The following is a 72,089-nucleotide window of genomic DNA, read 5'->3' on the forward strand; positions in this document are numbered from 1 at the left end:
CAGTCCATAAAAGTGTTGTTTCATACCCTAAAGGAGCAAGGTCAGCTGATTACATCATCTCCCAGAAGTTCTCCATGAAAAACCACTCAGAACTGGTCAAAACAAGACCATACGGACTGCCCAGAGCAAAGGGTGCGATGCATCTGACCTGCCACATGCAAAAAGTGCGATGCATACTAGAAAGCCCTTCTGTAGGGTGCGATGAGCGAGATCAGACAAATGGCACAAGCAGTTTGCTAGGTGGAGACCCTGAGAATCTTCTAGAAACTGTTCATTTGACACTTGCCTCCCTGAATTCACCCAAGAATGAGTAAGAGATCATGAAATCTCCAAGTGGAAACAAGAACTATCAGAGAGATGAAACTAAACAATATCCCAGAAGTTGACTCACCCCCCTGCAAATATCTATATATGGATCCCTCATCCTAGAGATCCAAGGGTTGGAATTTGGTAATTTGCAAAGAGGTGCTGCTGATTTATCTTTGAAGACATTGTTGGGTGATCTTGCTTTGTATGAGGTGAAGAGGGCTTTCAAGTTGCGAGGATGGCACTGGGTCAGACCAAGTGGTTGTAATCCTCTCTTCTACTACTCTTATCAATAAATCTATTTGAGTTTTCCTCCATATTCTTGTGTATCTCTGAATATTGTGTTGATATATGCATTTGTATCGTCAATATATATCTAATCCTATATTTTTTACAGTGATAGATCTCTATGCTTTGATGGTATTATGCTACTATGACTCTATAGGTTCTCTTTGAAGCGGGACAAGTAAGGAAGCAGTGGCGAGAGTCTGTCAAAGGGGAAAGGAAACAAGCAAGGAGCCAAGCGAAAGACTGAGGTTGGTACTCTCTGCTTCTTTCTCATCTCTCTCTCGTAAAGGAAAAACAAGTAACTTTAGTTTGTTTCTTTCTAAGATAGCTACCCGTCTTAGTGGGACTATCAGTTCTAAATAGAGACTAGTTTTTCCGGTAATAAAATGGCGACTCCGCTGGGGAGTGATTAGTTTGATTTCTTGTCTCTATTTGTTTGATTCATAAACAACAGATAGAGCCTAAAGTTAAGCCAGCTAGCCTTTGAACTGCATTTGCTATGCAAGTGAAAAAGTAGATCAACGCTGCTTTAGTCAATCTCTGGGTTTGTTTATGAACTGAACAATTGACTTGCAAACATCCTAAGTGCCCTAGAGGTAGCTCAAGTAACCTCACTAGATTAGTCCCTATACTTTGTATTTATTGACTATCATTAGCTCGGCCTAAATCCCTGAACTAAGCTGTAAACTGTGACCAAAAACCAAGTTAAAGTCTTGTCCCTGGACCATCACACCTTCTCTTCTTGGAAATCTGGATGCATCGCACCTCCCGTGTGCAGTAGGTGAGATGCATCCCTGTTTCCCCGTGTTATAGGTGCGATGATCAAATAAGACTATTTTTGCCTCCAGATTTTGGTTTTTTCTTCACTGTCTTCAGCTTTATTCAGAAGTTTTTCTGTCTGTGATCAGTAGACCACTATTCAAACTCCCTTCCTTTGCATCATTCAGTCTCCATTGTACAAAGATTTGTGAATGTTTTTATGTATTTTTTCGCCATTCGCAGTTCTCATTTACAAAATAGTAGCTTAATTGAACTGTCGTCTTTTGATTTGTAAGTGTCGCAAGTGTCGTTTTCAGTCAAAAGAAAGAATCCTTCTCTTTTTGATAGTTGATTACATTGTTACTTTTGTATTTGATCTGAATTAATAGTATTTCAAGTGTTAAAAGCAGTTTTCAATTCAAAATCATAAAGTGTTGTCTTGTCTCCTTTTCGTTTTTTGAAAAGAAAATCGTTAGTACTGTCGCTTTGAAAGAATGAATAATTTAGATTTGTACTTAGCATTCTTTTCGTCATTCACACATTAAGAAAGAAGAAAACAAATACGTGCATGTGCATTTGCATTTATACTGCTTGTTGATTTTGATTTAGGACAGTGCATCTAGTGTGTGCTCTCTGCTCTATGTTGAAAGGATATCATTTCTCTTTCCTTAGTAGCTAGGATTTTCATTGCAAAAGGAAGAATAAGTGACTATTTATCATCTTAGATTGCATATTTAGGAGTTGTATATCTACATCATGCGGTGAACCTTAAAGGAAAACTTCTTAAGAAAGATCAACTATAAATTAAATTCAATGAACATAAAAACGCTTTGGAACCTAACACACAACATCTAGAAGTCTAGGCTAGAGACGTATTCCAGCATCATCGTAGGTTGGGTGATTCCTCCTCTTTAAGACAACAAGTGCCAGTATGGACTTGGGATCCCACGTACTGTCAAGTATATATTGGGAGACCACAATAGGCTATATCCTTTATCCTTAGGAAGCCATGTCTGCCGCCCTATCGATCGCAATGCACTGAACACAACATTCGGGAAGATTGACTGCCGTACCGTAAAAAGTATTATGCAGTTTTGCGATTGGTTTGGTAATCCCTCGGTCTAGATTTCCAGAGTAGTCTCTTTCATTCCTTTTCAGACTCCTTAAAGGAAAAGGTCCATCTAAACACTTATCACTTCAGGCTCATTAAAAATCGAAGGCGACTAGAGTCATCTTTAGCTTTTTCTCGACTCTTAAAAATTGAAAAAGAAAGTTGTGTCAAAGCGTCTAAAATTTATTTTAATCAGAATAACATCACTGTTCCCTCGTTGATCTTAGGTTGAGAAAATGGAGTCCACCAACCAAGGATTTCCCCTTGGGGGAAATCCTAGTCCTTTCTCCTCTTGGGGAGATGTTGGTGCACCTCATATGGCCACGTTGTCCCTTCCAGGACTGACAAGCCTGCCGGTATGGCTTTTCTCTACCTCTGTCATTCAAAGCACCGTGATCCTTGAGCAATCAAATCAGCAACTAGATGATACTAAAGTTACCCCCCAACCTTCTACTTTGTTTGTTTCTCCCTCTCCTTCTTCCTCTTCACTTAGTGAAGATAGTAAGACTAAAAATAAAGTAACTAAGAAGAAGAAGAAAGGGAAGGAGAAGAAGAAGAAGGAGCCAATGGCAAAAAGGCGTAACCGTACATCATCTAGCGAAAATCCACACACTGCACCATCTAAACCTAAATATCCATGTGTCATCTTCAAAGGGGACCACTATCATCGAGATTGTCCTTGCATCCCACGGATCTTAAGGGATTGGTCTCCCCGCTTGCACAATCTGGTGTCATCAACCTCTAATGATCATGTTGAGAGTACACCGTCAACTAGTGAAAACGAAGTCATCGGACAGAAAGGAAAATCTAAATTTCCTTGCAGACTGTGTGAAGGTGATCATACCCTCCATCGTTGTCCCTTCCTGGATGAAGCTAAAATATTCTTGGATAACTGTCCTGCATCACCGCAGTGACTCCCTCCTAGATACAAGAAACTCTTGCCGAGTCCATTGCTAGTTGAAAATCTGACTGACGCACCTTTGTTGTTGGTCAAAGTGCCTATCATTTAAGATAAACCCTCTAAGTCCACATCGGACCAAAGTCAATAGGTCTAGATGGCAGTCGACCCCATCTTGTCTTCAGAGGATTTACCTTCAGATGATACAGTCACCAAAGAGAATGAGAACGACACCGTTCAAATTCTTTTCGTAAACACAGACTCCGATGAACATGGGGGAAATCTACCTGTTCCTTTACCATAGGAAGGAAGTTCATCAGAGATGTATCCGGCTGTTTATTCAGTCCCACCTCCAAGCAACCTAGTTGTCTCCTTTGATTGGAATCTACTAGGTAGACCCCATTTACCATCTAATGTACCATTCCGAATCATAGTGCAAACTTACAGAATGGTCATGGTTGGTACCGTCATAGATGAAGGGGCTTTTGTGAGTATCCTTTCCTCAATTGCTTGGAAAGAGCTTGGTTCACCATCGCTTTTGCCTAAGATGTGATATCTGACAGGCTTCGACAAAGGAACCAGTCGACCGTTAGGGATCCTTCCAAATTTTCCTATAACTTTGAGAAGGAAAACCGTTTATCTAAATGTGATGGTAGTCCAAGGACCTTTAGATTACAATCTTCTCCTTGGGCGTGACTACATTTATAGCATGGCAGCTATTGTTTCTTCACTCTTTCAAGTGATGTGTTTTCCACATGAAGGAAGAGTGGTCTAGCTCGTAGACCAACTTTCATTCCCGGTTCACACATAGCTAACAGTGAAACACCATCCCTAACATGTATTTTTGCGCAAGGCATGTCTCATAAATCTCCAGTCTGTCCACCTAATGAATGCGAGTGATTCGGTGGTTGTGACTGAAACCCAGGGGGCATGCACCCTAGCCTGCTTCGGCAGGAAAACTTCAGGTATAGGGTAGGTTTCCGCAGAGGATATATGGCTAGTCTGACACACTCGTCTGTTTAGGAAAATGGGATTACACTGGAATAAGATACCTTTGCCAGAAGGTATGCCTCTCCTAACAGAGCGGTTTTGTCTGCAAATTGAGGGGTAACCAGGGTATGCCTTTCCCGACAAAGCAAATGTTTTATCTGCAAATTGAAGGGTAACCTGGAAACTCTACTTCGCTATACCTGGGGGCATGCAAACCTTTTTGCGTGAAAGTGAAAAGTGACCATTTATTTTCCTAGTTTGTAGATTCTTAACCTTTTAAACTCGTAGGATTGGTCATTCATAGCTTACATAATAAAGGAGTCAGAGCATAGTTTCGAATGGTGCAAGCTCCCTAAAAAATGAACCTATCGATGAGACATCCTTATTATACGACTGGCGCGAGCAGTTTTATGCAAAGTTAAAGCTTGTTAAAAATTAAACCTAGCAATGAGCATATGTTCCACCAGAGTTTAAGCTCATTAAAAAATGAACCCACTTCCGGTAAATAACCATTGTGAATGCATTATCATTAGCTTTTGAGCCTTGGTCATGTTCTTACTATCACCTCCACTCTGTTTTAGCTGATCATTCGCCTCCATTTGATTGTTTACCCCTTTTGAGGAATAGCTGCGGCGAGTGATTCTGTTAGCCATCTTCTTAACACTACCATGATTGGAAAATTCCAACCCTCACCTGGAACTAGCTGCTACCCGAAATATCACTCATTCCTAAAAAACGAGTCTCCTTTAAGCTCTTTTCATCTAACTCGTAAAATATGAAAAGATTGCTGAGCAATTGGCCTCTCCAGCTCATTAAAGTGATTGGGAGTGCCATCCCTCCTCTAGATTTTAATCTTTTTTGACCTAAGGGATTATTACACAAAAAGATTGAGTGTTTGTCTTGTTTGGCTTGTTAAAACTATCGAAAAGTCATCCCTTTTGCATTGTTTTATACTTTTTCGGACTTAAGGGATTATACTATGAAAAAGGAATATTGGAGTTTTCCTTTCTGTCTCTTTTTAGACTCTCTAAAATTGAAAAGGACCAAGTTATCCTTGTCATTAAACTCATTAAAACAATAGAAAAAAACTTGTCCATTCAGACAAGAGCGAGTTTCACTGTTGCTAGGCTCGTTAAAACATAGCGACGGGTTTGCCCGAAGGGAAAATTATAGAACAAGCATATGTTATCCTCCTCAAGCTTGACAAAAATAAAGAGGTACTGGTCAGAAATGACTGGGGAAAATTGGAAAGAAAACTTGAAGAAGCTTTATTGGTAGCAGGTCGCTCTTGAACATGACACTTTCACTCCATCACCATGATTGAGTTGGGTTGGGTTATTCTGTTCACCGGTCATATCACCATTGGTCCACCATACCATCCACTTTTGGGGTTAATGCTACCAATCCATTTTAGTGTCGCTGATATGTTTAAGAGAAGTCGCTCAGAGAATTCACCTACTCAGCTTGTGTATCATCCACTGCAATACCTTCACACTTCATTCTTTCATGACTGCCACCTTGAACCTTGTATCATCAGATCGTTTTCACCTCTACAAAATCAATTGCTCTGTTCTGTGTCACAGATGTGGGATCCATAAATGCCCTCCTATGATGGGTCACTTCTTATTGACATTAGCTCATTATCCAAGAAGCCGACCTAGGAACAACCCTTTCAGTACTTTGAAGCTTTCATGCCTTAATGGCAAGTTTCTCACTTCCAACGACAGGTTTATATTAATGGCCTTCGATCTAAAGATTTTGCATGGTGTTTGACATCGACTCATGTATTCACACCACGTGAACTATATTGCAGTACCTTGAGGGTCATCATCATCATCAGTGATTCCTCTCAGGCCTGTTAATAGCTTACATCATTGGCTGGTAATCAGGCGATGTCCTTCCATGTTCGACATCAAAACATCTTTTCACATGGATCAACTTGTACTTTCGAGTGAAGATTGAATGAGTTTTGAAGACCCTGGATCTAGTTTCATCCATCTAGGCTGCGATATATTCAGGAAAATAAAGACATCATATGTACATCATTGTTTCATAGATAATCATCCAAACTAAGGGATGATGGCTTTACCAGAATCATCAGTCTGCACACAAACGGTTGTCTGTCCTATGTACATGAAAATGAATTTATCAAGCTGAGCATGGGAATGCCCGCCTCAGCCAGATCATGAAAATATTGTGAAGATAATGTATTGTATTGTTTCTTATTACATGTCACCTTCCAGTTTGAAAAACCTCGGATCCTCATTATAAACAATTTCACCCAACATCAAAAGATTTACGACCTCATGCTTTAGGGAGCAACTGTTATAGACATATTTGGGCATTGCAACCCCAATCACATATGTCCATAAACCAAGGGCTCCTAAGTGCCTGAAAGTGTTGTTTCATACCCTAAAGGAGCAAGGTCAGTTGATTACATCATCTCCCAGAAGTTCTCCATGAAAAACCACTCAGAACTGGTCAAAACAGGACCATACAGACTGCCCAGAGCAAAGGGTGCGATGCATCTCACTTGCCACATGCAAAAAGTGCGATGCATATTGGAATCCCTTCTTTAGGGTGCGATGAGTGAGAGCAGACAAATGGCACAAGCAGTTTGCTAGGTGGAGACCCTTAGAATCTTCTAGAAGCTGTTCATTTGACACTTCCCTCCCTAAATTCTCCCAAGAATGAGTAAGAGATCATGAAATCTCCAAGTGGAACCAAGAACTCCCAGAGAGATGACACTAACCGAAATCCCAGAAGCTGACTCACCCCCCCTGCAAATATCTATATATGGATCCCTCATCCCAGAGATCCAAGGGTTGGAATTTGGTAATTTGCAAAGAGGTGCTGTTGGTTTCTCTTTGAAGACATTTTTGTGTGATCTTGCTTTGTATGAGGTGAAGAGGGATTTCAAGCTAGGAGGATGGCACTGGGTTAGACCAAGTGGTTGGAATCCTCTCTTCTATTACTCTTATCAATAAAGCTATTTGAGTTTTTCTCCATATTCTTGTGTATCTTTGAATATTGTGTTGATATATGCATTTGTATGGTCAATATATATCTGATCCTATATTGTTTATAGTGATAGATCTCTATGCTATGATGGTATTATGCTGCTATGACTCTACAGGTGCTCTTTGAAGCGGGAAAAGTAAGGAAACAGAAGCGAGATTCTGTCAAAGGGGAAAGGAAACAAGCAAGGAGCCAAGCGAAAGACTGAGGTTGGTATTCTATGCTTCTTTCTCATCTCTCTCTTGTAAAGGAAAAACAGGTAACTTTAGTTAGTTTGTTTCTAAGATAGCTACCTGTCTGAGTGGGACTAGCAGTTCTGAACAGACACTAGATTTTCCGGCTCACTTGTGAAAGCAGACCGATTATCCGCAACATTTGAGAGAAATATTTCTATGTTGCCAACACTACAAAATAAGACTCATCGGTGATTCCTCTCACACCTGTTAACAGCTTACATCATTGGCTGGTAATCAGGTGATGTCCTTCCATGTTCGACATCAAGAACATATTTTCACATGGATCAACTTGTACTTTCGGCCGAAGATTGAACGAGTTTTGAAGACCCCGGATCTAGTTTCATCCATCCGGGCTGTGATATATTTAGGAAAATAAAGACATCAAATGTACATCATTGCTGCACAGATAATCATCCAAACTAAGGGATGATGGCTCTACCAAAATCATCAGTCTGCACACAGACGGTTGTCTGTCCTATGTACATAAAAATGAATTTATCAAGCTGAGCATGGGAATGCCTTCCATAGCCAGATAATGAAAATATTATGAAGATAATGTATTGTATTGTATCTTATTACAGGTCACCTTCCAGTTTGAAAAACCTCGGATCCTCATTATAAAGCATTTCACCTAACATCAAAAGATTTATGACCTCATGCTTTCAGGGGCAACTGTTATAGACATATTTTGGCACTGCAACCCCAATCACATATGTCCATAAACCAAGGGCTCCTAAGTCCCTAAAAGTGTTGTTTCATACCCTAAAGGAGCAATGTCAGTTGATTACATCATCTCCCAGATGTTCTCCATGAAAAGCCACTCAAAACTGGTCAAAACAGGACCATACAGACTGCCCAGAGCAAAGGGTGCGATGCATCTCACTTGCCACATGCAAAAAGTGTAGCATACTGGAAGGCCCTTCTGTAGTGTACGATGAGTGAGATCAGGCAAATGACACAAGAAGTTTGCTAGGTGGAGACCCTGAGAATCTTCTAGAAACTGTTCATTTGACACTTGTCTCCCTGAATTCGCCCAAGGATGAGTAAGAGATCATGAAATCTCCAAGTGGAACCAAGAACTATCAGAGAGATGACACTAATCAAAATCCCAGAAGCTGACTCACCCCCCCTACAAACATCTATATATGGATCCCTCATCCCAGAGATCCAAGGGTTGGAATTTGGTAATTTGCAAAGAGGTGCTACTGGTTACTCTTTGAAGACATTGTTGGGTGATCTTGCTTTGTAAGAGGTGAAGAGGGCTTTCAAGTTGGGAGGATGGCACTGGGCCAGACCAAGTGGTTGTAATCCTCTCTTCTACTACTCTTATCAATAAATCTATTTGAGTTTTCCTCCATATTCTTGTGTATCTCTGAATATTGTGTTGATATATGCATTTGTATGGTCAATATATATCTGATCCTATATTGTTTACAGTGATAGATCTCTATGCTTTGATGGTATTATTCTGTTGTGACTCTATAGGTGCTCTTTGAAGCGAGACAAGTAAGGAATCAGTGGCGAGATTCTGTCAAAGGGGAAAGGAAACAAGCAAGGAGACAAGAAAATACTGAGGTTGGTACTCTCTACTTCTTTCTCATCTCTCTCATAAAGGAAAAACAAGTAACTTTAGTTAGTTTGTTTCTAAGATAGCTACCCGTCTTAGTGGGACTAGCAGTTTTGAATAGACACTAGTTTTCGCGGTAACAACAGGAATAAAGTGGATTGTTAATAAAAGGATATTGAATGCTTGGATGACAATGGAGAACAAATAATCTTGCAGGGTAAGAATAATGCAGCATCAGTTAGAATGGTTACAACTATGTAGGATAAGTGTAGTCACAGGAAAGGGTGTGTGTTATTTGTAGTTCATATTTATAGTGATAAAGGTAAGGATGTTGAAGATGTAGCGATCTTCAATAGGTACTCGAGTTTATAGTAGTTTCAGGATGTAGATATTTTAGAGTTTCCTCCTCACAGGGAAGTGGAATTTTCTATTGAGTTGGTACTAGGAGAAACAAAAGCATCAAAGGCACCTTACAGGATGAGCACTCCAGAGTTAGTAGAACTGAAGTTACAATCAAAGGAAATGCTGGAAAAGGGATACATTAGGCTAAGTGTGTTGTGTGAGGGAGCACCAGTGTTGTTTGTGAAGAATAAAGATGGTACTCTCATGTTATGCATTGATTACAAAATGTTGAACAAGGTGAAAATTAAGAACAAGTAACGATTACCGAGGAACAATGATTTGTTTGACTAGTTGAAGGGAGAAACACTGTTCTCGAAGATTGATCAGAGATCAGGATATCATCAAGTATGCATCAAAGAAGAGGATATATACAAGACTCCTTTCCATACCAGGTATGGGCATTGTGAGTTTTTTGTAGTTCCTTTTGGTGTTACTAATGCTCCAAATACTTTTATGTGCTTGATGAATAATGTATTGTGTCCTTATTCGGACAAGTTTGTGATTGTATTCATTGATGATATAATGATATATTATAATAATGAGGAAGAAAATGATGAACATCTAACAACAATGTTGAAATTACTGAGAGAGCATTAGTTATATGCCAATCTTAGTAAATGCAGTTTCTTTCATACAGAGGTTCATTATTTAGGACACGTGGTTTCAAAAGAAGGAATATCATTGGATCCAGAAAATATTAGAGCTATCATGGAATGGGATGCTCTTAGGAATGTGGATGATGTAAAATCATTCATGGGGTTAGCAGGTTATTATAGGAGGTTCATCAGGAATTTCTCATAATTTCCTATCCTATTACATCATTGTAGAGGAAAGGAAAGAAATTTGAATGGATAGAGGAATTTGCATCTAGTTTTGAGCAGTTGAAATAGTTCAGTTCCAATGCTCTATTTTCAAAAATTATAGACCAAGACATAGAGTTTGTGGTGTGTACTGATGCTTGCAAGAGAGGACTTGGTGGGGTTCTAATGCAGGAAGGACATGTAGTACATTATGAATCAAGGAAACTGAATGAGCATGAGTAGAACTATGTGACGCATGATCTTCAGTTGGAAACGATTATTCACACATTGAAGATGTGGAGACACTATCTTCTTAGCAGGAGGTTCATCTTGATGAGTGATCATAGTGGATTGAGATACTTATTTGACCAACCCAATCTAAATGCTATGCAAGCTAGGTGGTTGGCTATGATTATTGAGTTTGACTTCGAGATCAAGTACATCAAGGGTGAAGAGAAAAAGGATGTAGATGCTTTTAGCACGAGAATACAGGTAAATCACATAGCAACTACAAGCTCATATAGGACAGATTGATAGGATCAAATCTTGCAGGTAGGATAGTTGGATGAAAGGTACAGGGAGCTTAGGCATAGGGTATAACATCAGGGTATAAGTGAACAGGATGTGGATTATCATCTTTTGGTAGATGGTTTATTGAGATTTAGGAACAAGATCTATGTACCAAACAACATTGAACTCAAGAATCTTATTTTGAAGGAATTTCATGCTAAGCCATATTTAGGACACCTGGTGTATCAAGAGATGTTAACAATGATGGAGGAGCTATACTACTAGCCAAATTTGAAGAAAGAGGTCGTAGAGTTTGTCGTAATATGCTTGGATTGTTGATGTAGGTGGATTTTGCTGGCCACCCGCCTATTCCACTTGTAGAAAATCTATGTAGGTTAACCCGATAATGCAATATAAATCAAAGCAGAATACTATAACCTACTTCTACTATTAATTTGCGAAAGCTTAAAGATCAAGCTGAACAATAAAACCAAAAGAAGAAGAATCAATGGCACAATACACATGAAAATACTTTGGGGAAAGCCTCAGCTAGAAACCCCACACTATTGTATTATCATACATGGTGGAAATACATAGGAATTATACAAAGCCTTAGCTCTCACAGCTAGCCAGCTCTCAATACAATCCTCACAGATACTCACAGGAAATCATGGCTTCTCTCTAGCCTTCCTCTCTACCTTCCAAGCTCCTATTTCCTTGCGCCGTTCCTTGTGGATGATTAGCCTCTTACCAAGTGGAAAACCAATCCTTCAAAACTGCGTAATCCTCAAGGATGAATCCTTGACTGCATGCATGAGTTTTCTCCATGAGAAAACACATGAAACTAATAGTACACTATCCTTGAACATTAATCTCAACTGGGTCTTTCTTAGAATAGACATGCATGAGTTTCTGATGAGGGATTCTTTAGTTAATTGGAGTAGCACTAGTTGAGTGCATTAATGCATCAACTGATTGTTAACTCACTATTAGTTCCTCAAACAGTTTGGAACTAATTTAACTGGACTTAACTCAGTGAACTGAGTTAACTAATTACAACTCAAATATAACTCAATCTTATCTCCTTAATTTAAGGGATAACTCTTGCATGACTTCAGAAATACTTCTAACTTGATTTTATCCAACTAATTAATTTAAAATAAATAAATTAATTATTTCCAAGTAGCTTTTAAGACTAAATTATATTTTAATTCACAATTTAATTCAAGGACAAATTAAATTGTAATATTCTTGTTGTCGTATTTCAACACTCCCTCTCAAAAAGAAAGGGATTATCTGCCACCCCGATCCTATCTCTATGGAACTCAAATTTACACTTTGACAATGCCTTTGTCAAAATTTCATCATCTTTCTCCCCTTTTAAAATATATTGCAGCAACATGATCCTCTCGACCTGTGAAAAGCCATGGGAAACAAATCTTGCCTTATTCTTCTCCACAATACCGTCAATAGCTTGCTTTACCTTGTAAAGCTAATGGGAACTCACAATTGACTTGTTCTCTAGTCTCAGAACCACGACCCAAACACTGTTATGAACTATGGAGTCATACTCCTCCACCATAGCATCAACCCAAATTCGTTGCTGAATTGCTTCCTGAAAGGAAGATGGCTCAGTCTCAACACATTCCCCAGCAAGGGCCATGTATCCAGTGTACCTCTTAGGTGATCTCCTCTGTCTGTGCTGAGAAGATGGTGCTCCCACATTCTCTCTCACATCCTCCAACAACCTGTCAGATTATCTTGTGCACTTACGTCCATCTCTGGAAGACTCTGCTTGAGTGGATGTCTCCACTCCTGGAACCTCTACATGCGGTTGCACATCAGTCTGATGCTCCTCCTCCTTAGGAATTAACAGTTCCTCCATAGCCTGTAGTTGGAGCTCCCTCTCAAGGGAAACTCGCATGGCCTTCTACTCATCAAAATTGAGATCTCTGTGAACCACTGTCCTCCGACTAGTAGGAAAGTACACCCGATAGTTGTGAGGTGTATCAGTGTACCCCACAAATATCCCCAACTCTACTATCAACTCAAGCTTCTTCCATGCATCCTTTGTCACATGGCAATATACCGATGAGCCAAAGATCCTGAAGTGACCCACATCTGGTCTCTTACCATAGAAAGCTTCCTCTGGTGTCTTCATCCCAAGTATGCAATACAAGCTTCTATTCTACAAATAGACCACTGTGTTTCATGCCTCAGCCCACAAGTGAAGTGGTAGGCCTTGGTCATATAGCATTGCCCGTGCTGCCCCTACAATAGTTCTGTTCTTCCTCTCGGCCACCCCATTCTGCTGTGGGTTATGAGGTGCCCTCAACTCTTGTTTAATTCCTTCTGTTGCACAGAATTCCTTAAACTATTGAGAGACATATTCTCCACTGTTTTTGATTTTCAAGGCCTTGATCTTCTTCCTCGACTCTTCCTCGACCAAAGATTTGAACTCACAAACTTTGTGAAAGTTTGGTCCTTATTTTGCATGAAATAAATCCAACATTTATGAGAATAGTCATAAATGGAAATCACATAATACCTTTTCTTCGTTGTGGATGCCATTAAGAATGGTCCACACAAATCAGTATGAAATCACTCTAAGATAGCCTCTGCTCAACTGTATCGATCATGAAAGGAAGACTTGGTGTACTTTCCCAAGGTACAACCTTTGCATGTGTCAACTTGCTCAATTTTACCTTTGGGAAGTCATGTAGATATCTGCTGCATTATCTTCAAAGCCCCATGATGCAAATGGCCCAACTGCATGTGCCACAACTCGCCAATGTCTTGGCTTTGCACCAATTTTTCTTTCGTACTCAATGCTACACAATCATCTACCTCTAGTTTATAGAGATTCTTCACCCGAATCCCTATCCTCTTGGTCTGACCCGTGTCTATGTGTCTTAGGAATTCCTTTCCTTTACTAAAGACAACATCGTAGCCTTTGTCCTCCAACATCACTACCGATACCAAGTTCTTCTTCAGTTGAGGCACATACATCACATTTGTCAAGGTGAGAGGAGCTCCATTCTCCCTTTGAAAAGCAACCATGCCCACTCCAAAAACATTATACCTTCCTTCATCACCCATATCTATGCACATCTTGAGGTCTTTCTCCTCCAAGGCACTGAATAAATTTTTATCACCAGTCATGTGGAATGAGGCTCCACTGTCAAGATACCAGACACAACCCATCATCGTTGACACCATGCATGTGATGAGGGTAAAGTCCATTTCGAACAAAGAGGCTAATGACTCACCTTCTGATCCTTATGAGGATCCCTTCTTGGACTTCTTCAATGGGCAATTAGTCACATAATGTCCCATCTTATGACAATTAAAGCATCTTACTTTAGACATGTCACCCTTCTTCCCTCCATGAGAAGAATTCGATTTCAAATGGGAAGCCTTCCCCTTCCCTTTCCTTTCCTTATGAAGGCCAGATTTTCGTCATCATCATTCTTCGATGAAGAACCATCTCATGTGCTCCTCTTGATCTCCTCTTGCATAAGATCTGACCATAGTCATTCCCAATTCGACAGTTTCTCCCTTCCATTCACAGGGTCCTGGTAGCTATTCTAACTCTTTGGAAGGCTAAGGAGAGCGAGGCTCACCACATCATCATCAACAGTAGTTATTCCCACAATGCCAAGCTCATCTCTGCAGGTGGTGAGCTTGTTCATATATGTGGAAATAATATCGCCCTTCTCCATCTTGATTCTTCGAAGCTTATCAATGAGCACCAATTTTCTCTGGTCACGACTGTTCTAGTAGAGGTCCTTCAATGTCTTCCACATTCAAAATGGAGTATCCTTCCCATGAACACTTGAGACAATATGGTCTCGAACTCCCTCAAGGATGATCTGTCTCACCTTCGCCACACACTTCTTCCACTTAGCCAACTCTAGTGCATTAGTTGAATCTAGCTTTGGGATTTCTTGATCAATGAATTCCTTCAAGCCATTGTCTTCTAATACAACCTCCATTCTATCTTTCCATGATATGTAATTCGATCTACCTTCCAAGGCATACTCGAGTGTCAAGCAATAGAATGCCATTGGCCAACCTTGAAGTATGATATGAATTATTTTTGTACCTGCAACCTCGAACTTCAAACTTAAAATTCTCTTCTCATTATACTGTTCACAACTCTGATTCCATGTAGATAATTTCTACGAGTCTAGCTCTGATACCATGTAGAAAATCTATGTAGGTTAACCCAATAATGCAATATAAAACAAAGAAGAATACTATAACCAATTTCTACTATCAATTTGTAGAAGCTTAAAGATTGAGTTGAAAATATAACTAGAAGAATAAGAATCAATGGCACAATACACATGAAAATACTTTGTGGAAAGCCTCAGCTAAAAACCCCACACTATTGTATTATCATACATGGTGGAAATACATAGGAATTATACAAAGCCTTAGCTCTCATAGCTAGCCAGCTCTCAGTACAATCCTCACAGATGCTCACAGGAAATCTTGCATTCTCTCCAGCCTTCCTCTCTACCCTCCAAGCTCCTACTTCCTTGTGTTGTTCCTTGTGGATGAATACCCTCTTACCAAGTGGAAAACCAATCCTTCAAAACTACACAATTGTCAAGGATGAATCCTTGACTGCATTCATGAGTGTTCTCCATGAGAAAACACATGCAACTGATAGTACACTGTCCTTGAACATTAATCTCAACTGGGTCTTTCTCAGAATAGACATGCATGAGTTTCTTGGTGGGCACCAGTATTGCAGCAAGAATGCTACAACTCCTGGGCTACCAACTTTACTTTTACCAACTCGGTAGTTTGTAACAAACTTGGAAGTGTTGTTGCTATATGCATAAGTACTAATTCTCACTACAGGTTGTCACTTGGTCAGCCGATGCGAGATCACTAGGAGCTCAAGCCAACTTCTATAGATTTCAAAAGAAGCTCTATGTGTGATGAAAGGAAAGAAAGATTACATAAAGGAGAAAGACTGGAATGGAAAGAAAAACCTAGTAAACCCTAATTAACAAGATAATTCAACTTTTACCAAAAACACTATGAAAAATATGAAAGAAATGAAATTATCTACTCAAGGAAGTAAACAACATCTAACCATGCTATTTCTCGAAGTAAATAAGCAAAAAAAATATTTTTGGATTTTTATGTGTTTTTATGTGAATTTAACATGCATCTAATTTATTGCGTGTGAGTGTGGTAGCGAACAGGTGGCGTTAGAGGGCGGTTTTGGAGCTTGGGAGGATGTAGGATGGTTTGGATGGGTCTTAGGTGGCCTTGTGGAGGCTTTTCCCACACTCGGCCTTCAAAAGAAAGCCTACAAGAAAAACTACAGGAGGAAAATAGGGAAACTATAGGAGGCCTACAGGAGGAGGCCGAGCGCAATTTTCGCTATTTTGAGGGTGTGAGAGTGGGTGGAAAAGGTGGATGAAGGTTGGAATGAGGTGTTAGGGTGCCTAATGTTTACCATGAATCGCCAGGAGAGAAAAAGATGATTATGTTTTCTCAAGGAGAGAGGAAGAAGTTCCATGAAAAATGAAGGAAACTAGGGCAGAATTGAGGCGAGGTTTGGGAGACCTGTAGGGCATGGATCAGATGGAGGGTGTGATTGATGGTAAGATGGCCTACTTCTAGAAGATATCTACTGCATAGAAACTGACAGTCAACCAAGAAAATCAAGAAACCAATGAAATGAGTGCATCTTAGGAAAAACAAAGTTTTGCATTAAAATGGCCTAAACTATGATATATAGAAGGAAATGCTGTAAGAAAGGAAATCATGCAAAAGGACTATTGAAAATCAGGAAGAGATAATGATAAAGAAGATCTAAAGCAAAGAAAAATTGGGCTATCAACCTACTAGAGAGCTACAAACACTAGAAGTCCTAGGAATGAGGAAAATATGTGTTTTTGGGGCAGCAAGAGAGTCCTTGCCTCAAATCATGGTCCCATAGGGAGGAAGAGAGGCCAAGGCACTGTTGCTAGCCTTTTGAATCTTCTCTGATCACTGCTTAACCTACTACACAAAGCACAAATGGAAGAAAACTACTAAATCATCAAAAGCAAACTATTCTTAACCATAAGAGAAATACATCTAACAACAAACTAATATACAAACTGAAGTAAAGCATACAAATAAAAGTAAAGAGAAGCTTGGCTGCTTGGATTGGGACCTAAACCAAGAGCTTCAGCCCTCTAAGGTAACTCAGTGCTAGCTCAAAAATTATTCCATCTTCATTATAAAAAAAAAGCAAGATTACATAAAACTATCATAAAATAGTAAGCTCGAAATTTGAGCAGAGTTTACACAAGAAAAAAATGGTCGACCCTAGTGAGACCCTAGGCCTCTCTGCTTATACATCTGAAGCTACCAACAGATTCCTTAAAATCAGGGAGGCTTGGCTCCTAAAACTCGAGATAACTATCAATCATCTTCCACTTGCTCTGCTACCTTCTAGTGCATGATTTGACTGCTTGTACTCCGAGCTGAATGAAGGGGAATTCGAAGTGAGGAGCAATAAATGAGGGGGATTACCTCCTATAAGTCCTCTCCTCTATCTACTTTGAGTTATTGCTGTAGTTTGACCACTAGATCCTTGAATTTGACCTCGAAATCCATCAATAATCTGCATTAAATACATGTTAGACCACATGGCATAATAAATAACTCAACTCACCCTATAAGCATAAATATAATCAAAAAATCATACAATAAGCTAAGAGAATGGTTAATTTGACTAGGTTAGGAGGTAAAATGAGCCCATATAATTACCCATTTATGAGGCTCATCATCACCCCCCTGTTGAAGGTGTTGCTCATCCTCTGAGCAACCTAGTCAATCTCTTGGTCTTTCATGGCCCTGGTGGCTACCCTAGCATTCTAGGCTTTTGATGTTGTCTCCCCATGTTCTCCATAAAATCCTACCTTTCTGTCTATGTCCTTCCACTGCTCCTTCTTTTCTTCTTCTCTTCCGCCTTCCAGCATGCCTAATATGAGTGGAGGACTCAGTTTGAGGCCAATCTAGTTGACCTTCAGCCTTTGCAAGGAGTGCTTGTACATTGGCACTCTTTTCAATGCCTCCTTTAGCCTCATAGGGGAATGGTATTATCTGATCTACAAGTTGTGGGGTAGGGTGTTCCATCTTCTCATGCATGCATGCACACAGTCATCCCCAAGTAGCCTAAGCATAGCTTCAAAGTGTGTAATGGATTGTGCCTGATTGGCTAGATATTTAGGGGCAATATGAGGGTCATTGGAAAGCAGGTTGTGTGTGTTGATGAGTGCCATAGGATCTGATGGCTCATCTTTTATCATTAATGGTTCATTATGCTCTTTTATTAAAATCCTTTTCATTTATGCTGCCCTCAATTCTTCATGGTTCATTCATGACTCCATGGCCATTAATTGCAGATCCCTTAGCTTAGCATTGGGGTCCCACACATTCATGTCTGTGAGGGCCATGTTGTGTAGATAGAACTCTGCCATATTTTCTTTTTCCTTGGAGGTGCTTTGGTCACACAAATCCATGAACTGCTTGTAGTCTTGGAAAGGCGTTATGCCTCTTTGTGCCAAAGTTTTTATTTGGAATTGAAGCCATTGGTCCTTCAGATAGAGGCCATAAGATTTGGCTAGTGTTCTACATTGTAATGTTTCTATGGATAAGTTGGCCATGTATGCCAAATGAGTCTCTTTCTCCTGCAGCTACCTCCTTAGTAATTCATTCTCATTCTCAAGGTGGCTTCTTGTAATGGCTTCTCTGTCTCTGAGAGCACTCAATTCCATGCCCATTTCCCTAAGTTTGTCTTCCATGTGGCCAATATCCTCAAATCCTTTGGACTTGGCTATCTGAATGCACCTATGCTTTCTCACTCTCTCTTTTTCCAATTCGAAAAAGTGGAATTACAAATTTCTATGGGATTATCTTGCCTCCCTCAAGTAGTCTATAATAGGAGTCAAAATTAGGCTGGGGTTCAGGTTATTGTAGCTCTTGTGCTTCCTCTTTCACCTCTGGCTGTCCTCCTATCTTTTCCTCAAGTTTTTGTGTCTCCTGTAGGACTGTTTTAGCCTCCTGTAGGTCTGGTTTGGGGTCCTGTAGAATTGCCTTTCCCTTCCATGTAGAAGATCTTGTAGTCCTCCTTTCATAGGTTATGGGTGTCTTGGAAGGAGATTCTTTCACCTTGGCAGATGGTGAATCTTCAATGTTAATGGGAGTCTTTAATGAGGGCTAAGGTTTTCCTGTTTTAATTCTGGTACTCTTCCTTGCCCTGAAATACATGGAGGTTTTTATTTTCCTCTTTTGATTTTGCTTGACTGGTGTACTGAGGGTAATGAGGGCCGCTGCTGCTTCTCTTTCCAAAGTTTCAGGGGACTCTTCTCTTTTCTCTGCCCTCTCTGCCTCCTTTTCTCCCTCTTCTGTCTCTTTTTCTTCCTCCTGCTCTATCTCTTTTTCTACCTCTTGTTCTGTCTCTTCAACTCTCCCCTCCTCTATTTCTTTTCTTTCCTCCTTCCTCTCTTGCTCTGCTATGTCACCAATGGCTTCATCTTCTCCTCCTTGTTGTTCTCCCTCCTCACTGATAGAAGGACTGACATCATAGGTTAATGCCTTGATGTCATCCTCAGCTGTCATGTTTCTGAAAACTTCCATGCTATAGGGATTGTAAGGGTATGGAGGGCTTCTTCTACTAGGATATTGATTAGGCCATGGTGAGCTAGCTGCAGTGACTTTCCTTCTTGTACCTTGGTGCTGGAATCAATGAGGGGCTGAAGGAGAAAGTAAGGGATACTGAGCTTTTGATGTGCTGGGGTATCCATGTCATATCTCAATTCTTGGAGGATTCTGAAATGATATCCATAAACAATGTTGTGCCTCCCCTCACAAAAAATGTATTTGATCACTTGGTAGCTAACCTCATCCGAGGGATATGGTACAATAGCCCTCCTAATTCCATTTTTGTCTTCAATAGGGGTTTCATTATCTTGGAAAAATTTCCTCTTGGCAGCCAGGAAAATTATTTTCTCATCTTTACTCCAAGGCAGCCCAAGAGGAAGGGTAGTGACCCTACTGATGAATTCAGAGGTTATTTCAATGGGGAGACCTCTAATGGTTACAGTAGCATGAGTTCTCGTGTGAGGGACTAGAGAGAGAACAAATTCATGGGAAATTTCATCATCAAACCCTCTAAACTTCTCAAAGAAATTCATCCCGTTTTCCCTTGTAAATATTTCCACCACTTGAGGATGTGCATGGAGTCTAGTGGAGTTAGTGGGCTCTTTTCTCATAAACCCCCCTGTCATGCTACCTATACTTCTTTTGAAAAACCAGATATAGAGGAGGAGACAAAGAATTTTTAGTGAAATATAAAAATAGAGGGGACTGTGTTTTTTTTTTAAATAGATTTTTTTTTTTTTTTTTTGTTTTTTTATTTTTATTTTTTTTTTATGTATTTCTACCCTCTTAAAGACTCATTTTATCTTCAATTTGAGACCAACTCTTTCACATTTTGATATTCAATAGAGGGAATTCATGAAACCTACCTCTTTAAACTAAAATTTGTGCCAAAAATCACGTTTCCTCCCTTCAAAATGACTCACTGCCCCTCCTGTAGAAGCCTGCTGTCCCTCCTGTAGATTTCTTGTAGGTGCTCTTGTAGAAAACCTGTAGGGCTCTTGTACAAGATGTCGAGAGAAAAAATATGGATGAAATTGATGGAGGATGGTGGATACGAGGTTTTGGGGGCATAAGAAGACTGCTGTGTGGCTGAGTTACGAGGAGAAACTGAAGAAAAGATGGTGAGAATGTGTGGGGAGGAGTGCTCATTACCTTTTATGGCTATTTTCAGTTATGAGTGTTGAGCTGGCAAGGTGTACATTGCCCAGATTAGGACCGTTGGTCCCCACCTACTTGGTCATCATGACCCCCCTCATAATCATCCCCTCATTATTGCATCAGAGTTAACTCTTCCTCCCACTACCTGTCCTTCGCATCTTTTGCTTGAGTTGACTGTGCGCACGTGTGGGTGATATCTCGGTTAAGTACAGTCAACTAAATGAAGGTGGCCAAGTTAACTGGCCACTTTTTCCTCTTTTGATTTCAACCATCTCATTACCTTCGTATGATTCCCAACTATGCAAATTCAAATAGAGGAGTGACTGAGCTACTTATATGTAATCCAAGTGTATTTGTTGCCATCGACTGTGAGGTGTTGTGGCTTTCTCTACTGCATGCCTTCATTTTCCCTCATGCATGCTGTCTCTGCTTGTTGATGTGTTGTTGTGTGTTTTTGTAGGTTCTTCTTTTGCTGGAGCTGATTTGCATGTGCCTTTTCAACCATCAGATGTGCAGTCCCTTGCTGTTGGTGCTGGACTTCTATGGGATCAGCTAGTACAGGAATTCCTACAGGAGCTCCTGTAGTTGCTTCTCCCCTTGAAACTTCAGCTATTTCCCTGTGCTTGGAGCTCGATAATGATGCTATAGGTGGAGATGAATGATGGAGGGATAGTAGGTAAGCTTTAGGTAAAGTTAATGGTGCCTTTTCCTCTTATTTTTGTTTTTTTCAAAACTGAAAAACTATTTTTCTGTGTTTTTTCTTAGAAAGGGAATAATAATAATAATAATAATAATAATAATAATAATAATAATAATAATAATAATAATAATAATAATAATGCTTGGAGTGTGATGCAGGCTTGGAAATGATTGCAAGGAGGTTTGAAGAAGGTAAGAGGGATTATAGGTTCCTCATGAAGCTTTTATTGTCCCTCAAACTGCCTTCTGTAGACACTTTTGGCTCTTTGTAATTCCTACAGGAGCCTCCTGTAGAAAAAATAGAGCCTTCTGTAGAAAACAAAGTTTTGGAAGAAGAGGTACAGTGGGGTGAAAGAGATGCCAAAAATGATTGAGGAAGGTGTGGAGAAGATGAGATGGATGCTAGTATGAATGTCAGGGTCCCCTTAGCACCTTCTTCTGCTCCCTATAGTCCTCTTGCAAACCTGTAATGCAATAAAAATTCATTTTTTTCATTTTTTTTTTGAAAACAACTAGGGCACCTCAGAGAGGTTTCCACCTTAATTTCCTGCCTTGGGCACCTCCAAGGAAGTTTTTTAACCAGGGATCTTATTCTTTTCCCTTTTTTTTTGACATCACTAGGTCGCCTCAGAAGAGGTTTTCAACCCAACGATGGGACTCACGCGCCTCATGGAGGTTTTCACTTGAGCCCTTATTTTTTCTCTTTCTTCTTCAGTGAATGAGTGAAGTGGAAGCTAAGACATGCTCCACTACCATCACAATTTTATTCAAATCTTCAATAAAATCTCGCTTGGAGATGGGTTTCTTGTAGACTTTCAACCGATGTCCATTGACAAGCATGAGGATGGCTTGATCATTAATGGTTATGATTAGAACTGAACCACTGTCATTGCATTTCTCCACAGTGTAGGGTCCCAGCCATCTTGTCCTCAGCTTGCCTTTGAAATCCTTATATCTTGAATCATAGAGTAGTGCCCAATCTCCCTCTTGGAATTGCTTCTCCCTGATATTTCTGTCATGCCATATCTTTCTCTGAAGCTGAACTACCTCTGTATGGAGAAGGGCTTGCAATCTGTATTCATCCAGTCCACTGAACTGAAGTAACCTCTGCTTCTGTGCATGGCTGAGGTCTAGGTCCAACTGAGCTGCCATCCTTAGGGTATTGAATTCAAACTCTATTAACAGCAAAGCCTTCTTCCCATAGACCAATTCATAGGGTGTGAACCCGGTGGTGGTCTTCCATGTTGTGTTGTAGGCCCAAGTGGCCTCAACTAATATGTCTGTCCTGTATTTTCTATTGTTGCTCACTACCTTGGTTAGGATCCCTTCCAATGCTCTGTTAGTGACCTCCACTTTCCCGTTGGCTTGTGGATGATAAGGGGTGGAAGTCCTGTGCTTGATCTTATGATGTGTGAGCAGGTCTTCAATCAGGTTGGAAATGAACTGACTTCCTTGGTCTATGACCAACTCTCTTGGATACCCGAACTTGTAGAATATGTTTTCCCTAAAAAAATCAGCTACTTTTTCCTCTGTCACTACTTTGATTGCTTTTGTCTCCGCCCACTTTGTCAGGTAGTCAGTGCACACAATGATGTACTACTTCTGCTTTGAAGGGGGGTTGATAGGCCCCACAAATTCCATGCCCCACTTCTCAAATGGCTCAAAGGTCACTTGAGGTTGCATGGGAATTTCATCCTTTGGAGTGGGTTTCCCCATCCTTTGACACTGATCACACTGGCTCGTGTATCTCCTCACATCCTGATGAAGAGTGGGCCAGTAGTAGTTTGCTTGCAATATCTTGAAGGCGGTTCCTTTTACTGTAAAATGACCTCCATAAGGCCCGTCATGACAGGTCAGGAGGATGTCAAAGACTTCCTCCTTCCTGACACATCTTCTCAAGATCTGATCTAGGCCAAGTTTGAAGGGATTGCCTCCAATCTAGGTGAAAGGGGCGCTTTTCCTTACTATCTTTCTCTTATCCTTTGACGATAGGTGTGGTGGGAACTGTGTTGAAACCAAGTAGTTTGCTATATCAACAAACCATCTTCACCTGCAGACAAATTTACTCTAGACAAAAAGTCAGCAACAACATTCTCTTTACCAGGCTTATCAATAATGGTTAGATCAAATTGCTGCAGTAAAAGAAACCATCTAATAATGCGAGCATTTACATCTGGTTTGTTCATTAAATATCTACTTGAAACATGATCAGTGTGCACAAAGGTTTGATAGCCTGTGATATAATGTCTGAATTTGTTTAAGGAATGCATGATAGCTAGGAGTTCCTTCTCGGTCACTGTATATTTTAACTTTGCCTTTGACAAGTTTTTGCTTATAAAGTATATGGCATAAGGTAAATTTTCATCAATTTGTCCTAAGGCTGCTCCTATTGCTTTATTCGAGGCATCTATGTGAATGTGAAAGGGTAGGGCCTAGTTTGGGCCTTTGAGAATTGGGGCATTCACTAGCTTGCTCTTTAAGGTATCTAAGGCTTCTTGACAGTGTTTCAACCATATGAACTCAACATCTTTGCCTAAGAGGCCAAACAAAGGAGAGGCTAACTTGCTGAAGTAGATAATGAATCTCCTGTAATATCCAGCTAAGCCTAGGAAGCTTCTGACATCTCTCACCTTTTGAGGAGGTGGGACCCTTTGGATGATGGAAATTTTGTTGGGGTCCACCTGCAGTCCTTGTTGAGATATTTTATGACCTAGCACGGTCCCTTCAGTCATCAAAAATTCACATTTTTCCAAACTGAGGGATAGGTTCATCTCAATACACTTATCTAGAACTTTTCCTAGGTTAGATAAAGCTTCCTGAAAGTCAGAGGCATAAAGAGTAAAATCATCCATGTATATTTCTACTGCATCATGAACCAGTTCAGAAAATATACTCAATACCACTCTTTGGAAAGTCGATGGACCATTGCACAAACCAAAAGGAAGGACCCGGTATGCAAAGGTACCCCAAGGACAAGTGAAAGTGGTCTTATCTTGGTCTTCCAAGATGACTTGAATTTGATTGTACCCACTAAACCCATCTAGGAAGGAGAATTTTTTTTTCCCTGCCAGCCCGTCTAACACTTGATCTATGAAAGGTAAAGGAAAATGGTCCTTTTTAGTGGCTTTGTTCAATTCCCAATATTCAACACAGGTTCTCCACTTACCATTTTTCTTTGGCACCAGCACCAAAGGAGAGACGCATTCACTGTCAGAGATGGGATAGATGAATCCTGCATCAAGCAATTTCTGCTGTTCTTCCTTAACAATATATTTAAGTGCTAGGTTCATCCTCATTTGAGGCTACCTGGCTGGCTTGCAATCTTCCTTGATTTATATATGATGAGTACATACGAAAGGGTGCACTCCCTTCATCTCCTTATAACTCTCGGCAAAGGCATCTAGATGTTTTCTCAGTATGCTGCATAGCTTCTTCTCCTAGGAAGTAGATAGGGATTGATTGATTTTTGATGTTCTTTCTTGGCCGAACTCTATATTTTTAACACGGAGAGAAGTGGGGTCAGCCACACAGAGATTAGTTGAGGGGTTGTTTTGAGTTTCTCTTACTCTGTCTTCTAATGGTGATACATTGGGAGGTGGATTTTGAATCAAATTTTCAATCATATCATCCTCATCTTGCGGTTGTCCCCCCATGGCGATTTCTAATGTACAAAGTGGTGCAGAATAAACTTCATCCTCATCCTCCTTCTCCAACCAGAGAGGTAGATCATGTTCTAGAAAGGTTTGGGCAGGAGGATATAGGATCAACTGCTTGGACATGTGCAAGTTCTTTATGGTCATGTTCCTAGCTCGGTAGTTGATGTAGGCATCGGCTGTAGCCAACTAGGGTCTTCCCAGAATGAGAGGATACCTAGTGAGCTTTACCTTTGGCTGGAGAACTAAGAAATCAGTAGGGTACTCCCAAGAATCAATTGAGACCATCACATCTTCCACAATCCCCTCAGGGGTCACTATGGAGCGTTCTGCTAGTTGTAGCACTGTCGTGGTCTTCTTCAAGGAGCCTTGGAGGTTAAGTTTGAGCATTGTGTCCTTTTTCATCACATCAATGGCAGCTCCCAGAGCAATCAAGGTATGTGGGACCATTGTGCCATTGATGTGGACATCAACTACTAGGCTTCTAGGGTCCAGATATTTTGGACAGCTTATCTGCCCCAACATCGGGTCGGACAGTCGTCCTATGACATCGATGGTTGGGGCATCTCTGTTGCACCTTCCTGGATGCCTAAAGCACTTCTCTTTGATCAACCAATTGTAGATAGGAACATCTTTTATGGCTTGGAGAAGTGGTATCCTCACACATAAATGTTCCAATTCTCCCAGGAGTTTAGTCTCTTTTGGGGTAGGGTGGATTTTCATGGATAGTCTCTCCGGGAAGGGTGGATTTTCTTTAGGTTTGCTTTCCTCTTTATCTTCCTCAACCTCCCTGGGTGGAGGCTGGCTATGTGGGAGAACTTTCTTGAATTTCAAGTTAATTTCTTGAATCTCCACAACATAAGTTGGGCATGATGGTTCCCCACTATACACTTGCTGAGCCTGTTTGTTGTTTGGGTTTGGATACTGGGAAAGCATTTGGGGTTTCCTTGGTGGAGTAGAAGGTAATGGTTGTGGTTGGGTAGGTGGTGGAGGCAGAAGAGGGGGAAGAGAGTTGTATTGGGGCCTCCACCCCTGATGAGATGCATTCCACCGAGGTTGTGGTTGAGCATATGGTTGAAATGAATGGGTGGCTGGTTGGGAATGATATTGAGATGTGAAGGACCAAGGAGGAGGCATGGACCAGGAAGGATGAGTAGGGGGGCCCCAAGAAGGTGTGGAGGTGACTTGGTTGGGGTTGTAGTATGCCTGAGATGTCCCTTGCATCCCTTGCTGGTATGGTCTAGGTCCATGCGGCCTCCTTTGGTTTATGTAATAGATCTATTTAGTGACTCCTTCGTCCCCTTGGTATACAAATTTAAGTATGCGCAAGGAAGGGCACTTACCTGTAGAATGATATTCTTCACAGAATGAACAAACCTCTATAGAGTTCAATGGGCATTCATTCCTAGGATGCCTCTTGGTGCATCTAGGGAAAAAAATGGCCAAAGCCCTTTCTGATTCATCTTGGTTTCTTTTGATATGTAAGGTATCCATTTGCATGGTAAGAGTCTACAACATCTCACTCTTGAAGTCTTCCATCATGTCTCTAATTTCACCTTTAATGGATGAATTGGAAGAAGAGGTACTGGCTATGGGTTGACTCTCCCTACCTTTATTTCTGGCTGCTCTAGAATGGTTTCTAAAAACATTCTTTTTGTCCTCATAGGATATTTGGTAGATGTCTGCCTCTGCCAATAGATGGAGGGTGTCTAAAAGGTCTTCCTAAATTCCCCTGAGCAGGACCAACTTTAGAGACTCAGGGTCAAGTGTACACCTGGCCCTTTTGTAATTGAGTTGGAATCTCTCTTCATAGTCTTTCAAGGACTCATCATTTCCTATGGTCATTATGAAGATTTATTCTTTAGTATCTTTTGACCTATAATAGTCTTGATACTTGTTGTTAAAGGCCTGCTGCATCTGAGCACACGTTGTGATGCTATTGCTAGGTAATCCCATGAACCAGCGTAGTGTTGCGTCCTTGAAAGTAGAAGGGAACAGTTTCAACTTTTTCTCGCCTTCTGCATAGTCATAAGTTAGACAGATGACAGAAAACTCGAACAAGAAGGTGTCAAGATCTTCTGTAGTCAGACCATGGAAGTGAGGTAGGGCTGAAGGACTTATATATTTCATTTTGGTGTCCCCATTGGTCTCCTGAATTGAGAGGATACCATCTATTCTCTCTCCATTTCCCCTAGCATTTTTGTTTTCAGCCATTGGCTCTAGAGGGATGTTTTCTTCTTCTTCTTCCCCTATAGGTTCTTCAAATATGTCTGGATGTTCACCTAAGGGTTCTTATTGATTGTAAGCATTGAAGAAGAGAGAAGCTTGGCTATGTGAAGCGGTGGGGGTGTTGGGCAAAAATTTTCGTAAGTTATCTCTACTCCTACGAGGCATGAAAGGAAATATTTTTGGTTGGTTTTTTGTTTCTTTTTCCCCACACTGAAAGTACCTGCAGAAACTAAAATTGTGATTGAACAAAACAAATTGTAACTAGCTGAAATGGAATTGCTAAATGAAAATTTGCAGAATTGAAAAGGAAAGCAAGGAAATGCAGAACTAAAAGAAAAGAAATGACTAGTCTACTTTTGCCGAAATAAACTATTAGCAGAATGTTGCAATAGGAAATAGAAGAAAATAGTAATCACAGAATACTCTGACTCTTCCCTGGGAATGGTGCCAAAAAGTGGTGGGTGCAAGTATTGCATCAAGAATGCTGCAACTCATGGGTTACCAACTTTACTTTTATCAACCCTGTAGTTCGTAACAAACTTGGAAGCGTCAGTGCTATATGCACAAGTACTAGTTCTCACTACAGGTTGTCACTTGGTCAGCCGAAGCGAGATCACTAGGAGCTCAAGCCAACTTCTATAATTTTTAGAAGAAGCTCTATGCGTGATGAAAGGAAAGAAAGATTACTCTACAGATGCTATTCTAACTGCAGAAAGGACAAATACTAGAATGGAAAGCAAAACCTAGTAAACCCTAATTAACAAGCTAATTCTACTTTTGCCAAAAACATTATGAAAACCATTAAAGAAATGCTATTACATACTCAAAGAAGTAAACAACATCTAACCATGCTATTTCTGGAAGTAAATAAGCAAAAAACATATTTTTGGATTTTTATGTGTTTTTATGTGAATTTAACATGCATCTAATTTATTGCGTGTGAGTGTGGCAGCGCACAGGTGGCGTTAGAGGGCGGTTTTGGAGCTTGGGAGGATGTAGGATGGTGTGGATGGGTCCTAGGAGGTCTTAGGTGGCCTTTTGGAGGCTTTTCCCACACTTGACCTTCAAAAGAAAGCCTATAGGAAAAGCTACAGGAAGACATAGGAAAACTACAGGAGGAAAACAAGGAAACTACACGAGGCCTACAGTAGGAGGCCGAGAGAAATTTTTTCTATTTTGAGGGTGTGAGAGTGGGTGGAAAAGGTGGATGAAGGTTGGAATGAGGTGTTAGGGTGCCTAAGGTATACCATGAATAGCCAGGAGAGAGAAAGATGATTTGGTTTGCTCAAGGAGAGAGGAAGAAGTTCTATGAAAAATGAAGGAAACTAGGGCAGAATTGAGGTGAGGTTTGGGAGACCTATAGGGCATGGATCAGATGGAGGGTGTGATTTATAGTTAGATGACCTAATTCTGGAAGAGATCTGTTGCATAGAAACTGACAGTCAACCAAGAAAATCAAGCAATTAATGAAATGAGTGCATCCTAGGAAAAACAGAGTTTTACATTAAAATGGCCTAAACTATGATGTATAGAAGGAAATGCTGGGAAATTCTGTAAGAAAGGAAAGAATGCAAAAATAATATTGAAAATTAGAAAGTGAATATGATAAAGAAGATCTAAAGCAAAGAAAAACTAGACTATCAACCTACTAGAGAGCTGCAAACACTAGAAGTCCTAGGAATGAGGAAAATATGTGTTTTTGGGGCAGCAAGAGAGTCTTTTCCTCAAATCATGGTCCCAGAGGGGGGAAGAGAAGCCAAGAAACTGATGCTAGCCTTTTGAATCTTCTCTGATCACTGCTTAACCTGCTACAGAAAGTAGAAATGGAAGCAAGCTACTGAATCATCAAAAGCAACCTATTCTTAACCATAAGAGAAATACATCTAACACCAAACTAATCTACAAACTGAAGTAAAGAATATAAATACAAGTAAAGAGAAGCTTGGCTTCTTGGATTGGTCCCTAACCCAAGAGCTTCAGCCCTTTGAGGTAACTCAGTGCTAGCTCAAAAAGGATTCCATCTTCATTATGTAAAAAATAGCAAGATTACATAAACTGTCATAAAATAGTAAGCTTGAAATTTGAGCAGAGTTTACACAAGAAAAAAAAGTCAACCCTAGTGAGGCCCTAGGCCTCTTTACTTATACATCTAAAGCTACTAATAGCTTCCTTAAAATCAGGGAGGCTTGGCTTCCAAAACTTGAGATAACTATCAATCATCTTCCACTTGCTCGACTGCCTTCTAGTGCATGATTCGACTGCTTGTACTCCGAGCTGAATGAAGGGGAATTCGAAGTGAGGAGAAATAAATGAGAGGAATTCCCTCCTATAAGTCCTCTCCTCTATTTACTTTGACTTATTGTTGTAGTTTTACCACTAGATCCTTGACTTTGACCCCGAAATCCATCAATAATCTGCATTAAATACTTGTTAGACCACATGGCATAATAACTAACTCAACTCACCCTATAAGCATAAATATAATAAAAAAAATCATATAATAAGCTAAAAGAATGGTTGATTTGACTAGGTTAGAAGGTAAAATGAGCCCATATAATTACCCATTTATGAGGCTCATCATTTATGATGAGGGAATCTTCAGTTAACTGGAGTAGCCCTAGTTGAGTGCGTTAATGCATCAACTGACTGTTAACTCACTTTTAGTTCCTCAAACAGTTTGGAGCTAATTTAATTGGAATTAACTTAGTAAACTGAGTTAACTAATTACAACTCAAATATAACTCAATATTATCTCATTAATTTAAGGGATAACTCTTGCATGACTTCAAAAAGCATTCTAACTTGAATTTCTTCAACTAGCTAATTTAAAATAAATAAATTAATTATTTCCAAGTACTTGTTAAGACTAAATTATATTTTCATTCACAATTTAATTCAAGGAAAAATTATATTGGAATATTCTTTTTTCCATATTTCAACACCACTTGGATCCCCACCACTGTCTCTTTCAGTTTTTCAGTTTCCTTAATTGTAGCACAATTTACAATTTTTGGCAATTTTTGGGTCCTGAACTTCCAGAGCTGTTTTGAGGCCCTAAATGATGTTTTTTGAGATCGACCAATGTTTTCCATTCAAAATTTATATTCCTTGGATATATATTTCTAACGAGATATTGTTCTTGTCAAACGAAGATCATATGCCAAAGTTATGACCATGGGAAGTTGATGTACCAATTTAATCAAACGGGGCCCATAGTTTTGGCGATTCATCTCCTAGGGCTCGATTTTTGGATGTTTATGGTTTTCCATTATTTCTCAATAATAAATAGGCATTCGAGCCTCATTGTAACACAATTCAGAGTCATGTAGCTGCCACATCACTTTTCAGAGATAAGCTACCATCACCCGAGCTAGTCTTATTTCCATTCTGTTTGTAAGCATATTTCAGTATTTGATATTAATGAAATGAAGTGTTATTTCTGTTGCATCTCTGTATTTATGGTTATATCTGTAATTTAATGCATTATTATTTAAGTTTGGATCAGGGGTATCAGAGCAATCTACTCTTTCTCTGTTTTTCTTTGCATATCCCAATGAGGTCGAGATATAAAGAGTTAGGGCTCGAACTAGTTGAACCTTTGCAAGACCAGCCTCACAAATCTCGATGGCCTGCCATGGCAGAAGAGAAGAAATATGAGGGTGCAGGAGATCCTTTCAAAATATTTCTCGAAGAAGCCCTCGAGTGATAGAGGATTGCGATGATGGACAAATTTTCGCATATCCTTCAACGACTACCCAAGGGTGACACATCTCCTTCCAACAATTTCTTTGGAAGCACCACACCCTTTAAGGTACAAGTTAACTTTGACATCCCCATATTTGAGGGTCAGATAGATGTAGATGTTGTAGATAAATGGTTAAATCTACTAGAAGGATATTTTTCTGTCCATGATTTTTCCAGTCGAGAAAATATTTCTTTTACACTTCTCAAAGCCACTCCCCACGTTAAGGATTGGTGGGAAACCTACTGTGAGAAGAAGGATGAGAGAACACCCTCAATTTTTTCGGCCACACCCAATTGGAATTTGTTCCGGGACACCATCAAGGATCAGTACTACCCTATCAGGAGCTATGAGGGTAAATACATAAAGTGGACCATGCTACGATAGGGAAGGGACCAAGACGTGTCAAAGTTTACCAATTTTTTTCATACCCTTTCCACAAAGTTGGGTATCAAGGATTCTGATAAACATTTGGTACTCAAGTATCACGATTGCCTACACAGGTACATCCAAGATGAGATGGAGTTCCTGGACATCTCCTCACTTTGCATGGTGTACCGATACGTTATCAAGATTGAGCAGAAGTTTTGTTAGGTCCCTATAATACTAGTGATTCTCCCATTACTATTGTCATTGTATCCCTTATTGTTATTATTGTGCCCCTATTGTCCCCATATTGTTATTAGTGTGCCTCATAGAAACCCACTATTGTTATTGTTGTTCCCTTATGTTATTACTGTTATGTCGGCTTGATTATATTGTGACCCCTTAGACTCCTATATATAGAAGGGAGGTTTAGTCATTTGTATCATCCAAGAATTGTTCATTTCTGTAATTTAAATGAGGTTTCCCCCTCGAAGAGGCTAAATTCTAAGGTGTTGATCTATATTTTCTATCTTTTTGTGAGTTGGTTTCCTAACATTTGGTATCAAAGGTTTGGATTCTAGGGTTTCACTGCTCCAAATAGGTAATTGTGGAATTTTTGCTATAAATTATTTTCTGTGATGTTTCAGAAGCTAAAAAAGACACCCATTTGAACTGAAATTGTTCTGAACTTTTGGTCCAAATTTCAGATCTTGTCTCGCTATATTTTTGAAGATATGATCTGCAGAAGTTAGGGTTTGTGCAGACTCTTGAATTACAGTCCAAACAGGTGACCTAGGGAAAGAAGTCATAACTTTTGTTCTGAGCATCAGATTGAAATTTTGTAAGATGTTTCAGAAAGAAGACGACCTTTAGTTTTTTGTATATCAGTTTTAGGTACTAGGGTTAAAACAATGACATGTGGCACTTCGTATAAGTTCGCTCTACTGAACTAGTCTCTAATAAGGTCACTAATGGAGATTTGGCATAACTCTTCCTTGGAGAATTCAATATTGATCAGACTTGTGGGGTTAGAAAGAGGACTCAAAGGACTATTGTAGGACATGGTTTCAGATATTCGCGATCTGCAGTTACAAAGATACAATAGATTCAATATCGAGCTCTTATAAAGTGAAAAAAAAGGTGTGTAGTTTTTTTTAAATTTTGGATAAGATTGGTTTGAAAAATTAGTTTGAAGGAATTCAAAGGTAATATTGAAGAATTATTAGCATTAATTGATGCCACGAAGAAAGAAAATGGAAACATCTAGTAAGAAAACTGAAAGATCTAGCATGAATCATGAAGAAGAGGAAGAAATGCAACATGATATATCAAAATTACAAGACCAAGTACAACAAATTTCACTCTCACAAAAGGTAATTGAAGCCAAGATGAATGGCGTGGAAGCTAATATGAATGGCATGCAAGTTAAGATGGATAGCATGGAAGCTAAGATGGATGTCATGGAAGCTAATATGAATGGCATGCAAGTTAAGATGGATGGTGTGGAAGCTAAGATGAATGGCATGGATGCTAAAATGAATGGCATTGTTATCGGGAAATCTAGTGTATATGCAGAGCTACTAGTCCCACTAAGACTGGTAGCTATCTTAGAAACAAACAAACTAAAACTATTTTTGTTTTCCTTTATGAAAAGTAGATAAGAGGGGAACAAAGGAGACCAACCTCTGTCTTGCACTTAGTTCCTTGCTTAATTCCTCTCCCTTCTGATAGATCTTCGCGACTCGCTTCCTCGTCCACCCAGCTTCAAAGAGTACCTATGGAATCAAAGCAACATAACACTATACAAGAACAAAGATCTACTATCATAAACAATATAGGACCAGATATATATTGACCACACAAATGCATATATCATCAATCATACAAGAATGTGGAGGAAAACTTGAATAACTTTATTAATATCAAGAATAGCAAAGAGGATTACAACCAATTGTTTTGACCCAGCGTTATCCTCTCAGCAAGAAAGCCCTTCTTCACCTCATGAAAAACTTAGATCACCCAACACTATGATGTTTCACTAAGAAACCAACAGCACTTCCTTACAAGATACAAAATTCCAGCCTCTGGATCTCTGGGATGAGGGATCCATATATAGATGTTTGCAAGGGTGGTGAGTCAACTTCTGAGATTTGATTAGTGTCCTCTCTCTAATAGTTCTTGATTCCACTTGGAGATTTATGATCTCTTACTCATCCCTGGGCGAATGCAGAGAGGCAAGTGTCACAGGAGAAGTTTATGTAAGATTCCATGATCATCCACCTCGCAAATTGACTCTGCCATTTGTCCACTCTCGCCCATCGCACCCCATAGAAGGGTTTTTCAGTATGCATCACACCTCCCATGTGCATTTAGGTGGGATGCAGTGCACTTTGACCATGGAGCAGGTGAGATGGTCCAGTTTTGACCGGTTCTAAGTAGTTTTTCATGGAGAACTTCTGGGAAACGATGTAATCAACTGACCTTGTTCTTTTAGGGGATGGAAAAAAACTTTTAGGGACTTAGGAGCCCTTGGTTTATGGACATGTTTGATTGGGGTTGCAGTGCCCAAAAATTTCTATAACAGGCATGGACGCTAAGATGGAAGAATTGAAGATAAATTTGAATAAGTTGCTATAAGAAATGGTTACTAATGGTGAAAAGGTAGTAAAGGAAACTCACGATGAGAATAAAATAAATGTTAATCATGATTTCATAGACTCTAATGTTGGATTGAAGACCCACCATGTTGCAAAAATCGACATGAGGAATTTTAATGGAAAGGATCCTGGAACATGGATACTATAGATGGAGCAATTTTTCAATCTCCATAATGTGCAAAACACACAAAAGGTACGTATTGAAAATTTATATTTGGAACCAAATCAGTTTGTATGGTATCGATGGTTTTGCTCTCGTAAAAAAATTGTCACTTGGGAAATTTTATGGAAGAAATGATAACATATTATGAAGATACAAAAAGAAACACCTTTTTTAGCCAATTGATAAATCTCAAATAAAATGGTTCAATGATGGAGCACATTGAGGACTTCTAAAAACTGTACATAAGTATAAAAGATATTCCAGAGGAGCATAGGATTGATGTGTTCATAGGGACTTTAAAGGATAATATCCAACTTGAGGTTTGCTTTTGGGAACTTGATTCATTGGAGAAGGCATTCAGGTTAGCAAGAAAAATGGAAAGAAAAATTATGGCAACCAGTAAGCCTACCAATCACAACTATAAATATGGAAGTGTTGTTGCCCCTAGCCTTCCACAACATACAAGGTTAACACCACAAAAATTGGAATAAAAAAGAGCAAAAGAGCTTTGTTACAGTTTTTATAGAAAATACACTAAAGGTCATAAGTTTATTGAGAAGAAATTATTATACATAGATTGTGAGGGGGAGGAATAAAAGGAACAATAAAAGTCAAAATAAGAGGATATACTCTAGGAACAAACCCTATATAAATGAGAAATGAATATGACCATATCTTGCAATGCATTAGCTTCAATTACGACTCCTCAAACTATCAAGATAGAAGGACATATCAAGAAGAAAAAGGTAATAGTGTTGATTGATTCAGGAAGTACCCATAATTTTATTCATTGTAAGATAGCCAAGGAATTGAATTGCTTCCTATATCCAACACTAGAGTGTCAAGTGATGGTTGCAAGTGGAGGAACCATAAATTGCTCTGGAAAGTGCCATAATATCAAGCTATCCATGGGAGAATATGTATTGAATAGCCCAATGCTTTCCATTCCAATGGGTGGTGCTGATGTTGTACTAGGAGTCCAATGGCTACAATCCTTGGGTACAATAGCTTTTAATTTTCAAGAACTTTTCATGAAATTTTGTGCGGGAGGAAAGGAAGTTGAATTAAGGGGTATTACAGGGAAACCAGAAAAGATAATAAGCTCTAATGGTATGAAAAGTCTTCTAAACAAGGAACAACGAAGTGTGATTGCACAATTATGTCCGCTAGAGGTTCCCACATTGAAATCATATATTTCTCCAGATCTCCAAAAAGTCTTGGACAATCATTCCAAGGTATTTGAGACTCCCAAAGACCTCCCACCTATTTGTGATCATGATCATGCCATTCATTTGATTCCAGGAAGTGTTCCTCCAAACATCAGGTCGTACAGATATCCCTATGCTCAAAAGTGTGAAATTGAACATATGGTTGCAGAAATGCTAGAGGCTGGTATAATTCAACCTAGTCAAAGTTCTTTCTCTGCTCCAGTATTATTGGTGCACAAGAAGGATGGATCATGGCGGATGTGTTTGGATTATAGGGAGCTCAACAAGCTCTCTATTAAAGATAAATTTCCCATTCCTATCATTGATGAATTATTGGATGAATTGAATGGATCAATTTACTTCACCAAGTTGGATCTTCATTTAGGATATCATCAAATCAGAATGAAGACTGAAGACATTTCGAAAAAAACATTTAGAACTCATGAGGGTCATTATGAATTTCTGGTCATGCCTTTTGGCCTTACCAATGCACCTTCTACATTTCAATATTTGATGAATTCCATTTTCAAACCCTTCCTTAGAAAATTTGTGTTAGTACTTTTTGATGATATACTAATCTACAACAAGTCTTGGAAGCATCATGTTGAACACGTTGATAGGGTGCTCAAACTATTGGAGGAGAAACAATTATATGCAAAAAACTCCAAATGTTTCTTTGGAGTACAAGAGGTGGAATATCTGGGTCATATTGTATCTCATGAAGGTGTTAAGGTAGACCCTAGAAAAATTAAAGCCATTAAGGAATGGAAAATCCCCACATCCATAAAGCATCTAAGATTTCTTGGGTTGATAGGGTATTATCACAAGTTTGTTAAAAATTATGGGAGAATAACAATGCCTCTAACAACATTATTGAAGAAAGATGCATTTTCATGGACTCCAGAAGCAACAAAGGTCTTCGAACATCTTAAAGAGGAAATGTGCCAAGTACCGGTCTTAGCTACACCAGACTTCACAAAAACCTTTATTATGGAATGTTGTGCTTCAGGAAATGGAATTGGTGTTGTTTTAATGCAAGATGAAAGACCCATTGCTTACGAAATTCATCCAATGAAAGGAAAGTATTTACACAAATCTATTTATGAGAAGGAAATGTTGGCAATACTACATGCACTTCAGAAATGGTGACCCTATCTAATGGGAAGACACTTCAAGTTAAAAACGGATCATGATAGTCTTAAATACTTTTTAGAACAAAGATTATCCTCTGAAGAGCAACAAAAATGGGTCACAAAGATGTTGGGTTATGACTTTGAAATCATCAACAAAAAAGGGAAGCAAAATGTTGTGGCAGATGCACTCTCAAGAAAGGATGAGGATGTGGGAGCCTTGTTGTGCACCATTTCTATTATCCAACCAGATTGGATAAAAGAAGCAAGGGATGAATGGAAGAATGACGAAGAAATGTGGGCACTCATTCAAAAATTACAACAAGATCCCAGTACATTTGATACATTTAGCTGGAAAAATGATTCGTTATGGTACAAAAATCTCTTATACCTATGTAAGAATTCCCAACTCAAACAAAACATTCTTATGGAATTGCGTACTTCTCCCTTAGGAGGGCACTCAGGGTTTTTAAAAACTTACCATAGGGTTAAGAAGGAATTTTTTTGGGATGGCCTTAAATCATATATTCAAAAGTTTGTGGCGGAATGTTTGGTTTTCCAACAAAATAAAGTTGAAACAATTAAGACCCCTGGTCTATTACAACCTTTATCCATTCCAAGCCAACGTTGGGAGGAGGATTCATTGGATTTTATCACAGGTTTACCCAAGTCCAAAGGAAAGAGTGTCATCATGGTGGTAGTTGACAAACTTACCAAGTATGCACACTTTTGTGCATTATCGCATCCATTTAAAGCCAATACAGTTTCTACCGCATTTATGGAAACAATTCAAAAGCTACATAGAAACCCAAAGATTATTGTAAGCGACATAAATCCCATTTTCACTGGAAATTTTTGGAAATAATTATTTTCTTGTCTTGGTACTCAGTTAGCTCATAGCTTATCTTATCATCCTCAATCTAATTGGAAAACTGAGATAGTAAATAAATGTTTGGAAGTATATCTTCGTTGCTTTGTATATGATAAATAGACACAATGGGTCAAATGGTTGCCTCTAGCTGAATGGTGGTATAACACTTCCTTCCATACTGTAGCAAAAATGACCCCATTTGTGGCACTTTATGGATATCATCCACCATCCATCACATCATATTTAAGAGAGAATTCTAAAGATCAAGCAGTGGAACATCACATCGAGCACAACAACAATTTCTCCAACTCTTAAAGGATAACCTCACGTTGGCGCAAAATAGAATAAAACAACATGCAAATCAACATTGCAGTGAAAGAAGTTTTGATGTAGGTGACTAGGTATTCCTACAGCTACAACCATATAAACAAATGTACCTCAAGCAAGCTAAGAAGGATAATAAATTATCACCAAAGTATTATGCTTTGCACAAGGTGTTGCAAAAGATGGGTACTATGGCATACAAATTGGAGCTTCCTGCAGCTTCCCAAGTGCGCCAAGTTTTCCATGTTTCATGTTTAAATAAGGTTAGAGGTGGTAAGCTCCTAGGTCAAACAATATTGCCAGAACTTGATGAGGAAGAAAAAATCATATTGGAACCAGAAGAAGTCACAGAAGCAAGAACTTGACAGCTACAAAATCTATCAATTTCGGAGTATCTCATCAAGTGGAAGAACTTATTTGCTAAAGATTCCACATGGGAGGATGAGAACTTTATGCAAAAGCATGCAGAACTACTCAAGCGTTGAGGAAAACACTTTTCAAAAAGAGAGGGGCATGTTAGGTCCCTATAATACTAGTGATTCCCCCATTACTATTGTTATTGTATCCCTTATTGTTATTATTATGCCCCTATTGTCCCCATATTGTTATTAGTGTGCCCCATAGAAACCCACTATTGTTATTTTTGTGCCCTTATGTTATTACTGTTATGTCGGCTTGATTATATTGTGACCCCTTAGACTCCTATATATACAAGGGAGGTTTAGTCATTTGTATCATCCAAGAATTGTTCATTTATGTAATGTAAAGGAGGTTGCCCCCTCAAAGAGGTTGAATTCTAAGGCGTTGATCTATCTTTTCTATCTTTTTGTGAGCTGGTTTCCTAACAAGTTTAAATGGAAAAAGTGAGACTTTGGATATGCAAATCTGAAGCAAGGGAAAGGTGCCACCATACTGTAGAGAAACAGGAAAATCCAAGGCAGGGTGACCCAGGATAACTTGCTAAAGCTACAAGAAAATAACAACACCACGAAGACAAAGAAGGACACAGGAAATTGTTGTGATTTCCATAAGAGCTCCACTCACAACAGAAGTAAGTGTCGAGCCAGGTAGTCATTGGTGGCCTTGCTGAAGGCTTCCGAGTCAGATGCATGTTCTAACTCTAAGTCAGAACCCGACAAGGGGAATGAACAATTGAAGCAAATCATTAACGTGGAGGCCAGTGCCACTATGGCCACCACCAAGATCCAAAATATTGAGCCTGAAGATCTAGAGGAGGGGGAACACCTATGCCACTCACAAATGTGGGTGAAGGGTTCTCCGTTGCAATTCAATGTCGACAGAAGGAGCCAAAAGAACCTCATTTCAATAGAGCTTGTGAAGAAGTTGGGCCTACCAACTAGGTGGTTTCACCAAGGACGAGATCTCTACGTCAACTATCAGTGCCACCTTCCCTACAACATCAAGCCCTTCATGAATGAGGTACTCTAAGATGTTTCTCCTCTTGAAGTTTGTGATGTATTATTAAGACAACCATACTTATGGAAGCGACATTTTGTATATGAGTCTAGACCCCTCTTCGTTATTATTTCTTTGGGCAATAAGTTATACATGATACCGAAGGTAGCCCCACCTACCACCATCTCTTTGATCTCTCCTAAGAAATGCAGTAAGATCATCTCCCAGGCTACGAAATTTGTTTTCTTTCTAATTCACTCTCAAAGAAAGGGAAATATCGTAGGCACATTTATGGCCCCCAGGAAGGGTTCATCAACACAACAGAAGCAAGTGGATACAGTCGTGGAATAATACAAGGACATATTCTTCTCACCCATAGGGGTACCCTTGCACTGTCAGGTCAAGCATTTGATCGATATTACTCCTAGAGCACCTCTACCCAACAGGATGATATGTCACCTCTCAATTATGGAAAATGAAGAGATCAAGTGGAAAATCTAGGAGTTGCTGGAAAAAGGGCACATCCTACCAATTTCCTTACCTTGTGGGAGCTGGATTATACTTATATAGAAGAAGGATAGGACCTGGAGGCTTTGCATTGATTATCGGGCACTAAACAAAATCACTCTCAGGAACAGGTATCCAATCCCATGGATTAATGACCTTCTAGACCAACTCAAGGGGGCCAATTATTTCAGCAAGATCAATATGAAGTCTAGCTATCACCAGGTTCCAATAGAGCCCACAAATGTATGGAAGACTACCTTCAAATCCAAGGAAGGCATTTTTGAATGGTTGGTTATGCCCTTCAGGTTGACAAATTCCCCTGCTACTTTTATGATGCTAATGGATGACATCTTGTGGCCGTTCACCAAATCATTCGCGGTTTTTTATCTAGGCGACATCCTCATATTCAACCAGAGTTGGGAAGAACACTTACAACACATTTGGTAGGTCCTTCAAACCCTTCGACAACACAAACTATGTGCCAACTTGGAGAAATTCACCTTTGGCATCAGCTAGGTCCAATATCTGGGTTACATTATAGATGAGCATGGCATGCATGTGGATTTGACTAAGATCCAAGTCAATTAGGTTTGGCTAGCCTCAACCACTCTAATGGAACTTCATATCTTTTTGGGCCTTGCAAATTTTTACCGGAGGTTCATGTTGGGATTCTTCTTTATCACTTAGCCTTTGAGTAAGATTAATAAGGCTAGGGTGAAAGAAAATTTTTCTTGGTCCGAGTCCCAATAGAAGGTGTTTGTTGAGTTGAAGCACTAACTCTACTCTCCATCAATTCTCATATTGCCAGACCTGCAAAAACCATTTGAAATTGAGACAGACGCCTCAAACTATGCTATTGGTGTAGTCCTTATTTGGTCCCACTCGTTACCAGTGGGATCAGGGATACTTCCAACAAGAAATAGATCGACGGGTTTGTGCCGGTCTGGCCGAAAATTTAAGCCTATCAGAAGCTTGGTCCAAAATTCCCGAGAAACTCGCTTTTTATGATTACATTGGTAATAATCCAGCTAAGGGGGGGTTATTCAGAGCAGGTGCAATGGACAATGGAGATGGAATAGCTGTTGGTTGGTTAGGACACCCTATCTTCAAAGATAAGGAGTGAAATGAGCTTTTTGTACGTCGTATGCCTACCTTTTTCGAAACATTTCCAGTAGTTCTGGTGGACAAAGAAGGAATTGTGAAAGCCGATGTTCCTTTTAGGAGGGAAGAATCAAAGTATAGCGTTGAACAAGTAGGTGTAACTGTTGAGTTCTATGGTGGTGGACTTGACAGGGTCAGTTTTGGTGATCCTGCTATAGTTAAAAAATACGCTAGACGTGCTCAATTAGGTGAAATTTTTGAATTAGATCGTGCTACTCTAAAATCTGATGGTTTTTTTCGTAGTAGTCCAAGGGGTTGGTTTACTTTTGGACATGCTACATTTGCTCTCCTTTTCTTTTCTGGACACATTTGGCATGGTGCTAGGACCTTATTCAGAGATGTTTTTGCTAGTATTGACTCGGATCTGGATGCTCGAATAGAATTTGGAGCATTCCAAAAACTGGGAGATCCAACTACTAAAAGACAAGTGGTATGATATTGCTCCTATCTCTTCTCTAATAAATATTAGTACGAAAGCTATCTCCATAATTGTAAATTACAATCAAATCAAATCTATGGAAGCATTGGTTTATACATTCCTGTTGGTATCGACCCTAGGGATAATCTTTTTCGCTATTTTCTTTCGAGAACCACCCAAACTTCCGACTAAAGGGGGAAAATAGTTTTGCTTCTCCAAATCGTCATTATTTCTCTCCCATCAAAGAAAGAATGACGTTCCCTATAGGGAAGGTCATTCTTTCAATTAGTCCTCGTGATCCTCAAAAGGATCCCTAAGTTGTTTAGAGGGTTGCCCAAAGGCGGTGTATAGGGCATAACTAGTAAAGCTTACAAGTAAACAAGATATGGAGATGGTGACTAAGGTTGCAGTTTCCATTATTAGGTGATCCCAATATCATGGTATGTTTACCATATAATAACAAATTTAACAGATCTCAACCAATACAATAGTTTCTATGGCTACACAGACCATTGATGATACTTCCAAAACCACGCCAAAAGAAACCCTTGTAGGAACGACCTTAAAACTGCTTAATTCAGAATATGGTAAAGTAGCTCCTGGATGGGGAACTACTCCTCTTATGGGTTTTGCAATGGCTCTATTTGCAGTATTCCTATCTATTATCTTGGAGATTTATAATTCTTCCATTTTATTGGATGGGATTCCGGTTAGTTGGGGCTGAGGAACTCCAAAATTCACCTGCTGAGCTCTTGAAGAAAAAAAAAGAACTGAGGGATTCAAACCTAGACCAAATAGTGGCTTTGAGTTTTTAGCTTATCTTGTTCCAATAGTTTGATTGTGTAATTACTTTTCTCTAAGGATTTTTGGAATATGGGTGTGCGACTTGTTGAAATCGATCCATATTTATAGTACAGAAGACCGATCTGTTATCTTCATCAAGATGGTCCTACCTCGTTGGATATTTAATTTCTAGAATATTGAATCTCTAGAGCACGAGGTCTATCATAGATATGTTCCGGAAGATCTGAACTATGGTTTGTACCTATCATTTCCTCATCACCAGACTTCCAATAAAGAAATTGAAAGAGGTATTTACTATAATAAATCGAAGGATCTATCCCCTCTCATAATTATGCTGATTATGACCAAAGAATGATATAGTATCCGATTTCTCTTAGTTAGCATATTTCATCGAATGAGAGAAAATGAAAAGGTTATTACCCAGAGAACCTTTTGGGGATTTGATAAAATCATCGGGGTCTAATTGAAATCTGAGGTTTGGATTGATTCATCTATTGAGATCTCGACAAGATAATTCCTATAAATCGTCTATATTAGTTCTTTTCTAGGGAACTGATATCACACGAATAGGGTAAAAGATCATTCAAAGGGCCTATAGTGATTTATCATAGGGATGAGCCGACTTGAAATTTTGGCACTTTTTGAAATTTTGGCACTATAGAGTCTTCTAATAGAAATGCTGGATTGTTTCGAATGATCTTCATTTCTCCAGTCGGTCAGGAAACGAACCCTCAAGTATCTCTTTTCCAAAATTTATTTATTCGTGTCCAAAAGCATTTGCGTGTTCTTGTACAAGCCGTATGAAGGGAAATTCTCATGTACAGTTTTCAGAGGGGGAATTTCTGTTTACCTATCTCAATAAAGTATACGATCAGTTCGAAGAGCATCTCGAGATTCAGGCGATTGCGGATGATATCAACAGTAAATATGTTCCTCCTCATGTCAATATATTTTATTGTCTAGGGGGGATCACACTTACTTTTTTTTTAGTACAAGCAGCTACTGGTTTTTCTATGACTTTTTACTATCGTCCGACCGTTACAGAAGCTTTTTCCTCTGTTCAATACCTAATGACTGAAGTTAACTTTGGTTGGTTAATCCGATCAATTCATCGATGGTCGGCAAGTATGATGGTTCTAATGATGATCCTGCACGTATTCCGTGTTCATCTCACAGGTGGATTCAAAAAACCCCGTGAATTAACTTGGGTCACAGGTGTAATTTTGGCTGTGTTGACCGTATCCTTCAGTGTAACTGGTTATTCTTTGCCCTGGGATCAAATTGGTTATTGGGCAGTGAAAATTGTGACTGGTGTGCCTGAGGCTATTCCTGTAATAGGATCTCCTCTGGTAGAATTATTACGCGGAAGTGTTAGTGTGGGTCAATCTACCTTAACTCGTTTTTATAGTTTACACACTTTCATATTACCCCTTCTTACTGCTGTATTTATGCCAATGCACTTTCTAATGATCCGTAAGCAGGGTATTCCAGGTCCTTTATAGAGAGGAAAGATAGATTGAAAATAACTATTCATAACTTATTGTTCTGAATAACGACAGTAATATATCATCACCAGGAATATTTATTATTCAAAAATGGAAATATCCATAGAAAATATGGTCCTTGGATTTCTCCTTTCGATTTTGGAGTATTATTCATCCAATACAAACAAATAATTGGAGTAGATTCTCAGACGGAGAAGATGGATTATGGGAGTGTGTGACTTGAACTATTGATTAGGCCATGCAGATACTTTCTCCGATCTACCACATAAATATTTCTGATAAAATGTGTCTCTGTCCCAATTTCCTTATCAGAAATAGGAAGTTTAGCACCTGGGTGGAAAGGCATTGGTCAGTTTGTTCCGTTCCAAGAGAATTCTTTCTATGATCGAATCTGAATCAGGAAGGGCTCCATGAGATCCGGACAATGGGACAATATTTTCATATATTCAATAATTGGACTATATGACTTTACTTCTCCTTTTCATAGTGTGAAAATGCATCCATTTCCCTTGCATCCATTTCGATGGGAAAACTATTGGAGTGAAAGAAGGGATCTAAGGAAGGAGAGAGGCCGGATCAATAACAAGTCAATACCTTGTATGCTAAAAAACTTTTGAGGTCTATTCGTGGTGATAAACACAAATTACAAGGACTAAGATGGTCCAAAAGGCATATCGATCATGATCAAATTAGTGAGCTTACTTGGGTCATGAGCATTTAACTAGAATAATAAAATGACCAATGATGGATGATCATAGACATTATTAGTTCCTATTTTTCCAATTCGTCTTCCATCATGGGAAAAAATAAGTGATATATACTTCCTCCAGTTATTGTTCGAGCCGGATGATAAAAATTGGCATGTCCGGTTCTTTCGGGGGATAGATCCATAAAGATCTACTTATCCCAATAACAAAGAAACCTGACCTAAATGATCCTGTATTAAGGGCTAAATTAGCTAAAGGTATGGGACATAATTATTATGGAGAGCCCGCTTGGCCCAATGATCTTTCATATATTTTTCCAGTAGTAATTTTAGGTACTATTGCATGTACAATAGGTTTAGTGGTTCTAGAACCATCAATGATTGGTGAACCAACAAATCCATTTGCAACTCCTTTGGAGATATTGCCCGAATGGTATTTTTTCCCTGTATTCCAAATACTTCATACAGTACCTAACAAATTATTAGGTGTCCTTTTAATGGGCTCAGTACCCGCGAGATCATTGACGGTGCCTTTTCTAGAGAATGTGAATCAATTTCAGAATCCATTTCGTCATCCAGTAGCTACAATAGTATCATTGATCGGTACTGCAGTAGCCCTTTGGTTAGGTATTGGGGCAGCGTTGCCTATTGATGAATCTTTAACTTTAGGTCTTTTCCAATCCAATTTGATCCAACTATTGAATATAAAAATATTTCAATTTTTTTATTCATATATCTAGGGAGTAGTTGCTTTAAGACAAATTATATCTCCCTAGATATACCCATCTTGTCAGATATTTCTTTGGAATATTCCACGAAAGAGAGATATGTCAAAGATTCTCATGACTCTCCAAAAGAACTTGGGTAAAGGAAATGAAGAGATGAAATGAAACTAACCATTTTATGAACCCGAAACTAATTCCTGGGTGGATCAATTGCAAAATTTTTTTGTAGAACTTCCAATACCTGTTCGACAAATTCCTTCCCGAAGTGTTCAATTCTCATTAGATCTTCTCGACTGTAATTTAAGAGGTCCAATAATGTATGTATATTGGCTCTTCTGAGAGAGTTATAGGTTTTGGGGGGTAACTCTAATTGGTCAATGAAAATAAGTTGAAATGCTATTTTTTCTTTCGTTTCCCCCGTATCAGTCAATACGTGCGAAAGGGGGAAGGGAAGCATATTAGACCCTTTTTTTATTGTTCATTCAATCGATGTTCTATTCCTCTCCATGCAGGAAGGGAATAAATAAGTCGATCAAATTTCGAGAAGCTTCGTAAAGTGCCTCCCTAGGAGTTAACCCCCCATTCGTCCATATTTTCAGGAAAAGGACTTCTCGTATTTCATTTCCACTCCCATAGGAATGAATACTCTAATTCGCATCGCGAATAGGCATAAAAATAACATCTATAGGAAAAATTCCATCCTGATAATTATTTGGACTATGTATAATATATCCGCGATTTTTTTCAATTTGTAATCTGATATCAGAAGTAATTGATTTAGTAAGTCTCGCTATATGTTTATTAGTATCAATTATTTTCACAGAAGGTGGTAATATGATATCTTGAGCAGTTACATTTCTGGGTCCAACAATATAAATAGAAGCTTCTCGGATTTTGTACGAGTCACTTCTAAATACAATTTCTTTTAGATTCATCAAAATGTCATGTACTGATTCTTCAATACCTATTATCGCGGAATATTCATGTTTTATGTTCTCTAATTTTACACGTGTGATACATGTTCCTTCTACTTCTCCAAGTAAAGCTCTTCGCATTGCGATGCCTATTGTATCGGCTCGACCTTTGCGGAGCGGGGACAGAGCAAAACGGCCATAATGAAGATGCTTATTGTATGCTCTAGATTCGATGCATTTCCATCGTAGTGTCTGAATAGAGACTGAGATTTCATCTTGAATCATACCAAGAATATTTGATCAGATCATTAAATCATTTCTTTCTCTTGAAATTCATTCAATTCTTACACGCATCTCTTTTTGGGAGGTCTACATCCATTATGTGGCATAGGGGTTACGCCACGTACAAAACTTAATAGTATGCCACTTCTACGAATGGTTCGTAATGCTGTATCTCTCCCTCGACCAGGGCCACTTATCATAACTTCTACTCGTTCCATACCCCGATCCATTAATGCACGAATAACATTTTCTGCTGCAGTCTGGGCAGCAAATGGTGTACCTCTCCTTGTACCTTTGAATCCACACGCACCAGCAGAAGACCAAGAAAGAACTTGTCCCCGTACATCTGTAGCAGCCACTATGGTATTATTAAAACTTGCTTGAATGTAAATAACTCCTTTGAGTACTCGATGTTAATTCCTACGTGAACCAATTCTTTTTATAGTTTTTGACATATTAATCATTATGAGTTCAGTTCGAAAAATGCATATCGAAATCTATTTTACCACTAGATCCGTTAATTGATATAGAAGAGGATTACCCCTGTTTTTGCTTATGTCTCGGATTAGAACAAATTATCATAACTCGTTTCCGTCTACGAATTGGTCGACATTTTCCACAAATTCTACGAATAGAAGCACAAATTTTCATATTTGTGACCCTCCAATTTGCTCATATTACATTTTGTTTCCTGAGACAGAGAGTCTGTTTCATCTGTGATTCTCGATCCCTATCAGATGTTCAAATGGTGATTCAATCGTTTGAAGATTTTTTGCTAAGTCTATATATTATTCATCCTTTGGTTAAGTCATAAGCACTTAATTCAACCTTGACCCTATCTCCTGGTAGTATTCGTACGGAATTACGTCGAATCCTACCCGAAATATGAGTCAGAATCTGACATCCATTATCTGTCAGAACTCGAAACATACCGTTGGGGAGTGATTCAGTAACCAAACCTTCCACATGGATCAAATTCTGTTTCTTCATCGAATCTCCTCCTCTTTTGATTCAAAAACTTGACTAACGTGCTTGGATGAAGATGAATGGTGTCTCGACTTGCTACGACTTTTCATACTATGGGGATATCTTACAGAATAAATATTTTTGGACAACATTTGGATTAATTACCATACATAACATAAAATTTCTCCTCCGATTTTTTTTCTATCGAGCTTCTCGATCCATCAAAATTCCTTGGGAAGTAGAAAGAATTACGATCCCCATTCCACCTAGAACTTTTGGAATTTCTCGATAATTAGAATAAATTCTCAAACCAGGTTTGCTGGTACACTTTGACGTGGTCATATATGTCCTTTTCTTCCTTCTCCGATATTTTGAAGTCGATATCAAAAAATATTTTTGGCCTTCCTGATGTTCCCTAACATCTTCTATAAAACCTTCTCGTAAAAGGATCCTTCCAATGTTCTTGGTAATATTAGTAGTTGTTACTCGAACCGTTCCTTTTTCTACCATGTCAGCGTTTCTTATAGAAGTAATTAGATTGGTAATAGTATCGTTACCCATGACGAACGAATTCTTAGGAATTCCTGGTCTCGATATAAAAGGCATGTTCGATCTTCTTTGAGGAATATGCCTGAGGTGCAATGAATTTAATTGATCCATGTACCATTTGATGAACCTTAAGTCAAAGATTCTTACAAGATCTATCAGTACTTATAATACTTCGAGAGCCAATGAAACTATTTTCGTGAAATTCAATTGTCTCAATTCCTGAGCAACCGGACCAAAAACTCGAGTTCCTTTTGGATTTCCTTCCTGATCAATGACAACGGCTGCATTGTCTTTAGATCGTATCATCATTCCATTGTCACGTTCAAATTCTTTACAGGTGCGTATAACTACGGCTCTAACTACTTCCGATTTTTCCAGGGGCATGTTAGGTACTGCTTCTTTAATTATAGCAATGATAACATCACCTATATGAGCGCATTTACGATTACTTGCTCCTAGAACTCGAATACACATTATTTTTCGGGCTCCACTGTTATCCGCTATATTCAAATAAGTTTGAGACTGAATCATTTTTCCTCCAAAATATTTTTTACCTCGGCAGATAACATGAAAAAAAAGGAAGAGTTCTTACGAACTAGTAATCTTCTTCCACCAGAAATAACTCTTTGATTCTGTATGGATGGGTTGGGTTAAGTAGTAACAAATTGAGTACGTATAGGCATTTTGTATGCAGCTATTCTAGCAGCTGCTCTAGTGACGGTTTCGGATACTCCGCCCATTTCATAAAGTATTCGACCTGGTCTGATGACAAATACCCAATATTCGGGAGATCCTTTCCTGGAACCCATACGTGTTTCTGCAAGTCTCACTGTAATAGGTTTGTCGGGAAATATACGTACCCATATTTTTCCGCCACGATGGGCATAACGATTAATCGTTCTTCGTCCGGCTTCTATCTGCCCAGATGTGATCCAAGTGGGTTCAAGTGCTTGAAGAGCGAATCTACCGAAACAAATGCGATTGCTGTGGTAAGATACTCCTTTCATTCTTCCCCTATGTTGTTTACGGAATTTTGTTCTTTTTGGGTTATAGTCGATGGTTAATAGTATTTTGATCCCATCTCTAATCCAGAACCGGACATGAAAGTTTCTTCTCATCCAGCTCCTCGTGAATAATCAATGTGTAGATAAATGAGTCTATATCTATGCATTACACATATTGTATATAGAATCTAATTTACAGGACGAATAACTCTTAAATTTCCATCCAATGTCTTAATAAAGAATTTCATAGGCGAATATTTACTCTTCCAGTATTTGCTCCATGGGGTCGACTTACCTATAGACTCCAATGAGATTAATTGGTTTTTGGTTTATTTCGCCATCCTATCCAATGAATGATTAAGATTCCTATATGATCTTATGCAATCATAGGTTCCATCGTTCCATAGCTTCTATCTAAATTCCCAGGCCTTCCCTCCGCAATGGAGCTTTCTTTTCATCTGTTACGGAATCAATTTCCTTAGTTTCCATCAACCCGAAGCTTTTTCTCCTTCATAAACTGAATTCCTTCAATCTTGCTTGAATGAATCAGGATGATTCTTATGCTTTATCACACTGCTTTTTGGAGGGTAGTTAATGAACCATACAATATTGGGAGAATATTTCTCCTTTTTCTTCTTTTTCCGCATTACCAAACACCTTTCTCGCTTCACGAGAGATCAAAATATCATTTTTTCTCTCCTGGAAGAAAGTATTTACGAGGTGATAGTATCTACCCATAGTTATTGGATCTTGGCAATATGAAGCAATGAGTTAGTCTCTAGTTTATTTATAGAGACCAATCCGTTCTTATTTCGAGTTCTCCATAACTTCGGAAAAGAATGAAAAGCTTGATTCGAACGAGTCGCACACTAAGCATAGCACGGTTCCAAAATGGTAAATCTAATTTCTATTCGATCTGATAGAATTGATGATCCATGATCGGGCAGATTGGAAAAAAAAGACCAATTATTCCTACTCTTCTAAAATCCAAATTTTTATCCCTAAAACTCCATAGATGGTTTTAATCGGATAATAACAATAATCAATCCTAGCCCGAATTGTCTGTAGGGGAACCCTACCTCCCCTGTCCCATTCGACCCGGGCAATTTCCTTTCCATCGAGACGTCCTGCAATTTGGATCTGAATACCTTCTACCTCTTCCCGTTCAGCCAGTTCAATAGCTTTCTTCATTGTTTTTCTGAATGGAACTCTCTTCTCTAGTTGTAGGGCAATATACTCTGCAAGAATATTAGGCTTTCTATAGGGTTTCGCAACTTTTTCTATAGCAATGTGAAGTTTTTGGTCCACAGAATCGAGCATATTTAGTACATCATTTCTTAATTTTTCAATTCCTTGACCCCTACCTTCTATTAACAACAAGTTGGGAAATCCAATATAGATTTTGACCTAATTCCTCCATAATTCCTCCATAATTCGAGGAGCTCTTTATATGCGTTCGTACATAGTTTTCAATGCAAGTACATATTTTTTGATCTTCTCGGAGATCTTTGGAATAATTCCTTTGTTGTGAAAACCAATGGGAACGCTCATTTTGAGTTACACCAAGTCTAAAACCAAGTGGATTTATTTTCTGCGCCATACATATCCTTTTTTTTCGGGATTCTATTGACATAATCGGATCATTCGATCTGGAGATTTCCTCCGATACAATAGTTATATGACAAGTGGGTTTCTGTATTGGATAACCGCGTCCCTGAGCTCTAGGTTGAATCCTTTTAAAAACAACACCCTCATTCACTTCGACTCTACCAACGAGTAAATTGGCTTTGTTCAAACCCATATTGTGATTTGCATTCGCCGCCGCAGAATGAATTAATTGTGATATGGGATAACGGGCCCCATAAGGCATCAGTTCCAATATCATAAGTGCTTGTCCATATGAACGACCACGAATTTGATTAATTACTCTACGCGCTTTATGAGCAGACATACGTATATTTCTCGCCAAAGCTCGTATCTCTGGACCTGGACTATTATTTCCCATTGACTCCATCCTCCCTAATGAATGACAAGTCTTTCTCAATTAACGACAAGATTTCTTATCATTTCTTGCATGTCCCTGAAAAAGTAGGGTAGGTGCAAATTCGCCCAATTTGTGGTCTACCATACGATCTGTTACATAAATGGGTAAATGTTCCCTCCCATTATGAACAACAATTGTATGACCGATCATTGCGGGTACAATGACGGATGCCCGGGACCAAGTAACTATTATCTTCTTTTCTTCTTTTATGTTTAGATTTTTAATTTTCCTCAATGAATGATTAGCCAAAAAAGGATTTTTTTTCAGTGAACATGCCATGATCAATTACCTTTCTTTCCTTTTTTTTTTATGGATATCCAACCATTCTTACTCACGTCGACGAAGGATTGAAGCGTCACTGTATCTAGTTCTCTTCCGACTTTTCTTTCCAAGTGCACTATAGCCCCAGGGGGTCACAGGTTTTTTCCTACCAATTGGGGTTCTTCCTTCCCCACCTCCATGAGGATGGTCTACAGGGTTCATAGCTACTCCTCTTACCTCAGAACGCTTACCCAACCAACGTTTAGCTCCGGCTTTACCAAAACTTCTATTGTTTGCAGTGATATTACCCACTTGTCCAATTGTGGCTGAGCAGTTCTCAGATATTAAACGAACTTCTCCAGATGGTATTCTTAATGTGGCCGATCGATCTTCTTTTGCGATCAGTTCTGCTATAGCACTTGCCGCTCTAGCAAATTGTCCACCCTTTCCAAGTGTTATTTCTATGTTGTGTATAGCCGTGCCTAAGGGCATATTGGTTGAAGTAGACTCTTATTCCGATGAATAAAAATCCCTTCCCAAACTGTACAAGCCTCTCTCAGGGCATACAGCTTTCTGGATGTATATTATATTCACATATATTGAATAAATATAATCGAGATGAGAAGGAGCATCTATTGTATTCTCTATGTCCCGATTCTCTACATCCTAGGTCTCTCTATTCCATCATCTAGCTTATATTCTTTATGTAGCATTCAGAATGAATGACTTTATCAAATTACACTAATACTTTCATATGTTATGGATAACGTAGGAGGCATATTAAACATCTTTTTCTATTCTCTCTCTTTTTACTTTTTTCCTCTCCCCATCTTTTTATTTTGGGAATTACTACCACTGTCCAGCTCCGAATCCGCCTCTGACCATCAGATCAAATGTGAGTAACTTGTCTTTTTAGAGGGTGCCTCTATCCCATTTTGTTCATGCTTCGGACAAACAATCAGGTCCTCTCCATATTATTATATCTTCGGAACCAATGATCCGATATGAACAATTTTTGAATCCAATCACCTGCTGTCATTTATCCTCAATTTCCCTTTGGGGTTCGTCCCGTAAAAGTGTCCTAGTTGGATCAGTGATAGATTTATAGGTTTCGCTGTAAACCCAATCGGTTGCTTCCGATCACGTAAATTAATAATTCAAACCGCACTCAGAGGTAGGGCATTTCCTATTGATATAGGAGCTTTTGGACCAGAAAGAATAGTATCTCCAATCATGACCCCTCTGGGATGCAGAATATACATCTTATCGCCATTCTTGTAATGCACCTTGAAAATGTATGCACTTCTATTAGGGTCGTATTCTATGGTTACAATTTCTCCTGATATGTGTTCCTTATTCCGTCGAAAATCAATTTGACGATACAGACGCTTGTGACCCCCTCCCCTGTGTCTTGCGGTAATAATTCCTCTTCCATTACGACCTTTCCCACAATGATGTTGTCCAGAGGTCAATTTCTTCTGCGGGTCCAACTGCACTCTTCCATCGAAACCTGATACAGATCTATTGCGTGTATCCAGAGTTAAAATTCTATATGAACGGATGGCCATTTAGTTTCAAATTTGAAATCTTATTGTTCTGAAAAGAGTGGAATAGAATCACCAGTTCTAAGTGTAATAATCACACGTTTACAACGTATTGGATGTCCTATCATTGACACTCTCTTTCCTCCTTTTTCAGGGAGGCGATAGCTGTTCATAGCTATTACTTTAACATCGAAGAAATTTTCAATCCAATTTTTAATCTTTATTTTGTTCGATTGCGAATCGACGTTAAAAGTATATTGGTTCTTTTCCAATAGACGAATACTTTTCTCCGTAAGTACTGGATATTTCACTTCATCCATAAATTTTTTCCCTCCTTTTCTCCTTTTTTTTTCCCATAAAGCCTGTAGCTATTATTATATTGGATCATATACCAATTTAATTATATAGATATATCATAGTTTAGGTATGGAAGTTATGCACGAACGTAATGCTCACAACTTTCCTCTAGATCTAGCCGTTGTTGAATCTATTTCAATAGGTGGATAATACTCTGATGGATTGTTATCGTGTATTGCTTAATTGAAGCATACCAAGCCTTTCATTCATTTTATTGAAAGGCTTGGTATGCTTCAATTGTTTGGTGTTATTCTTCATACTTCTTCCCATTCCATCAATAATGGATATGTGCAGTTCCCCTGCATCCAGTAGGAATTGAACCCGCGAGTTCGCCAATTATGAGTTGGGCGCTTTAACCATTCAGCCATGGATGCTGGATAAAGATCATCAACATATTCATTTTATAATATGAGTATAGACTCAGATCTAAAATTGGGTAGTTCGGGATTGGGACCCATTTACATTCTTTCTCTCATACTTGATTCATGTCAAATATTCTCAATAGACATTCAAATAACATTTCATTGAATTAATTTGATAATAAGCCATGGACGAAACAAAATATGTGAATCAATTAGAATTGATTGTATTTATTGTTCGGTCCTTTGGTCTTCCACTCATGATGGGTGGGATAATAATGAAGAAGTTGACGTAAAAATATAAGAATTTGATCTATTTCAAAGGAGTATATTCATGTTCCTATTTCCCTAATATAATACTTTCTGGCTGGATATTTTCATTAATATATAGTCTCATTCCTACCTATTCTTGCATCCTTTATTTCCAGAGCTTTGGCTCCCATTGGTAAAGAACTGGAATACTAGTTACGAATCAAGTATCGAACCAATGGGAAGATACTTGGATCCGATCTAAGATCATTATATGTTTGCTCCAGTTCTTGTTGTTCTTGATGTTGGAACAGTCTCCCTTTCTCTATGGGCTATGAGTTCTAGTATACAGGGTATATTTGCATTTATAGGAGCTTCAATTCTCATGCTTATTTTCATCATTGGTTCAGTCCATGCGTGGCGAAGAGGAACATTGGAATGGTCCTTAATTTTCGAGTGGGGGAGGGAAGTACAAAATGACATAAAGCCAATGATGAATCCTATGAAGTTACCTTTACTCGATCAAACAATTTTGAATCCAGATATTTAAACTACCCCAAACGATCTGTCGAACGAATTGGGCCAGACTCTCCAGTTTATGAATGCTCCTTTACAGTATTAATTGTGGTTTCATCAAATTCGCTTCATTAATAGATTCGCGATTCGACTCCGATCGTTACGGTCCGGTACCAAGATCTGGACCTAGACGAGCTTACCTCATTATAACAGCGGGGACTGTGACCATGAAAAAGGCTCCTTCTGTAGTGAGATTTCAAATGCTGGAACCAAAATATGTAGTTTCCCTGGAGCATGTACTATCACAGAGAAATGTTTGGTACAGATTATTATAGTACCGTTCACAAATTAGATAAGTTAATTCCTGTGGATGTCTAACACAGGCATCTAGTGGCCTAATATAGTGAGACACTTTTTGATACAATTCGGAAGTACCCCACCTATGATAAAGAGATATATTCCATCGTGAAAGCTTGCAGGAAATGGAAGCATTACATTTTGGAGAAGGAGACAGTCATCCACACCGATCATTGACCTCTTCAGTTTATATAGACATAAGGGAAGTTGCAGAATGATAATTATCAAAAGTGGTCTACATATCTGAAACAATTACACGTGAACATTAAATACAAAAAGGGCAGCACCAATAATGTTGCAGACTACCTCAGTTGGCCCCCAGTTGCATCATTGACTACTTTTCTCAACTCATGTGACCACGAGACGTCTAGATGGCTACAACTATACAAAAATGATCCAGAGTTTGGCTCCACATACCAGATGCTAGTGGATGGAAATAAAGTTCTTGATTTCCACCTCCAGGATGCATTATTATGCTACCTAGGCCACCTTTATGTTCCTTCAAGTGAGCATGCCAAGCTGATTTGGGAGGGGCACTACAGTCGGGTCGCAGGACACTTGGGTGTGGAGAAAACTTTGATTTTACTACAAAATTACTTTTATTTGCCTAAACTCTGATTGGATGTTGGGAAATATATCATATCCTTCACTGCCTCTGCCATCGCCAAGCCAGCCATCAAGAAGAAAGGCCTGTACACTCCTTTGCCTACTCCCAGCTAGCCATGGGAATCCATCTCCATGGACTATATGTATCACCTTCCTTCTACTAAGCATGCTAATGACTGTGTATTTGTGGTCATGGAAATTTTTTCTAAATATGGCTATATTGGTGGCCTGCAAGAGGAGTCTCATAGTAGAGGAAACTACCAAACTCTTCTTTGAACTAGTATGGGTAAATTTTTGTATCCTAGATACCATTATATCAGATTAGGATAATAGGTTCCTAAGTACATTCTAGTCAAGCCTCTGTACATTGTTGGACACCAAGCTCACCAAGTCAACTACCTTCCATCCCCAGATTGATGGCCAGATGAAGGTCATTAATATGATGATAGTGCACATACTCCACATGTACAACTTCAAGCATCCACGAACTTGGGATGAGAGTCTTCCCTATGTGCAACACAATTATAATAGAGCTCTCCATAACTCGACTCGTCATTTTCCATTTCAATTAGGTCTAGGTTTTCAACCATTATTTTCGATTGATGTTGGCATTACTCATGAAACTACACATGCATAATACACACATGTACTTTCCAAAGTTGATAAAGCGACCAAATTTATTAAACGCATCCAACACATCTTCCAACTGGTTCATGACATATTGGAGAAGTCAAATGCCAAGTACAAGAAGCAACATGATTAACATCGGGTGCCACACAAGTTTCAGGTGGGCGACAAATTTTGGTTGCATTTACAGAAAGAATGCCTTACTAGAGCCCATCAAAAGCTCAGACCACTCCAATATGGTCCTTACACCATTACTAAGTGTCAAGCAGTAAAAAGGGTCTTTTTCACCTCTATTTACCCTACATTAACTTATCAATCCAGGAACGATTTGTTATCTCAAAGAGTGTACTCAGTTTGAGGTGGTCATTTGTCAGAGTAATGCTAGTAGTATAGTGCTCTAAATACAAGAGTAAATGGATGCTTGAAATAAGATCTACTTACAAAAAAGAACCTTAAAACTCAATTCATGCACTCAAAAAACTATAGCAATTTATCAGTCAAGGGTACAATAATGGTAACTCATCCCTATGTAAACTGATGTAATTAAAGACAATCAAGGAAAAGATCATCAATCTGGGGACTAGACAAAAAATGTCAATGCTCACTACAGTCTCAGATCGTTCTGCACACCAAAGTAATGATAATATTAATGACAGGAAATGGAACAACAACTAGTCTCATGAACAAGATTGAATTGCAAAACCTTAGTCTATGGAAATAAATGTAGCAATTGTATCCTACAGGAATTAGATAACAATATTTTACTCCAAAGATAAATCGGGCAGCAATGGAAATGGAATGACAATGAACAGAGATGAAATATGGAACAACAACTAGAGTCAAATATAAATGTACAATGAACCAAAACAAATATCACACACGGCATGCTTAATATTAGAAGAAACAGTAATCTGACTTCGATACAACAAGTATAAATCTCAGTTATAAAGGATAATGATTGTAATTCGTAATGGAACAACAATGCCAGTTGAACAACAATCGCGATTAAGTGTAAACCGTAGATAAATACAGTAATACCGACTTATGAATGTTACAACACAGTTACTCTGTAATTGAACAACAATAGCATTCTGTAAGGAACAACAATGTTATATCAATGGTTAAAGGAACATCAATGAGTTACAAAGTCAGAATGAACAACACAGCATTCATGTTACAGAGAACAACATTACTCAATTGAGCATAAACAAAATATAATAGAAACATGATGTAAAATAGCAAAACACATCATATTACCGAACAAAGATAATAATGAAAACCACACACGAATTACAAATAATGGTATTTTAACAAGTGTTCCACCAGGGCTGGGCCCTTAGCCTCCATGATACACTACTTGAGATTACTCTAGAATCAAAGATGGAACGACAACCAAATTTATATTAAAACATCAAAACAGAGTTACAGTGGATCTCTCTTCAATGAGAGTCGATGATCAGAGTTTCAGATACAAAGGAGAATTACATAAAAAATAACAACAAGTCGTCCCCCAGGCTAGCAGTGCTACCCCTTCTTATAATAGCTGAGCGGAGATATCAATGATACAAAAATCATTAAGATAGCGATCCCATAGGATCAAAGGATCCTAAGGGATTCACCAGACTGTTAATTCTCAGCTATCCTCTTGTTCTCTCATGCCGATTTGATATCTCCTTTTCCCTTTCCTGGCTAATATGCTCCAATTTGGATCACCTTGTTTGCATGCGGTTCCCTGCCAAAGGGACAACAGTTAACTTTGTCATGTCTTTTCCTTTGGGACAAAAATCTTCTATTTTCTCCTTTTCCTGCATAAGAAAAGGCAATTATTAGTTATTTTGCGTTGCATACAAATCCCATAGATTTTGTCATAATTTCTTATTATCTACCTAGTTCATGATGCAAAGAGGTTATGAGTTTTAAAGAAAAGATGACAAAATAAACGATAATAACATACCTTCTTCAGTACTCAACACACCCTCCTGCTTACCCTTTTTCAAGCCGTCATGAAAACATTGTATTTGACATGCAAGGCAGTGAGAGAGTAGGCCAGAGACGGGATCTCATGAGGTGGTATACAGCCATGATGCCTAGCTAGGTGTTCAAAAATATGTCCTGTCTGACCCTTAGGCATTTCATACAAGGCTTGGTATCCAGGTGCACGGTGCCAAATAACCAGACTGTGGAACCTACAGCCTAACCAAGATGGTCCTTCTCTCAAAATAAGTTCACCATAAAGACCCAAGCAATCAGTAGCTAGCTTAAATTTTTCATAGTTAAATGGTTCCCTGAGTTGGATGTTCGGATTAGAATTCTGATATCGGAATTTGGCAGCTGCAATGGCAAGGTCCTTAATGGAAAATAAATATTCTATCCCTTTCCGATTGATAGCTATATGAATAGGTCCTAATGCCTCAATCACGCCTGGAGTCCTCATGAGGTTCCTATGTTTATTCGACAACTGTAATGGGTCTCTAGGCTCAGCACACACCCATAAGTCTAATCCATTTTCTTGTCTTTGAAAGGAATTATAGGCTTTAAGCCATTTTATTTGATTAACACCAAAATAAATGAATGCCTGCAGTTGGGTATCCCCAATGAAAGGGCTGGGGTTCTGCTCTGTTTCTTGATCTAACACAAGGTTATGCAGATAGAATTCACATAATAATCTTCGAACCTTCACCCCATAGTGCTTACAACAATTTATGAAATTGTCAGTAGTATTTATTTCTATCGGGGCTCCTGCTTTGACAGCTAATTTTCAATTGCAAATATCGTTCCATTAAAAATAAGGCATAATTCCTAGCAGGTTCTCTACATGCTAGGATGTTAGTATAAAAAGAGCATAAAGTATCCATTTGTTCGATGACTACATCTAGTCTATGAGTTACCTTTTTGACCCTTTATTCTTCCTTTCGCCATCCTTCAAAGGCTTGGCTTTTGGATAAGTTGACATTCCTCAATTGTTGTTGAAATTTTTCATACTTTTCTTGAGAGACAGTCTGTTCTATAAGTTTCTCTACTGTTTGCTGGGTTTGCACCAAGTCCTTTCGCAGAGTTACTGTCCTCGGATCACTGTCCCACATGGTAGTTGTAAGCGGAAGGTTTACTTGAATCTTCTTATTGCATTGTCTCATGTTTATGGTTCACATTCCTTCATAGGACTATGCCTCTGTCTGAACTTCTTTGTCATAGGCTGATATATCATCTGTTTGTACTTCAACATGGGCGACAGCTGAATGCTGTTCCTTTTGGTTTTGAATGACAGGCTGGAATTGAGTCCTCCTAATATTTTTCTTGAGGGGTTTTACCAGAGTGTTTGCATGTCGTACCCCCGAGGTCCTTTTTGCTCTCTTTCCCATTTTCAAAACCCTGATTGGTTGTCAAAGTCGTGGTATCACATTAAGTAGTCTTTGCTGTTATTTTCATAATCTTTTGATCTCTTTTGTTTTCTTGGAAAGAACAACTGTATGTTTACTCGAGACTGGACTGTCATCTTGGCCAATTTCCTGGTTCTCTTCTTGGGGTGCTTCTTCATTGTTTTGATCGAGTTGTTCAAGAGTAAAAACCCTAGCTTGTTCTGTTATTTCCTAAGTGACTTCTTCTTCCACCCCTTCTTCTCCATGAAATTCTTCCAGCGTAGTTTGGCTGGGAATAGATTATTTCTCTTCTATATCTTCATCACTTTTCTCTCCAGACATACTTTCATCATGAACAGAGTGATTCTCTTCTTCTTCTTCTTCGTCACACAATTCTTTGAATGCATCTTTGTCATGAGCAGAATACTTGTTCGGTTCTTCTTCGATGTGGAGGTTTAGTGGGCTGAGAGGTTGAGCATATTTGCCCATATTGGCCAGAATTTGGGCCAATTTGTCCTCCTGCAATGGATTTTGTAATGGGCTTTCTTCATGTTGCTCTGTCTCTTCCTCCGCCTACCCAAACTGCTCGGTCTCTTCCTCTATTTCTCCTTCCTCATTTTCCTCCAACTCTTTCTCATTCTCATCTCCTTCCAATTGCGGGGGTTGCTCATCCCCTGAATCATCTATCTCCATCGGTTGACTGGTATTCCCTTGGGAATTTTCTAGCCTCCCTCTGATCCATGCCAATCTAACTGATTTCCTCCGTTTCAATGGTCTATTCGGTGTACTGGCAGCATGTTTTCATTTTGGGGTTGGCAGAGCCACTCCCCCGTCTATCGTGACAATCAGTTCTTCGCAACTGCTCTGATGTTGAGCAAGATTGTAGCTAACTATCAGTCACATCAACCCATGGTGACTTACTACCGATTGTACGTGTCGTGATTTTTTAATGCTTCGGGCAACATCATGTAGTAAAGAATTTAAAAATGCATGCAAATTCACAGAGAATTTGTGTTTTAATACGGCTAAAAGTTTAAGGTGGTGTGGTCTTACCACGTCTTTCTTGCCTTCACAGGTGATGTAGTTTTGGATGACTCTTGCCAATTCTACCCACGGCTCTCCTAATGCTGCTGGTAGAACTCCCTTTCCTCTTACAATCAAGTTCTGGCCTTCATCTTGCAAGATTTTTATGATTTTTTGTAGTCTCTCCTTCTTTAGAGTCCACACAGGTCCAGTGGCTGGTAGTCCTGAGACCTCTACAATTATGTCATCGTTGACTGCTATGTGTCTCCCTCTTACCATGGAGTGATATTCTTGCAAGTCTGGAAGTATTCTATGCTACGATCTTGCTGGATTCTTGCAAACGATTGAGATAAACTATCCATCCTGCCTTTGTTAGGATTTCCCATGCAACATTAGAAACTGTCAATACCTGTGGTTCTCTTCGAGTTGATATTCCTCCCATGATTTAGCACACTGTAAAAACGTAGAGACGGTAATGGAACAACAAGCTATTCAAACTGTTATAAAATACAGAGAAAATAACAAAACAACAAGCATGTTCAAATCCCGAGTCACTTACTAATTGTTGCAGAGCATAATATGGAAATAGCTTAGGAACATCAAGCCATGCAAATTGGAAAACAATATACCGTTAATCCTTACTATTCCCAAGTGAAAATTCTCTGAATAATAGTCTGACACGTATACCAGCAAATTATGAGGTCACCTGCTTCCCCCCTCCAATGTGATAGGCCGTCCTTAGTCATCAAATGAGGGAGCGACATGCCAAACTGCCATGGTACAGAGTCATAAAGGAACAGCATATACCGAGATGCAATGTTTACAAAAGGAGCGGGTTGCCAAATCAAGGTGTATAATATAATTGCTTAATAAATAAGAGAATTTTGTGATATGATTCAAGGCTGGGAGGATAGGACAGCTGACGTGCACAAAAAGTCTAATGCGGTCATTATCAACTTTTTCCATCATGATTGGTTGTAATAGATTTTCATGTGTTTAAAGGTTCAGGGAAGTTATATACATAATCTCATTTGACTTATTACAAAGGTATAAGATAAAGAAGGGTCTTGATAATTGCTATTGGTGTATAAAGAATGTGACTTCAATACCATCAACAGAGCTCTGTTTCCCACAGGTGTCCATAACCTTGACAGAGTTGTTTCTTTCACCCATGGAACCATGATCCTTTGTGTATGCTTAGGAAGTGCTGTGCAATGTCAAAATGGAGGTCATTATGCTGGCTTGGTAACCAAATAAACCATAATGCCATTCACCAGGAAGGAGTGAAAGGTGGGCAGGCCTGGTCATGATGAGACCTCCTTTTCCAAGGACTCTTTATTTTTTTTTGATGTGTCTCTTGGATCATATCCCTGGTGTGGTGGCCATAGTGGGAATGCCACTTCACTTTCTTCCTTATGATCATGGTAGGCTGGCTCTTGATGAGACCCCCTATCCTTCATTTGACAACCCATATTAGAAAATCATATAAACATTTTTATCTTTTTTTTTTCTCTCTTATAAAGTACGTTCCTATTTATACACAAAGGGTGGTTCAACACTCCTTAAGAGTAGGAATGGTGGAAGAAGTCTTAACATCTCAATAGAAAAATATACCCTTTGTTCTTATTCCTTAATAATGATAAAAGAAGATTATGGGAATTTAAAAAGAACCACCATGATAAAGAAAACCAATCTTATAAGTATTAGCAAAATAATGACAACAAAGTGATGAATAGTTGTGTCCTTTCCTCTTTTTTGCTATCAATCCAAAGCAATTTAAAAAATAGCAATTTATGTAATTTTCTGATTTCAGTATGCTCTAGTTTTTTATCCATTGCATAAGTGTATAGCTATGTTCCAAATCACAAAAAAAGACTCGAAACTATTGTATATTAAGAGGAACAAAAACTATCCTTTAATTGGAACAGCAAGGAGAACAAGCATAAGTAAAAGGAATACGAAAATGTTGTCCTTTCAAAAGGGAACAATAGGAAAACAAAATTGTTGTTCCTTTGAAAAAAGGAACAACAAAAGACAAAGGTGCTATTCCTTCAGAAAAGGATCAGCAAAAATGAAAGTGCCGTTCCTTCGGAAAAAGGAATAGCAAAAATGAAAGTGGAAAAGGAACATCCAAAATGAAAGTGTTGTTCCTTCGGAAAAAGGGACAGAAAAAAAACAAAAGTGTTGATCCTTCGGAAAAGGAACAACAAAACGAAAGTGATGTTCCTTCGGAAAAGGAACAACAAAAAAACAAAAGTGTTGTTCCTTCGGAAAAGGAACAACAAAACGAAAGTGTTGTTCCTTCGAAAAAGGAACAGTAGAAAAACACTAGTGTTGTTCCTTCGGAAAAGGAACAAAAAACGACAGCGCTGCTCCTTCAGAAAAGGAACAGCAGAAAAACACAAGTGTTGTTCCTTCAAAAAAGGAATAGCAAAAATGACACTGCTGTTCCTTCGGAAAAGGAACAACAGAAAAATGCAAGTGTTGTTGCATTGGAAAATTCCAAAGGAACAACAAAACGGTGAAAATGTTGTTTCTTCCTAAAATGAACAACGAAATGCAAATACAAAAAAAAATATGTACAGAGAATAATTTACACTAACAAAATGAAGGAATTATATAAAGAATGTAAGAACAGTAGAATCAGTTAATGAACTAGAGGTGAGGAAGACTTCTCTTCCTCCACCAAAATCTGCATGTCAGAGTCTTCGTGGAGTTGCTGGTAGAAGGATTCCCGAGTAAGTGGTTTGCGGTATAGTCGAACTCGGTGGCTTTTTGCCTTGAAGGTATATCCAGATCCGTCAATGGTGGTTAGAATAAGGGTTCCATTGTCATGTATCTTTTGGATTTCATATGGCCCCAGCCAACAAGTTTGAAGCTTCCCAGGAAAATCCTGAAACATGGAATCGTATAGGATCACCCAATCTCCTTCGTAGAAGACTTTCTTTTTAATGAGAGTGTCATGCCATTTAGCTCGCTGTTGTTGGATCAATGCAGTGTGTTGAAGGGTAGAGAGCCTGATTTCATCTAGCTCATTGATATGCTATAATCTATTAATCTGTGCCTCGTTTAGATCTAGACCGACTTTTTATGCTCTTCGCAGTGTTTGTATCTTGAATTCTATTGGAAATATGGGTTCCTTTCCAAATACTAATTGGTATGGTGAATAGCTGGTAGTGCTTTTCCATGTTGTTCTATAAGCCCACAAGGCTTATGGCAATCTTGCAGCCCAATCGTGTCTATGTGACGCAATGGTTTTTATTAGGATTGCTTTTATTATTTTATTGTTGCTTTCTACTTGACCATTTTCTTATGGGTGGTATGGAGTAGTAATTTTATGCTGGATATGATAGTTTTTTAGTGTTGCAGCAATCTTGTTACCAACAAACTATGGTCCACCGTCTGTAATTATATCTCTTGGGAGCCCATATCGCACAAATATATGGAACAGGAACTGTATGATGGAATCCTTTGTAGCTCTCAGCAATGCCTCTGCTTCAACCCATTTGGTGACATATTCTGTTGCTACCAAAATATACATTTTCTGGTTCGATGATGGGTTAATTGGACCAACAAAATCGAGGGCCCATCACTCAAATGGTTCAATAACTAGCTGTGGGTTCAGGGGCATTTCGTCGAACTGTCCAGGGAATCCTGCTCTTTGGAAACTGTCACAAGCTTGAACGAACTTCTTTGGATATTTGAAGATTGTGGGCCGATAATACCCTGTTTGTAGCACCTTGTGACCAGTTCTTCGATTGGAAAAATGTCTGCCACACGGTTTGTCGTGACAAGCTTTCAAAATGTCAAAAATTTCATCTTCACGGATGCATCTCCTGATGTGCATATCTACCCCTCTATGGAACAGGTAGCCCCTAATCCAAGAAAATCGAGTACTTCACTAGACAATTTGTTTTCGTTCATTGGGGGTCAGCTGTTTCGGTAATTTTCCTATTGCTAAATAATTTGCAACATTAGCATACCAGGGTGTTTTAACAGTGACAACAAACAAATTCTCATATGGAATTTGATCTTCAACTGTTCCTGCATCCACTGGTTTTGGCATTCGTGAGAGAAAGTCAGCTACAGGATTTTCTTTTCTAGGATGGTCATTTATTGTGATATCAAATTCCTGTAATAAAATCAGCCATCTGGTTACTCTACCATTTGTGATTGGTTTATTTGCTAAGTATTTTATGGCAGAGTGATCTGTATACAAGATAACAAGATATCCAGTAATATAATGCCTGAATTTATTGACAGCATGTATTACAGCCAAAAATTCCTTTTCAGTAACAGTATAGTTCAATTCAGCAGGGGATAAATTCTTGCTAATATAATAAATTGCATATGGTTTTTTATCTTCTTCCTACCCAAGGACTGCTCCAATAGTTGTATCTGAAGCATCTGATGAAATTTGAAATGGCAGGTCCCAATTTGGACCTCTAAGGACTAGGGTTGTTGACACAAGATTTTTCAGATCCTGAAAAACACGGTCGCATTTTTTTGTCCAAAAAAAGTCAACATTACATGTCAGTGCATATAGAGGTGCAGAAATATGAGAAAAATGTTCTATAAATCTTCTATAATAACCAGAAAATCAAAGAAAACTACGTACCTCTGTCTGAGTGGTAGGAGTGGGAATTAGCAAAATTATTTGGATTTTGGCCGGGTCTACCTGTATTCCAGCTGCTGAGATATATGGCCTAAAATAATTCCTTTAGTCATCATCATATAGCATTTTTCATGGCTCAAACAGAGCGCTGCAACACTTTTTTAGTGTGTCCAATGTTGGGTCGAAATCATTCCCGTATGGTGTAAAATCATCCATGTATACTTCGAGCCCTTCATTTATTAAGTTTGAAAAGATGCTGAGGATAGCCCTTTGAAATGTGGCAGGGGCATTGCATAGGCCAAAAGGTAGAACTCTGTAGGCAAATGTTCCCCAAGGACAAGTAAAAGTAGTTTTGTCTTGGTCTTCAGGGGCAATCTGAATCTGATTGTATCCACTGAAGCCGTCTAAGAAAGAAAAGAATTTCTTTCCTACCGAAGTGTCTAATACTTGGTCCATGAATGGAAAGGGAAAGTGGTCTTTTTGTGTTGCTTTATTTAGCTCCCTATAATCTACACAAATCCTCCACTTTCCATTCTTCTTTGGCACCACAACAAGTGGAGAGACCCATTTACTATCAGAGATAGGGTAGATGAAGTTCACATATAAAATTTTTTGAAGTTCAACTTTACAATGTCTTTTAGATGAGGGTTAAGTCTCATTTGTGGTTGGCGAATGGGTCTTGCATCCTTCTCCATGTAAATGTGGTGTGTACACAACTGGGGATCAATTCCTTTCATGTTAGGGTAGTCCCATGCAAATGGTTCTTTGTATTTCCTAAGTAGTTGGATCAGCTTCTCTTCTTATTCGGAAGTCAGGTTGGCATTAATGTTTAAAGTCTTTCCTGGCACAATTTCTACAGTTTTGCTATTTGAGACAGAGGTAGTAGGTATTGTTTGATCGTGGGTATCTTTAAGAGGATCTTCTTCTAATTCATTATCAAATGCTGCTTCTATCATGTGACATTGTATGTGGGATCTAGATTCATCTTGGCTAATGAAATTGTTAATGGAATCATCTTATGTTTGATTTTTGAAATCAAGGGCATCTTCTATGGTTAATGGAGATCTAATATTTTCGGTGAGGTATGATACAGGATGTTTGTTAGTTTTTATTATTGTGACACTTGGCTGGGCTGGAGGATATAAAGCTAGATTCTTGATATTAGCCCCCTTAGTTATGGTCATACTGCCTTGTCGACAGCCAATATAAGCGTCAGCAGTTGCAAGCCAAGGTCTGCCTAAAATCAATGGATGTCCATCAAGTCAGTTTTTGGGGTTTATTATCAGAAAATCGGCAGGATACTCCCAGGAATCAACGGATATCATGACATCATGCAGTGTGCCCTCTGACCTAACCACAAATCGGTCAGCTAGTTCTAATAAAGTGGAAGTTAGTTCTATTGATGTAATGCCCAGTTTTTGACAAGTGGTGGTTGTTAAGATATTGATTGCAGCTCCTAGATCAACTAAGGCATTTGAGAAGGTTTCTCCATTGATTTGTACTATTACTATTGGATTTCATGGGTCTTCATATTTAATGGGTATTTATTTTCCTCATAATAGATCGGATAAGGTACAAACTACTTGGACTTTTGGGTTATTTGTTATTTTCCTCCTTGGTTTTGTTATACATAGCTCTTTGATGGTCTTTTCATATATTGGGATGTCTTGGATGGCTTGGAGGAGTGGGATTTTTCTGTAAAAATTTTTTAGTTCTCCTAGAATGTCAAAATTAGGGTGTTGTATAGGTTGAGGTATAATTAATCGATCTGGGAATGGGGGAGAAGATGTGGTTGCTTGATCATGAATTTGTTGTCTAGTCACATCCTTTTCTTGTGGTGGTTGTTCTATAGGTAACTGATTTTCAACTTGAGTGGTTTTATTTCCCTCTGTTTCTATAATGTGCCCAGAACTTAATTGAAGATCATTACACTCATTTAGATCGGTTTCTAGTTCTGGTGTTTCAATTATTTGGATATATTGGACCGATCTATTATTTGGATTAGGGTTGGGCTAGGCTGGGCTGGGAGTTGCGATCTTAAATTAGACTGAGGGTTTTGTTGTATGCTGGTAGCATAGGTTGAGGGAGTGGAATGGTTCCTACTAGCTAATTCATCGGTCTTTGCCAGTTTGTCTGCTAGGCTTGACTTTGTGAAGTAGGAGGGGACCATTTTGCTGGATATACATTGTTTTTCTAATATGGTGGAGTATAGGGAAAATTTGGCTAACTGAGTTGACTTGTTTGGTTTGGCCATGGTGATGATGAAGGAAATGGTTGTTGTGACCAATTCGAAAAAGGAGGTTGATTTTGCCACGTTGGATTATATTGTTGAGCATGATATTGTGGAGGCTGAAAAGAAGAAGCTGGATCTTGGAACATACCTGATTGTTGTGGCTGCCATTAACAACATTGATTGAGTAGGTACACCGGTTCTGGCTCTTCTTCCACTTCCTTGTATACTGCTTTCAATCCAAGAAGTGAGGGACAACTCTCTGTAGAGTGGTATTTTGTACAAATGGCGCAAATTTGGACTGCATCTAATGGACACTCCTTGTGGCTGTGTTTCTTTCTGCATCTGGGACAGAAGATTGCCAAATTCTGTTCTGCCTCTGCTTGCTTTTGTTTGGCTTGCATAATATCAAGTTGTGTTGTTAGTGTCCCTAATATGCTAGTTTTAAACTTTTCTAATAAATTTCTAATTTCTGCATGAGTTACTCCCTCTGCAGAGATCTTGTTATCTCTTGTAAACCTGCCATGTTCCACTGGTTTTAGTCTTGTGCTGCCTCTCGAGCTCCTGATACATAAATCAATAATGTCATCAAAATTTTCCTGATAAACATCTCCTTTTCCCATAATATTTAGTGTTTCAATCCATTGTTCCTTCATTCCCGTAATTAATGCTGTTTTTAATACATTATTAGGTAAGGGTAATGATGCATAAGGAGATCTTTGAAGATTATACTAGAAACGTTCAATATACTCTTCTAATGTTTCATTTGGTCTAGCTACCATCTGAAATATTTTATCTTTTAATTCTCTAGACCTGAAATATTCCTAATAATTCTTTAGAAAAGCATCTTTCATTTGATCCCAATTGTTTATAACCCCACCTCCCAATCCCATAAACCATCTTAAAGCAACCCCTTTTAATGTAGAGGGGAACAATTTCAGTTTCTAGGGATCGATGGTATAGTCATATCCTCTACACAACACATCAAATTCAAATAAGAATTCATCCGGATCTTCTGATGTAAGGCCATGGAATGTAGGGATATGTTGGAGAGGAATTGCTTTCATATGTGCATTAGCTACAGTATCCACAATGGGGTATTGCAGTGTAGAGGTTTGGGTGTTTGGCTGGTTCTGGGCCATTTGGTCAAATATATGCCAATAACCTTCTGGGATATCTAGGAGGGTATTCCTAGGCTGTCGAGGGGGAATGGTTTTAACAGGAATGGCCTTAATAGCACTTCCTTTATCTGGGATGATGAGAGTGCCTAATGTCTGGGGGGATTCTGGTTCTTGAGGTTCTTCAACTTTGTTATAAATGATTTTTGCAGCACTTCCCTTATCTGGGCTACTTAATGGCTGAATTATCCCAAGAGGAGATCTTCGTTCTTCAATCTCTCTTGTTTCTCCTTTCCCTTCACAGAGGTTGCTATATTTCCCTTCTTGCAATGATTTTGGGCTAGAATTCTCAATTTGTTGAAAATCTTGCTCTTCGGTTTGACTATGCACCTCAGCAAAGGATACAGATGGCGATCCTGTGGCCTGAAGGGAACTAGTAGGCTGTCTAGAAGAAACGTTTCTAGGTCCTACTGAAGGCTGAGATTCTGCTTTCTTAAGGATTTCATCTATAGAGGTTGATCGACCAAGGGTCACCGGCCCCTTAGCTTTGTTAGACTTGGGTAGGGGTTTAGGATTCTTTCCAAGTTTTTTTTGCTTAGTCATGCAGACAAATCAAATGCTAGCTTCTACCTAAAAAACAACAACAAATCTGCAGGAAATTGGGCAAGGGAGCAGGGCTATTACATGCTTCGTATGCATGATCTTACCTTCCATTTTTAAAACCCAGTTCTCTCCTAGTAGGTTCTTACATCACTCTGGAAAAGAAACAAATGCCTACACTCTTCCCCGGCAATGGCGCCAAAATGTCAAGCAGTAAAAAGGGTCTTTTTCACCTCTATTTACCCTACATTAACTTATCAATCCAGAAACGATTTGTTATCTCAAAGAGTGTACTCAGTTTGAGGTGGTCATTTGTCAGAGTAATGCTAGTAGTATAGTGCTCTAAATACAAGAGTAAACAGATGCTTGAAATAAGATCTACTTACAGAAAAGAACCTTAAAACTCAATTCATGCACTCAGAAAACTATAGCAATTTATCAGTCAAGGGTACAGTAATGGTAACTCATCCCTCTGTAAACTGATGTAATTAAAGACAATCAAGGAAAAGATCATCAATCTGGGAACTAGACAAAAAATGTCAATGCTCACTACAGTCTCAGATCGTTCTGCACACCAAAGCAATGATAATACAAATGATAGGAAATGGAACAACAAATAATCTTATGAACAAGATTGAACAACAAAACCTTAGTCTATGGAAATAAATGTAGCAATTGTATCCTACAGGAATTAGATAACAATCTTTTACTCCAAAGATAAATTGGACAGCAACAGAAATGGAACAACAATGAACATAGATGAAATATGGAACAACAACTAGAGTCAAATATAAATGTACAATGAACCAAAACAAGTATCACACACGACACGCTTAATATTAGAAGAAACAGTAATCTGACTTCAATACAACAAGTATAAATCTCAGTTATAAAAAACAACGATTCTAATTCGTAATGGAACAGCAACGCCAGTTGAACAACAATCGTGATTAAGTGTAAACTGTAAATAAAAACAGTAGTACCGACTTATGAATGTTACAGCACAATTAATATGTAATTGAACAACAATAGCATTCTGTAAGGAACAACAATGTTATATCAATGGTTAAATGAACAACAATGCGTTACAAAGTCAAAATGAACAACACAACATTCCTGTTACAGAGAACAACATTACTCAGTTGAGCATAAACAAAATATAACAGAACCATGATGTAAAATAGTAAAACACATCAAATTACAAAACAAAGCTAATAATGAAAACCACACATGAATTAGAAATAATGGTATAGGAGCAAGTGTTCCACTAGGGTCGGGCCCTTAGCCTCTAGCGACACACCGCTTGAGATTACTCCAGAATCAAAGATGGAATGACAACCAGATTTATATTAAAACATCAAAACAGAGTTACAGTGGATGTCTCTTCAATGAGAGTCGATGATCAAAGTTTCAAATACAAAGGAGAATTACATAAAAAATAACAACAAGTCGTCCCCTGGGCTAATAGTGTTACCCCTTCTTATAACAGCCGAGATGAGATATCAATGATACAAAAATCGTTAAGATAGTGATCCCTTAGGATTAAAGGATCCTGAGGGATTCACCAGACTTTTAATTCTCAGCTATCCTCTTGTTCCCTTCCATTGTTTTGATATCTCCTTTTCTCTTTCCTGGCTGATACGCTCCAATTTGGATCGCCTTGTTTGCATGCGGTTCCCTGCCAAAGGGACAACAATTAACTTTGTCCTGTCTTTTCCTTTGGGACGAAAATCTTCCACTTTCTCCTTTTCCTGCATAAGAAAAGGCAATTATTAGTTATTTTGCATTGCATACAAATCCCATAGATTTTGTCATAATTTCTTATTATCTACCTAGTTCATGATGCAAAGAGGTTATGAGTTTCAAAGAAAAGATGAAAAAATAAACGATAATAACATACCTTCTTTAGTACTCAAAACTAAGGTTGTGGGAGACAATGATTTTGAGCTTAGTATTCCCCCATTCCTTGGCTTGCACCCAATGTTCAATGTGGACCACCTTCAACCATACTTCCTGCCATTACTAGACACATGAGACATTGCACAATAATAGAGTTAAACCCATACTACATGGAACATGCCACAACTGATCAGATTATGGATGCATAGGTCAAGAACACTCTCCAACAGAGGATCCAACTATATCGGGTTGTCAAAGCTAGCCAACTGCTGCACCAAGGCAAGTGGCTCACCAGGGACCAAGTTTAGCATAAGTTTCCCCATCTCATGGAAGTAATTAACGCAATGGGGACCGATTCTTCCTAAGGGGGGAGGACTATTCCAAGTGGAGTTGGTGGCCACCTGCCTTTCCACTTGGATCCCCACCATTGTCTCTTTCAATTTTTCAGTTTGCTTAATTGTAGCACAATTTACTATTTTTGGCAGTTTTTTGGGTCCTAAACTTCTGCAGCTATTTTGAGGCCCGAAACGATGTTTTTTTGGGAAAAACAAGGAACACATGGGTCATAGATATTTCTAATGAGGAATTATGTGTGTCAAACAAAGATTGTATGCCAAAGTTATGATCCTAGGAAGTTGATGTACCAATTTACCCAAATGGGGCCCATATTTTTGGCGCTTCATCTCCTAGGGTTAGGTTTTTGGATGTTTAGGGTTTTCCATTATTTCTCAATAATAAATAGGCATTCGAGGCTCATTGTAACACAGTTAAGAGATATGTAGTTGCAACATCGCTTCTTAGAGATAAGCTACCATCGCCCGAGCTAGTATTTTTTCCATTCTGTTTGTAATCATAATTCAGTATTTGATATTAATGAAATGAAGTGTTATTTCTACCGCATCTCTGTATTTATGGTTATATATGTAATTTATTGCATTCCTGTTTATGTTCAGATCAATTGTCAACAAGTAAAAGCATGGTGTAAGCATCTAGGTGGTTTATTACAGCTGATTCTGATTCTAGATTGAAAATGGGCGATCATTTCCATGGACTTCATTGTAGGTTTTCCAAGGAATTCTAGGAAACATGGTTCCATCATGTTGTGGTTGAAATATTGAAAAACGTAGCACACTTCATTCTAGTAAAGTCTATGAATTTATCTAGTGAAGTAGCATATGTCTTCATCAAAGATATAATGAGGTTGCATGGTATTCTAAAGATGATTGTGTCAGACACAGATGCCAAGTTCACTTCGAACTAGTGTGAAGAGGCCTAGTAGGGTTCGCAGCTGAGTGCGGAGACCCACGTAGCTGAATGTGCAGGGCAGAGTTGGGTCTCTATTGAATGGAACTTGAAAAGCATTATTAATAAAGATAAGTTTGATTCAACATATTGTGCATCTATTTCATGGATCTGTATTTTGATGTTATGTGTTAATTGTATCTATTTATTTATATGCATGTACTTGGTAAACATTCATATGAATGCTTATGTATGAAAATCCTCTAAGTAATTAGTGAAAAGAACCTAAGTAAGGAATATTTGGGTAATTAACATTGGTCGCGCTGTGGCTAGAGCTACGCGAAGGATGCAAAGGGCTTGCTGGT

Source organism: Pinus tabuliformis, chromosome J, assembly GCF_031772625.1.
Source record: "Pinus tabuliformis cultivar Carrire ecotype Pingquan chromosome J, CPIR1, whole genome shotgun sequence".
NCBI lineage: Eukaryota > Viridiplantae > Streptophyta > Pinopsida > Pinales > Pinaceae > Pinus > Pinus tabuliformis.